Below are 60,948 nucleotides of genomic sequence, written 5' to 3' on the forward strand. Positions count from 1 at the left end.
AATAAAACATTCACAATAAAATTACCTCAAAGTCGGCGACAAAATGGTGTACTCATATGACATTGGTAAATTCCACATAATATTTGAGTTTTCATTGTGATTCTACCACCTTCGAATGATTACGCCTTGATCTGCTTGGAAATGTTTTAAAAGAGATGTTAAACCCCACTCACTCACTCAACCACTCACACAAACCCCACACACTCACTCACTCACACAACCACTCACTCACTCGCCCACTCGCTCACTTACTCAACCATTCACACAAACCCCACAAACTCCCACAACCATTCGCCCACTCACTCACTCACTCACTCACTCCCCTTCACTCACTCACTCCTGTATACCACATTGCGAATGTTTAGAAACAAATAAATCAACCCTCCTCTTTTTCTTTGAACTGTAAACTGGAGTTGACTTAAAGTTGGACCAGATGTGCTTCATAAACATTTCTTGTTTAGAAATATAAAGCAAAAATTCAAATTCAAGTTCTCCGTTGACAATGTACAGAAGACTACCTGAGAAAGATATTGCTGGATTGTCTGGTCTGTACTCGATTATTTACAAATCGTCGTCTTATATTCAGTGCGACGCTGACCACCAAACCAATGAACAAACAAAACGTTTTTCTGTGTATTGGCAGGTGTTTGTTGTAGGTACTCTATCATAAATATATATATATATATCAGTTATATAGTCACGCATTTTTTGTGTTGGGGTATTTTTTAAAAATATAGTTACAAAGTTATACCTACAGCTCACCCTTGCAGTTTGTTTACTGTTTGTTTTATCTTTATATGGGGGCGGTGGGGTAGTCTAGTGGTCAAAGTGTTCGATCGTCACGCCGAAGACCCGGGTTCAATTCCCCACATGGGTACAATGTGTGAAGCCCATTTCTGGTGTCCCCAAGAGCAATCAAGAGCATCTATAGCTACACTTGATGGTGGGGATTCGAGGTTCGAATGGTTCCCTAGCAATCTGTTTTTGTCGTGCGGGAATCGAGGTTCGACGACTGCCCAAAAACGTGTGAACGCCTTTATCTCAATTGTCTTCTATTTGCTCTGGGAGGTGTTAGGTAGCCTAGTGGTCAAAGCGTTCGCTCGTCATGCCGAAAATCCAGGTTCGATTGCCCATGTGGGTACAATGTATGAAGACCATTTCTGGTGTCCCCAGCCGTGATATTGCTGGAATATTGCTAAAGGCGGCGTAAAACTAAACTCACTATCTTTATGCATCCTAACCATACTAATCAATATCAAACCGATACTGTAAACACCATTACTACTGAGACATACAAAATAGATAACCAGAACAAACGATGTTTAGTGAACGTCGTCTGCTAATTAATGTATATGTATTCACTTTAGGAATATGCAGGAATACATAGTAACTTATTACAGATATAAAAATAATAATCAATTCATTATAATAAAACAATCACTTTATGAGACAAAACAATCGTGTCGCAGATGGTACTCTTTCGTTCTTAAGGCGAACTAGAAACCTGATTCGCCGAAGACCCGGGTTCGTTTCCCAACACGGGTACAATATGTGAAGCCCATTTCCGATGTTTCCACCGTCATTTTGCTGGAATATTGCTAAAATTAAACTCACTCACTCACTCACCTATTTTCTGCACTTACACCAGACAATATATCTACGCATGTTCCTAAACCAACAATAATCATCTAACTACTACTTGACGAGAGGGGCGGTGGGGGCGGTGGTAGCCTAGTGCTCATTACGCTGAAGACCAGGGTTCGATTCCCCACATAGGTACAATATACGATGCCCATTTCCGGTGTCCCCTCAGTGATTTTGCTGGAATATTACTAAAAGCGGCGTAAACCTAAACTCACTCGCTTGACGAAACGGTATTGCGTATGCTTGTTGATGCGTCCATCTTACTTGTTCCCTTGACGACCGTGAAATTAGCACTGTGCTGAATTACAACAAACATTGCTCAATATAATTTAACAAATCCTACCTATTCGTACCCACGGCTCTGAATCAACTATTATACACCAGTGTTTACCTGGACGTGATAATTTATACTTAAATGATCATGCGATGGATATATTTAGGTGAAAATTTTAATAGCCGCCCCTTGAAACTGACAGAGAGATCATAAATTATTCCGAAGCGGTCTTGATATCTTCGATGGGCAAATTTAATAACACTTCACTTATCGATAGAGTATGTCTCTTACAGCTGAGTATGATATATACACCAGGTCTGCCACTTAGGTAGGTCTTGATGCCCAGTCACTTGGTTTTCTCAGGGATTCCGATCCTTGGGATGGTGTTTTTGTTGCCTGTATTATGGCCGCTTGATTTCGTGAACACCTGGTATTATCACTGCAGTGTTTTTACCATTCTTCTACCAGTTGTGTCTTGAGTGAGTGAGTTCTATATCGGCAATATTGCAGCCATATCGCAATAGTGGTGTCTTTAAGTTAACGTTTTGATTTTTGATTATGTTTATTATATCTATCATTTGTATCATGGCGAATATAAGAAAATGAATGTACACAAGTGATCTTTGTTGATGTGTCGCTTGAATGCTATTTGCCGCGCTGTCAATATGATGCCAGTTCATAAACTATCATTTTGTTTTTTGTTTAACACCAATATTTCATCAGCATCATCAGCAGAAAACAAGAATAATATGGATTGGTTCAAGGGTACGAACAAAAATGAAACTACCACCCACCCCCACCCCAAACACACGCACACAAACAAAATTAAATTGGAGCCAGCAACCTTTTGACCTTCGGGAACATGAAGTTAGAAACGGATTCGGGATTGGGGATTCGCATCCCGGATCTGAATTTTTGTTTCGTATTTGAATCTCGAATCTGATTTTTTTTCATATTCGGCTTTTTTCCTTTTGCACATTCGGCATTCGTATTTGGTATTTGAACTCTTATTATGCATTTCATTAACACATTTGGTGAGCGAGTGAGTGAGTTTTGTTTTACGCCGCACTCAGCAATATGCCATCAGTATGGTGGCGGTCTGTAAATAATCGAATCTGGACCAGACAATCCAGTGATCAGCAGCATGAGCATCGATCCGCGCAATGGGGAACCGATAACATGTGTCAACCAAACCAGCGAGTCTGACCACCCAATCCCGTTAGTCGCCTCTCACAACAAGCATGGGTTACTGAAGGCCAATTCTAACCCGGGACCTTCACGGGTATTCAAACATTTGGAATTCGGAACTTCAGCGTCCTTGTAACTATACTCTTTGCACCTTCATCTGTCAAACCTATCTATTGTCGACGCTGCCGTGCAGATAGTCAACGGTCCAGAAGCTCTTCCCTGCTTGCAGGCGTCAACCCTCGATCACGACCGAGCAAAGACGAACAAGGTCAATATTCATTATTTCATCCCCCTTCTAATGTACTAGGTGTTCGTTGTATACGTGCGTAACTTAAAAACATAAACAACCAAACTACAGTTTTCGATATTTGAACCTCAAATCTCAGTTTTTTTAAGATTCGGGTTTCGGGATTTCTGCCTACAGTTCCAAAAAATATTCAGATTCGGGATTTGAATCCCGAATCTGAAAATTTCTTTCATATTCTGAATTGTTTTCATATTCGGGATTTTTCCTTAGCACATTCGATACTCGGCATTCGGCATTCAGTATTCAGTATAACTCTTATTATGCATTTCTTTTACACATTTGGAATTCGGAACTTCAGTGTCCTTGTAACTATGGGGCGGTGGGTAACCTAGTGGTTAAAGCGTTTGCTCGTCACGCTGAAGTCCCGGGTTCGATTCCCCACATGGGTAGAATGTGTGAAGCCCATTTCTCCCGCCGTGATATTGCTAGATTATTGCTACAAGCGGCGTAAAACCAAACTCACTCACTCCTTGTAACTATACTCTTTGCACCTTCATCTGTCATCGTATCTGTCCTCGACGTTGCCGTGCACCCTCGGAAATAGTGAACGGTTCTGAAGCTCAACCCCCGATGACGATCGAAGAAAGACGAACAATGTCAATATTCATTATTATCACTATTATCGGATTCGAATCCCGAATCCGATTTTTTTTTTCACATTCGGGATTCGAAAATAATGTAATTCCAAATGTAAACAAAATAAAACCTAAAAAAAACCTTCTTCATTCAGCTAAAACGTCCAACTAAGTCACCCATCCTATATTATAGAACCAGTGCCCTTGTAACTATGGGGCGGTGGCACAAAGTGAATCAGACATTATACGTAATGACTGAAATTATCAGGAATTATACATATTTACAGTTTATACATATTTCCTGTGACATATATATGTTACAGTGAATGTGTAATGCCAGGGATTATGTATAATACCTGAAATTTTCAGTGATTATGTATAATGTCTGACTCACTCAGTGAGTATATACTCAGCAGCAAAGAAAAGTCAGTACGAATTCAAAATTAGATAGGCACTGTAATCAGATCATTACAGAAATGGACATAATAAGCGGATCAAAAACATTTTTTTGTGTACAATATCTTGACACATCGATGAATAACTCAGCACAAAGCCAAGACATTACGTCAACGTTTGCAGTCCATTCAGACCCTTGACTTCAGTATCTAGTGTGACCACCGCGAGCGGCAATAACTGCAGCATGGAGTGCACCAATCGATTGATGAAGGCCATTGGCACCTGGAACCACACTCTGAGAAAGGCCTTTGTTCGGCTTTGGTATGACATAATTCAGTCTCCTCTGAATTCCATCCCAAAGATGTTCAGTTGGGTTTAAATCAGGACTAAGGGCTGGCCACTGTATAATGTTGACACCGTTCTGCTGTAGGAAGTCCCGTGTCGCTCTTGCAGTATGGGCCCGGGCGTTATCATGCTGGAAAACGTTGTTCCGGTGACGTGCGAAAAGTGGTATGAGGGGTCTGAGAGCTTGGTGGATGAAGCGCACCGCTGTGATGCCGCCTCCTCTCCCTGGACCAAGGTTCTGGAACACCACAAGACCCACTCTCTGGTTCAGGCCTATTCCACCCCATACCATGATGCTTGCACCTCCACATGAGCCTCTTTCCATAACTCATTGGTCTGAGCAACGCTAGCCACTTCGTCGCCATATTCCTGTTCTGCCATCTGCAGTTGATCCGCAGTACCGACTCTCATCTGTGAACAGAACAGTTCTCCATTGCCTGTACCGCCAGTTTTGGTGTTGTTGGGCAAACTGTTGACGTTCACGCTGATGACGAGGGGTGAGGGTAGGTCCACGGTAAGGTCTACGGCAATGGAGGTTCCCGCTGTTGAGACATCGGTGTACTGCATCAGTACTGATTGGTCTTCCGTGTGTTCCCACTGTCTGGCGTGCTGTTTCGGATGCCTGCATGAAGGGATTCTGTACATGCTGTCGCACAACATGGTGGTCTTGTCGTCTTGTGGTCACACTTGGTCTGCCAGTACGTGGGCGATCATTTGTGGTGTTGGTGGCCCGGAAACGTTGCTGCAACCGGTAGATGGTCCGAACGTTGACCTGGAAGTGATTGACAACGGCTTGTGCAGTTTGGCCAGCTTCAAGTCTTCCTAGCGCCTGGTTCCTCTGAGCTGTCGTGAGTCGCGGCATCCTGCTGACGTTGTAATGTGAATGTTTCAGTTGCAGTTGCATGAAACACATGGAGAACACCGTAGCATCTCCGAGATCAAGTTGCGTTTTTGAGACCATTTCCTGGGTTTCATTCTGAGAATTTGGAGATGGAGATGTTTTCAAAATATACAATCAAAACATGAAATGAGTTCACAGTTATCCGTTTTTGCGAAGGAAAATTCAAAACTAATGTTTCTTTTGCTGCTTAGTATACATAATCACTGAACTTTGCAGGGATTATACATTATCACTGAAAAGTATACTAGAATTTTAGACATATTCCCTGAAATCACTACTTGTGTAGTTTGAGGTATGTTTCTTCCAAAAAGATGTGAAATTGGACTTTTGTATATAGCAGGATAGAGACGTTTCTTTGCTACAATGATATCTTTATTCAACATAATAGATGTACACGATGTGCATAAGGAAAAGTATGATGAACATGTTTGGAGAACATCAATTCAGTTTTTATTTTGACAAGACAGTGATGAGTGGCACCTTGAATTACATTTTACACCAGCCTTGTAACATTTGCATCTATTTGTCTGGCACCTCTTGACTCCAGCACAATTGCACTTCACAAAGCCTTGTCCACCACAGGCTGACCCAAACCGGACTGCTAAGCCTAAGGAGACCAGTTTTTCAGTAGACGTATCCTCTAAGGTGTTCGGAGCTGTGGCGCACACATCAAATTGAAATTACGATAATGTTTTCCAGATAAAACACCAGCTTTGACAGCATTTGTGTATATGCCACTGTCATTAATGGGATCATCTCTAATAGTAATAGTAATAGTCCGCTTATATGGCGCTCATATCCAGGCACATTGTCTGCTCACCGCGCTACTTGCATTACTATCCCCGGTCATAGGACACTATCGTACTTTCCGATACTCTTTTTACTCCCTGGGGATCACACAGCCATGCTGCCTGTTAGGCGCAATGAACTAAACATTCAAATTGCCAGCACACCCTCACGGGTACCCATTTTACAGCTGGGTGAACTAAGACAATGTGGATCTAAGTATCTTGTCCGAGGATGCTACGCAAATGTGCCCACCTCGGGAATCGAACCCGGGCCTTCAGCGTGATAGGCTGACGCCTTACCACTGCACTATTGCACTCTACTTCTGTCCACGGATGGGATTGGAACTGTAACGTTGTCACCAACGTGAGCTTCTGACAGAACAACTTTACTTCTTTTCACTATTCCCTCGGCTTTTCGCAACTGAGAGTCTACTGCCCTCTTCCTCTGGATACTGATCTGCTGACGTCTCTTTGCAACAAGGAGTTCTGCTGATGATGGCGGATCTGGAACGGCGGCTACAGCTAGTGGATCTATAACGGATCTAGTACTGGAACATCTGCTACAACAGGTGGATCTGGATCTGACATGACCGCTTCTGCTGAGGGATCTGGAACAGCTACAGTAACTGGTGGCGCATCTGGTGCTTGCTGGTCTGAAGGAGGTGTCAGGGCGATGGTGGCATTGATGAGATCTTCTTCCGTCTTCAGTGTTGCAATTTCCTCATCTGGGAGCTTGGAGGAATTTATTCCAGTGGGTGCATCTGATCAAGTACAGGCAGCAAATCGTGTTTGCTTGATTCTGCTGTGGTAGCTGGAATTGAACAAAATTGAGTCCCATGGTCCAAGCAGTGGTATTGTTGTCAGACATCCAGGCTGTTAACATGTCCTTCACATCACAGCTGGCAGGTTCAAAGGAACCTTAGGATTGGGGGTGACGTGGTTTACCATGTATGATCTTGGTGCTAGGCCACATCTGTGACACCTCCTCAATGACAGCAGCAGTAAATTCTGAACCATTATCACTCTGCAAGATGTCAACCAACTGATACGCTACTTCTTGGAGGTCAACGGTCTCAACACACATAACTTAGTGTGATGGTCTTGATAATGCATAATCTATTTGAATTGACCTTGACACATGGATTGCATGTCAATCAAATCGACTTGTGCACGTTCTTGGTAACTTCTTTAAGCATATTGTCTCTACCACCAGCAATTCACTTATGGTCTTTTGATATTCATGTCTTGGAATCAATACTCGCTTGTTGGTGTTGTACAATTCATACAGGTGACGTCTGAAACGCTCTCTCAGACTCCATTTTGGATATGAACCTCTCTGAGGTGCGGGTGTTGTTATATACTGTTTCTAAATGAGCTCAGTTCTAAAATGAGTCAATCTCAAATTTTCTCATCAGCAAAGCCCATAGATGGCCTTGTAGAGTGGATAAACGTCTTACAATCACGCTCCATAATCAGTAAGGAGGAATGTTTAATACAATTACCAGAATTACAAAACAAACAAACCTTGCTCAATTGACCCTTTGACCTCAGCTAGTTATTGATGCATTATTGCCCTCAAATGTGTCAATCTCAAATTCTCTCATGAGCAGTAAGGAGGAATGTTTAATACAATTACCAGAATTACAAAACAAACAAACAGATTTCCTCCTTGCTTAATTCCCCTTTGATCTCAGAAAGCTATTCATGCATTATTGCCCTCAATAAAGGTGTGTTTCAAATTATTGACTTTGATGGTCTTTCTTCGGTCTTCAACGAGAGCTCCTGCATACACCGACAAAGCAGGGAAGAGCTTCGGAACCGTTCGACTATCTACGAGGGTGCACGGCAGCGTCGAGGATAGATAGGTTTGACAGATGAAGGTGCAAAGAGTATAGTTACAAGGACGCTGAAGTTCCGAATTCCAAATGTTTGAATACCCGTGAAGGTCCGGGTTAGAATTGGCCTTCAGTAACCCATGCTTGTCGTAAGAGGCGACTAAAGGGATTGGGTGGTCAGACTCGCTGGTTTGGTTGACACATGTTATCGGTTCCCCACTGCGAAGATCGATGCTCATGCTGTTAATCACTGGATTGTCTGGTCCAGATTCGATTATTTACAGACCGCCGCCATACAGCTTGCATATTGCTGAGTGCGGCGTAAAACTAAACTCACTCACTCGTTCACCAAATGTGTTAATGAAATGCATGAGTTCAAATACCAAAAACGAATGCCGAATGCCGAGTGTCGAATGTGCAAAAATACTGAATCTGAAAAAAATTCAAATTCGGCATTCAAGTCCCGAAACCCAAATGCTGAGAAAACTCTGATTTGAGGTTCAAATATCGGAAACTGCAGTTTGATTGTTTATGTTTTTAAGTTACCCAGGTATACAACGAGCACCTAGTACATTAGAAGGGGGGTGAAATATAAGAGTTCAAATACCGAATGCCGAGTGTCGAATGTGCAAAAATACCAATCCCCAATCCGTTTCTAACTTCATGTTGCTTTGACCTTCTAGGTATAACATTTGATACTGACCGAACCAAAATGATCCAATTGAATTTCAAAGATAAGTTAAGAACGTGTGAATCAATAATGTCTATATGGTCAGTAATAAACATGACACCTCACGGAAGAAATACCATGCTTAAATCCCTCATATTACCTAAGTTAAATCACCTGTTTTCAGCATTACCAGACCCTCCCGATTCGATATTAGAACCTATCCAAAAGAAAATATTCAAATTCTTATGTCGCAACAAGCCTAACAAAATCAAGGGGACACAAATTATTTGCAACACAGGAGGTGGTGGTATAAATTGCCCCAAAAGTAAAGTACTCATACAGGCTCAAAAGATATCCATGTTACGGAGACATTACTTAAACACTTCAAGCAAATCAAAATAGTTGTTTGAATTATACCTACCAAAAATATTCGAAAAAGTATCTTGACGACAAAAATTAACGACCCAGAAACGTGGATACAAAAAAATGTCGCTAGTTCTTACTATTCCGATTTGCTTTTTGCTTGGTTCCAATTTGTAAACAACTTTAGCCAAATAGATAACTCTGAAATTGATATATTATCCAAAAGCATTTGAACGACGACATTACAATTGGTAAAAGACCGGTCTCATTAAAGCTATGGCAGAGTAAAGGAATACATTTTATATGTGATCTTATTAATGAAAACGGTTATTTTCATGCCCTTTAAGAGTTCACAAAACGTTAGGACATTAATGTTAATTTTCTAGAGTTCAACAGCTTGTTAGCATCTGTCAAAGCATATTGTATTGGAAAGGGTTTTCCAAATTTTAAAACAAATCTTGAATGTACCTTTTGTGCCATTTAATATCATGTGTCTACTTTAAACAGTAAAAGGAAACCGATATCACGATGAAACTCTTATACAAAAATAATGTTTACAAAATCAACATTTTCCAAAATGGGAATTGACATTTGTAGAAACAGTAATGGAACCTGATAGACAAAAATATAACATGATTCCAACTAAATGCCTGCAAATTTCTAAACAGCAATGGTTTCAAAATCAAATTCTTCACCATATCTTACCAACAAATTCCTTACTTTTTAAAATCAGATACGCAGACAGCTATTAATGTGGTTATTGTAACAATCAACGCGAAACAGTTGATCATCTGTTTTAGTATTGCAACCACGTGAGCTCCATCTGGACACAATTTGGGTCAACCAGAAAGCCGATTTATCCATTAAACTTAACAAGAAAGATATACTTCTTGGCTCTCTGCTGCCAAACTTTTGGACCAATAAATCTCTTAATGTTTGTATGCAAACAATTTATTTTCAAAAATAGAACATATAAAAAAACAATAAATTTTGAAATGATTCAGGAAGAACTCACATGCTATATTACTTAACGAAATATATACCGCAAAAATGTAATGAGATCTTAACCAATTTACTAAATTCTGGTCATCTTGCCACATTTTATTTATATAGACAATTACATGCATATGCAACTATGCACAAATGCAATAAAAGTAAAGAAATCATAAAAATAGAGATTGACAACCGAAAAAATTACCACCTGAGCTGTCAAGTTGCGAACACTATGAATATCATTCACATTAGTCTAGGGCCATTTAAATGAAATTTATCTGAAACCAATATGCGCGACTCGTCGAACACCTGATTTAAGAAACAATATATGTCATCAAAGAAACAATATATGCCATCATTCTAAGTGATGAATTAGAATTAATGTGCAGACTGCCTTTGTGTCACTGGCTGAGTTGACTGAGTCGCTTTAAAACGTGATTATGACTAATCTGAATTTTAAATTTAAAACTCCGAGTTAAGTTTTTCTTGAAGGCACAAGGCTACTGAAACAGCACGGCCCGTATGCACATGGTGGTGTTATCGCTGAGACTAAATATAAAACGTCCCAACCAAGGAATATTCAGTTTTGATTACCTGCCCAGCCAGATTCCACAAAAAGACGAAATATACACTAACGTCCGAAAGAAACGATACAAAATTAAAAATATAAATATTCTGAATAAAAATGTATATTTTTGATTAGATATGACATGGAAGCAGTAGCCTCAATTCAACAGTCAAGAATCATGAAAATAGTTGTGTTTGGGCGCAACGTTTTCGTGCTAACTGTCTTAAAGCATGAAAATTGCTCCCGCGTGCAGCATGAATCACGTGCATGGTATTCATATAAAATGAGTGTTGAGCTGTTCACTGACATCATCCCATCCAAAATATATTAACGACCATGCCGTGATTAACACAGGAAGAAAGAGAGAGGGCCATTGGAATGATGCAAATGGGAGCCACCCACCAGCACGTTGCTACAACCTTGGGCTGCGCTCGTATTACTATCACGAAACTCCTACAACGTTACAGGCAGACAGGTGTGACATCAGACCGGCCCAGAAGTGGGAGACCTCCCGTTACCACGCCGAATGAGGACAGGTATTTACGGATGCTTCATCTCAGAAATCGTTTCCTGCCTGTGACGTCATCAGCAGCAACTGGTCTTGGACATCGTGTCAGCCGACAGACAGTTGCACGACGACTCCGACGGCATGGTATTCCTGCTCACAGACCCTTTCGAGGCGTAGTTAAACGCATCAAACATCGACGTCGACGTCTGCAGTGGGCACGCACCGTTCGACAATGGCAGAACAGGCATTGGCAAAGGGTCATGTTTTCTGACGAGAGCAAGTTCCCCATATTCCATAATGATGGCAGGGCTCGAGTCTATCGAAGACGAGGCGAACGTTACCAACGTAACTGCGTCAAGGAGGTGGTTCCATTTGGCGGAGGCGGTGTCATGGTTTGGGTCGGGATCTGTGGTGATGTGAAGACAGATCTCATTGTGGTGAATGGTAATTGAACGCTCCAGGGTACATCGACCAGATACTGCGCCCAGTTGTCCTGCCTTTCTTGCAACAACACCAAAACCGCATCATCTTTCAACAGGACAACGCCCCTCTACATACAGCTCGTGTTACCACAGATTTCCTCCAAAGAAATAACGTCAACGTGTTGCCTTGGCCTGCTCGATCACCTGACATGTCACCCATTGAGTATATCTGGGACCATTTGGGTCGACAAGTGCGTGCAAGACCTGTGCTTCCAGGAAACAGACAGCTGCTTGCTCAGGCTCTCCAAGAGGAGTGGAGGAGGATACCCGTGCATGTTATCCGGCGTTTGGTCTACTCAGTACGACGTCGAGTTGCCGCATGTATTGATGCACGAGGTGGACATACCAGATACTGATCGCTCTGATAAAATTCACAGTATCATGATGTGTATATACATTGTGACCTGATCGAATACTGGACAAATGACACTCTCTTGTTTCAAGACTTTTTCCAAGTTTGTTGTCATCGATAATTAGATTAATCTCTGACAATTATGGTGATTATTCATCTGTTTATCGCATACAAATGTCTTGTTTCATTATGTTATAGTCAAAATATTCTTTGTATCGTTTCTTTTGGACGTTAGTGTACACCTTGCTGAAAATTAGTGATTACACCAAGTGTTCACAAAAAGGCCCCACTTGTACATGTCCTGCACTACGGGTAGCACTCTCCAATCACTCAGATTTACTAACAAGAAAAGTTTTTATCCGTACGACATACGGGTTCCAGAAGTGGCACAACTCTTTGATTTGGTTGAAACTAAAAACGATATGGTATATTTTAATTAAGTCTGCTGTACCGTTGTTGAAAAACCGGTAGTAAGTCTTTATTAAAGTATGGGCGTTCGTCGTAGTGCCACTATCGATTTGGCAACGTCAACACAAGGTTATTTGGCAAAGAAGTTTAACTTAAGCTACAGGCATTTCGAACTCATGATGTGGTAGAAATCTTACTATTGACTCTGCTTCCAGCAAATATTTCTTATGGATGTGGAAATGATTTTGTCCTTTTCATTTGCGTGAGCCCTGGTAAGACCCCAGAGGCAGATAACATGAAAGTTCATTCATTCATTCATTCATTCATTCATTCATTCATTCTGGTTTCGGTAATTCCTTAAAATAGTTTGTGAGTTGGGCTTTACGCCGCTTACAGCAATATAAGGGCGAGTTTTGTACATGATACAACGAATACGGGTCTTCAGTGTGGCGAGCGAACGCTTTATCCACTTGACTAGCCCACCGCCTCTCCTTAAAATACAATTTGGCTAAACTCTTTCCAAAACGAAAGATATTACTGCAAGCACCATAGAGGTTCGCAAAAAGTTGATTGTTTTGTGCCTCACCGCCACAAATGTTAACGGGGTGTTGGGGTAGCCTAGTCACGCTGAAGACCCGGGTTCGATTCCCCACATGGGTACGATGTGTGAAGCCCATTTCTGGTGTTCCCCGCCGTGTTTTTGCTGGAATATTGGTACAAAGCAGCGTGAAAACCCAGCTGACTCACTCACTCACAAATGTTAGCACGTACAGAGGAAGGAAAACTGACGAAAGAACAACTCCACAGTACATTGGTTAAGACATAAAATATGTCCGTTTTACACCTCCGATGAATTTATTTTAAATTTCGTTTGTTGTCTTCTCTTCAGAAATGCCGTAGTTTCAGGTCCTAGACATACTGTTTCATCATATTAATCTGAATCATTTCATAGTAATAAGCAAAACCACAGACAAGCGTTTGCTACATCGACAGAAACTAATCCCATATTACATTTTAACCCTTAAGGGTATAGATACAACATATTAATCAAGGTAAAGACGATTAAAAAAAATAAGTTCTCAGATTTTTGTCTCCTCTAATTCAATTAGGTATGAAGGAGAGCTACCTGGTTTTAGTTTTAGTTGATTTTTTAATTGCGAAATAAAACGACAAATGTGACATTTATAACCTGCTCTTTGCGATTATACCAACGAAAAAAGACTAGACGCCTACAAAATTTGAAGTTTTAACTTTGATCGATGTGAATAAACGAGAACAGCAATCCGTCTTGCACATTAGAAAGGCGCCGAGAACGAAACAGCTAAGGGAAAAGTATACCGGTCGTCTTGAAGAGCTGACCTCAACAATATTCTGTCTCAAAATTAACAATGTAACGTCTATAAGGATATACTGATATATCTGATAAGCATTGTAACGCTTGGAATGTATAACATTTCTGACAATATAAAATTAGCATCAAGTTGTTGTTGGTGTCTTGAACACCTGTTATCGTCGCTGATTTTCCGTGAGCTTGAATATGTTGTTTAACATTTGGCTGCATAAAAAGAGCGCTTAGTGAATACAAGGCTGTATTTGAAAGCTTCATTTTGTTAACAGATTTATTTCTATACACATTTTATACCCCAATCCCCGATGCACAAAACATTACTGGTTCAAACAGGTTTTCTTGTTTTTGTTCTGCATTAAATTTGTAATTAAAGATAATATCGCTTATATAATGTCCACAGTCTTAACCAACGAAAACAGTGTATCTTGAATTACTCTAGCTAACTACTGACCCGTGCCAAATAATATTTTAACATATTCCGCGGGCGAGGCATAGATTTGTAAATTTTACAGAGTAGATAATCTGTTTCTGTCAGAAACGTAGGGCTATTTAGAGAATATGATTCTGACACTGCACTTCAGACACTTTAATTGATCGTCTTGATTAAAAATGAAAATGTTTCCTCTATGAAACGCAGCATTGTATTTTATGACGCAGGGGTGAGGGTATGACATATATGTAAATCAAGGGATTCATTGATATGCATGATAAAAAAAGGAGCAATGTTTGTGCGGATTACCGCCAGTTCAAAACCAGGGCGCATGAATAACACTTAGAAAACGTTTTGTTGATGACAGAAAAAAATATCGCTGAAAAAGAATATAACACATTTTGTGCCACCATGCAACTGAACTCATTCAATAAAAAATTAGTGTACTGAATTTTATTATGCACTTATTTCCATTAATTATTATGTAACCGTTTTTAATGAACATTTCAGATTTCAGAGGAACTATGAATTTCCAAGTAATCAGTTCACAGTTCTCAATATTTCAGCCTTCTAACCATGTGATCCGTTTGTTGGTTTAACGCCGCACACATTACTCCAGCTACATTGTATGTGACGATAATCAAGTAATTGGTGAATGAATTTAGTTTTACGCCGCTTTTAGCAATGTTCCAGCAATATCACGACAGGGGACACTAGAAATGGGCTTCATACATTGTACCCATAAGGGGGATCGAACCCGGGTCTTCAGTGTGACGAGTGAACGCTTCAACCATTAGGCTACCCCACCGCCCCCATCAAGTAATTAGGTCTGATAAAAAAATTGTACAAAGAAGTGATCAACGGAATAAGTAACGTGTTTCGAAGGCACCCATCCATCAAAGGCACCGAACCCGACCACCCAATAGACTTAGTCGCTTCTAACGACCAGCATACAACTTGTTGATATGTTTCGTCAAAATGGATGAATACCAATGTTTAAGTTCCAGAGTTGATTTATACAGACCGTTTAAATCAATTATAGAGCCTGAGAGATATTGAGCAAGTAGTAAAAGCAAGAAACTTGTACAATGATAGACATGGTTTGACAGAATGATTTATACGGGTTGTATACAATCATTGGCTAAACATTTTGTTCTATTTGTATGCCGATATGGAAGACAACATCATCTATTTTGATGCACAATACGAATGAGGGAAATACTATATTCCACAGAATTAGAGGTGACAACATTTTATGGATGAACAACTTCTTCATTTTCAAAATAGCGAAGTTTCGGTATAGATTCTTATACCGTTTTCAAGCATAAGCATTACCGTTTTATCCTCATATGCTTGAAAACGGTATCAGAATCTATACCGAAACGTGGCTATTGCGACAATAAAGAAGTTGATCATCCATAAAGTTTTGCCATCTCTATTCCACCAACTTCTAGAATGCCACTCAAACAAATTCCACAGAAATGTTTGTCAAGCCAACATGAAAACACCTGTCAAAGTTTTATCGTCAGAAGATGAATCTGTCCATAGTAAACAAACTTCGCTTCCAACACATTCTTGACATTAAGAAATTGATTAGATTTCTTCTGGTAATTGATTACACAATGTTATGACATTTGTCACTATTTGCATTGTCCATTCTTCGCTGTCGTTGTAATACTAACACTTGTTATACGGACCATAGACCTTAGATAAAGAAAAACTCTCTCGATCTTGACAAGCATACATTTCTCGGGACTAACCCGGAACTCCCTAGGGCTCAAATAATGAGACTTTGAGTATTTCCCGTCAATGTCCTTTCTACATTTAACGTCAAACTGTTAAAAAATGAGGCTTATACAATTGCTCTGGTAACAGAAAAATGCCTGTCATTCATCCGGTTATCTGGGCGGAACAGCTGACGTCAACAGTTACAGGACATATTTTCACAACGTCATCTTAGTAATGCCTTTGAGGAAGCAATGTTTCTGCATGTAGATAACTTTTGACAGGCATTCCTTCGTCAATATAACTTCATAGCATAGGAGTGTATGTGGTCAGGTGAGACATATTTCACCTGTCATTTTTGTATCGTAAAGAAGATTAAGTTTGCATTATGTTCACAGGTATATCAATCATATATTTGACACCTGAAACAGAAGGAGTGACGAAAGGGTTGGACTATTCACCTGAAGACAAAGCGCATTTAATTTTCAAATATAACTAAATATAATTCTGGGGTTACGTATTTCACAATCTTCTTGTCCTAATGGAGAATGTTTTCCGCATCTCAACGCATCACTCATATGAATGGTTAAACAATGCTAGCAATATTTGCACTCAAAAGTGTATACGACGTTGCTCTGTTCAGCAAAACAGTCAATACAACGTGGGAATATGCTTTACTTTATTAAAGTTCGAGTTATCCGTGGTTTGAGACAACCAAACATGACCATTAATTAAGATTTTTAGATGAAATACCTGGTCACCCTTTGTTCCCTACTACATTTCAACATCGGTAATCATACTGTAACAAATAATAGAATAATTATATAATTTTAGATAATCTATTCATCCATTTGTGTCATTCAATATACGTAAAATTAATTTGGTACAGTTCAGTAAATACAACTACAGACATCCCTTGAAAAAAAGGTTTAAAGACGTAGTGCTTATATAAATGTCGCAACATTAGGGTAGTCTTGTGTTTAGAGCATTCTAAAATTTAATGCTCCAGTTAGAGTTCAAATCCCCAAATGGTTACAATGCGTTAAGCCCATTACAGGTTGCCCCCGCCCTGATATTGCTGGAATATTGCTAAAAGCGGCGTAAAACCATACTTATTCCCTCACTCACTCACTACATGAGTGATTATGGTCTTACCTCGCTTTTAGAAATATTCCAGCAATATCACGGCGGGGGACACTAGAAATTGGCTTCACACAGTGTACCCATGTGGGTAATCGAACCCGGGTCTTCGGTGTGATGATGGAACGCTTTAACCACCCCACAACTCCTCTCGCTCATACAGTGGTGAGTGAGTGAGTGAGTTCAGTTTTACGCCGTACTCAGCAATATTCCAGCTATATAGCGGCGGTATGTAAATAATCGAGTCTGGGCCAGACAATCCAGTGATCAACAGCAAGAGCATCGATCTGCGCAATTGTGAACAGATGACATGTGTCAACCAAGCCAGCGAGCCTGACCACCCGATCCCGTTTGTCGCCTCTTACGACAAGCATGGGTTACTGAAGGTGCATTCTAACCCGGACCTGCACTGGACTCACTCATATAGACGTGAACTACGATTATGAAGTCCTGAATAGTATACACCACCTACGCCAGACAATTACCAGTCACGATTATCCACAAAAACAGATTCCTATAATCCGAGTGAGTGAGTGAGTTCAGTTTTACGCCGCACTCAGCAATCTTCCAGCTAAAGGCGGCGATCTGCAAATAACCGAGACTGGACTAGACAATCCAGTGATCAACAGCATGACCATCGATCTGCGCAATTAGGATACGATGACATGTATCAACCCAGTCAGCGAGCCTGACCACCCGATCCCGTTAGTCGCCTCTATCGACAAACATGGGCTACTGAAGACCAATTCTAACACGGGTTCCTATAATCCGAAAATACAAAATACTTCAATATCGATGGGCAATAACAAAGCGGTGGAAATACTATACACTAATGAACTGACCTACTCTGCCAAAGTTGTCATCCGCCGTGATATTGCTGGACTATTGCTAAAAGCGGCGTGAAACTAAACTCACTCACGCACTCTGCCATAGTGGCATGGACACATGGTTACGTAAATTCTTCACATTGTGCATTTTAATGTCAATACTTTATCTCATCTAAACATATTTCATGCCAACAAGAATCCTTTCAATAAATCCTCCCAGACACAAATTACCTGCTGGTCCCCGTTTCACAAAGTTATCTCAGCGTTAAGACAATATTATGTGAGCTAAGACAAATACTGGTGTATGTCTCTTACATCTTGACTCGTAACCCAAAAAGGACATTTAGCCTGAAATAAACTTTCTACGACAAGGTCATACATCCAGAAGTTCACTGTGGCATGTTATGTAATGTGGCAGTTCTGCATGTTCAAATGTGTCATTAATTATTTATCGCTGGGCATTTATCAGAGGAGCTAGGAGTATGTAATCATGACGTCACTTTATAACTCTTGGATTAGCAATTGATATGTGGATGGTTTACAACGTTGAGTGTCGTACCTTTTACCAGTGCCGTTATGTAGCCAAGAAAAAATAATTGTATTTTATTTTATTAATCTAATTTAAGAAATCCCAGTGTCATTGTTTAGTCAAATACACATTGTCCCTATTAGGAACGAAATGTGTGTAAATCTGCGTCTTTAGTACATTAAAATCAGGGCCCACTCGCACAGAACGATTGTTGCATAAGGAAACTCTCACTGAGACTTCTATATTTTAACATTGACCTGTGTAGAGCTTAAACTGCTGTACGTTGTAACTCTTTGTAACTATTTGCAGAATAGGACAGGATCTTGTGGTAAAGCAAGCATATTACAGGTTATGCGCTATATTATGTCTCCCCAAATTTATAGCAGATGGCTGCGCATACATGGGTAGTGTTTTGCGTTATGTCTGATTTCAGACAAGAGACAAACAGCAACAGATTTCTTTTGTCTTCAGATAATCGGCAGATGTATGTGGCTTCATATCCCACCCAGTCTGTTCATCAACTGATTTTACACTACTCACTCTCAATCAACGGATGTACTTTTATAGTCAGAATGGTCGCAAAAACAATTTCTTGTGCTAAAGACTAATTATCACCACAAATGTCAGGAAACATGAAAGAGACTCTAAATAAAATTCAGGCCCCGGCCAAGTTGAAGTTTTAATTGAGAAAATGTTGAAAAAGACTCACATGGAATTAGAATCTTCCACTTCAATATTTCACGTGATTTTTCACGACAGTTAATCGTTTTTGGTTCTTTTTCAAGCATGTAAGGATTTGTTTACAAGTTATCTATGAAGCATTAGATTAATGGAGCACTACTGAAAGCTTTGATACAAATACACAATTAGACGTCGTTAAACGGTCCCTGCTCCTTGACCCGACGAGCTCCTCGAAGAGGTCAAACGGAGAGTCAAGTTGTTAGTGTCGGCTTTCAATCTGTTTACGCCGCTGATATGCATTTGGCTGACACTTTTGGACTGATGAGCACTTTTGGAGCCTCCCTCGTTACAAGCACAACCAGTGTGTCCATTGCCGTGACCGCTGGCTACCTCACCATCAAGGTGACAGATAACTACCTATGTTGGATCCCCATTTCTTGACGTCTTTTCACTCAACGCCAGCGCTACTTGACCACATATTTGGGAGGCTGCAAGGAGACGTTTTAGCCTCCACTCCTTTTCCATGACTGACTGATGTTATTTATTTTTTGACAAAAGCGAATGTTTAAGGGGAAAAATAGTAAAATGGTAAATCTAATCTCGTAAATATACCCGTAACAGAAACGAACGCAATCATATGTGATAGCATAATCAATAATGAATATCCTAGTACGCTATAGTTTTCAATGAAACAGATCAAAGCATATAGCTGGAATATTGCTGAAGGCGGCGTAAAACTAAACTCGCTCACTCACTTACTCACTAGTCGTCCCTTACGACACCACGGGTTGGTGGGGACATATTCTTACACGGTGTCCCCATGAGCACAATGGCGCTGCTGTCCCGCTGAGCAATTCATTCCACACATGGACGTGTCCTACGCGGGCTGTGATAAAGTGACATTCGAAATGACGTAATGCTTGTACGTAACATTGAAGAAGAACCCAATAAATGTCACAGCAATTGATAAGTTCATTGATTGCTGCAATGTATTAACTGGAAATGTAATCTATAGCGTCGTACCACCAGAACAAGTGTGCATTACCTATCCCGAAACATATGATCTATTTTAGCACCATGTAGAAGACGTCACAACAATCAGACTAAGGAAAACAAACATTCATTGCACGCATGCCTTTGCTTACTAGCTCAGTTTAAATGAGAGATATTCGTCTTGAAAGGAAAATGATAACACGCTTTCCATAATCACAAGAAATTTTCCAAAAGGCACAAATTGTTAATCAATTGCACTATATCATAAGCATGTGTTTATGAATCGCTATCAAATTGCTAGTTGTGATACTAAGATTTCACTTGATGGTGAACGCATCCTGTCCACCGGTGTCCAGCGTCACAAACACTTGCAAAGATACGCCAAGTGCCCATCTACACAAACAAGGGTCCACACGTACAAGTTAAAATAGTGAATTACACACGAACCTCAGTTTGATCACTTATGCGTTACATTTTAAAATGACCCACATAAATCGACTATTTGAAAGCTTCAGTAAAATCTTTTGAGTCTTTGGACTTTCTTTGTAGTCACTTTGTAGCCTTTGTAGTCATTTGTATTGAGTGAGTGAATTTAGTTTCACGCCGCTTTAAGCAATATTCCAGTTATATCACGGCGGGGGGACACCAGAAATGGGCTTCATGCATTGTACACATGAAGGGAATCGAATCCGGATCTTCAGCGTGATGAGTGAACGCTTTAACCACTGGGCTACCCCGCCGCCCCTCACACCAGTAGTACCATGTCCCAAGTCTCAGTATCATGAACTAACTCAAATGGATACTTTAGTTCGTTATAACCGTAGTTAATTAGATACATTTCGACTAAAATACACAAGTCGCCGGGACAAAAAACAAACGAGTTCGATACATCCATCAGTTTGTTATAAGCGTATTGGTTATAAACGTTGTTTACTGTATGGAGAGGGTAACGTGGCGACAGAATCTGTAACAAACAAAACAAAAGGGGGAGTGGGTAAGACAGTGTAGATACCGAGATGCTGTTAGAGTATATTTTCTGTTCACCTTCAATACCACTGAACCTTTTCCTAATCACCTAAACCTAAACGTCACTGGGTCAGCGTGTAACGGGTGCGTGTGTCAAGAGAGCATGCTGATGTAGTTTAAGGTCACTACTACACTCTTTCTCGTCAACGTCACCTCTCTGTGTCAGTCTCATCAGAAATGGTTGTTCATACACTTGATGACTTCATCTAAATATGTTTGGTACGTACTCAATTCGTGTTTCCTAATGTTACCTTTGATCTTCGACACGTTTATTAGCATTGTTTATGGGAACTACTAAAGAAACCTATGATGAGCCGAACCTACCCCCGGGCTAAATAAACACCGCACTGAACACTCCGCGGACAATAAGGTAATACCTGCACTAAGTTATGCTAAGTAAAAGGTGGTTTAAGTCAAGTGATTTGATATTTGTTCAAGTTTGAAACTTAACATGTTCAAATATATCTCCACCATAAGTAGATTTCGTTCGCATGGGAGCACGAACCACAAGTGAAAGTGTAAGAGTAACAGTTCTATTCGTTAGAGATAAGCAATAAAATTAATCATGATTTTGAAATTACGAAAATTCTCAAAATGAAAGGTACAACATGACTATGTCACACATTAAGAAATAAAATATGAAGAAACCTTCGATTACCGTGTGTATCCCATCATAAGGCCATATGGTTGAAAAAATCATTCTCTAGGTTACAGATTATTACTTGTGATAAATATATTTACCAGTGATCGATATATTGTTGATGATTTTTGGGTAAGCGCAAGCCAGTGGGGAAATAGACGAAGGTCAGAAACCACCTTCCATTTGTCCCCAGTAACTAAAGCCAGTCAGGTGAGATGACCAACTGGATTGAGTGGTAATTTTGACTTGTTTGATCCGAATTGATTGATTATCGGATCCAGACTGCAGCGAGGCATGCACGTTACAATATTTTAAATCATATAAACACAAAACAATTTAACACACAAAAAATATTTGATAAACATAGCTCAAAGATATGATTTTCTATCATGTTTCAACGCTGCAGTGACCAGTGATAACTAGGCTTAAATAATCCGGATCAGGCTAACCAGTGATATGAGCAACAAGATGAGAATATGTTGCTGACTTACCCAGTAGTCAACATGGGTGTCAAATATCTAATTAAGCGCGCAAGAATGTTACCTTATGTTTATTAAATAAATCAAGATACGCACAAATTTCTGAAAAAATGTTTGACAGTTGAAAACATACACAATGATTAAACGAACCGCGGGATGTGATTCTTTATGTTTAAAACGTCACAGATAAACGAAAATGAAGTAACTTTACACTAAAAAGGAAAACAATACGGATGCTGTTTAAACAATTTGTCGCGGTAATGATTGATTATGTAAAGGTTACTTAAGGGCTGCTAAAATATTGTTAGTACAAGTTAATGAAAGGTCGACCTCAAGGGATTCGGGGCCATTATTGATTTCTAGCACCTATACAGGAGTCGACTTCAAATAAGAATACACTTAACTGAACGAGAACTAATCCAGCATGAATTCCGGTCTATTGGGTCCACTGTAAGTTAAGCCTGTCGGAAGAGGCCAGATCACTGAACACCTGGAACCATCACTGTTTCATGCAAAGCGTGAAATGAACAAATGGAATCGTCACTGTTTGATGGTGAAATAAACACCTGGAACCATCACTGTTTGATGGTGAAATAAACACCTGGAACCATCACTGTTTCATGCATATCGTGAAATGAACAAATGGAATCATCACTGTTTGATGGTGAAATAAACGCCTGGAACCATCACTGTTTGATGGTGAAATAAACACCTGGAACCATCACTGTTTCATGGTGAAATAAACACCTGGAACCATCACTGTTTCACGGTGAAATAAACACCTGGAACCATCACTGTTTCATGGTGAAATAAACACCTGGAACCATCACTGTTTCATGGGGGAAAAAAAAACCTGGAATCATCACTGTTTGATGGTGAAATAAACACCTGGAACCATCACTGTTTGATGGTGAAATAAACACCTGGAACCATCACTGTTTCATGATGAAATGAACACCTGGAACCATCACTGTTTGATGATGAAATGAACACCTGGAACCATCACCGTTTCATGGTGAAATAAACACCTGGAACATCACTGTTTCATTGTGATTCTGTTCATGATAGAGTCGGAAACGTACAACGATTTCTTATGAATATGGTAATATTTCTGTTGCTTACATTTAAGTGGAATCTATGGTGCATGGTCTATAGAGACAGTTGCATTCATCGGACGTGGAAATGTTTATTGTTTTAGTTACGAAAGGCTTTTAAATATTTGTATGGAAGTTACTGAGAATATTATGTTTTCAAGAGAAACTCCAACTGAACAAGTCAGGGTGGCTTTTCACCATATGCCTGTGATGAGTTTATTTACGTCACTTATCTATATTAGTTAAAAACACTTGCTATACATTTCAATCTTACCTAAACAATAAAAATTGTTTAAAGTTATAACATGAGTAGAAATGTGTATCCTAATGTATATTTCTGATAACTACCAAAACGATTTCTTAACGACTGACACTAAATTGATTTTGATTGTAGGGACTTGTAGGGATTGTTTCTTAAGTCATTCCTAGGAAACGCGAGTATTTCCTTAAACACTGTAATAAAGAGTACCAGGCGTGTTGCGGTTTTGATAGGCCAGAGACCAGACAAAAAGCAGCCACTGGTAGGCCCTCCCTATATATATACAGAGAAGCGACTAGGCACAATAGGATGTATCAAACAAATTGTCGTATTTCCAATCCCTGAAAGACTATTGGCTAGAGTCAACGAATACATTACTCATGAGCTTTTGACAGATGCTATATAATATGATGGGCCTATGAGACAACCTTGTTTTACACCACAACACGACGGTGAACCGGTTGTGCGATAGTAAAGAAGAGGCAGAGCATCTAGCTGGACAGAAGCAACTGGCCTTTGTCGGAATACAATTAAGGATATTACACAGATCAGAGTTTTCATCTTGTGTCTGTAAGTATGCTACACATACTGTACTATATAGTCTTTCATATTAGTCTAAGGTTACCTTTTCTTCTTGCATACAATCTATTTTAAAGTAAAAAAAATGTCTTTATGATATCTTTTTCAAATACATCAAATGAGATAAAAAGCATTTTTACTCCGAAATACAAAGTATGCGTCTACGTAAGTGAACGTTGTGTAGATAGGTTTGAAATGTATCAGTTGTTTTGGCAGTAGGTAATTCATGGATGTCAACATGTCAGTGAAGTAATAAATAAATAAAACCGTACTACAGTGTAAGTCCCAGTGGGTCAAGTCTTGCTCAACCAGTGTCTTGAAATTGAGAAATGACACCACACATATACTCCATGTGTGCTGACATCACTTCCTTTAATTTATGGCCTCGGCAGTACCTGAGCGAGGGATTCAAAACAGGTTTTGACAGTGGCTACCTGCAGTAGCTTGGGACAACACGATGGACAGCGGTCAACAGTCGACTGGAACATGCTCGATCTTCGGCAGCATGGGATCACTGGGAAGTTTGGGATCGCTTCCTGCTGTGAAGACAAAGTCGAAATTTAAAAGGTAAGACCACAGTATTTATTGCGGTAATAATTACGCATATGCTTAAAACAGATAAAATATTTTACAAAAGCACTTTAGTAAGGTTTTCAGGTTTCTTTTCAGGATACATATAGTTAGACTATTGGTGAAGATTTTCATTATAAAACTGCCTGAGCTGCATATCATTAATATTTCACTGTAATGTCTATGGGGCATGTACTCTATGGACGTGAATGTTGTGACAATGATCGCAAGGTTAGAGATGATAGCAAGGTGCTTTCTTTGTAATTTGACAATTTTTCACCTTCACGGCTGATACTTTCATAACATTGAATTCAGACACTCTGTGGAAATATATAGTGTCCAAATATATTTCCTCTATTATTGATATTATTCCCCATTGTTTTTACATTTGTGAAATAGTATATTTAAATAATTTTATCGGTCTAAATGTTGACTTTATTAATTTAGGATAATAATTCATGGAATGTCAGGTTTTCTTTCGCGAATACATAGTAGCCTCACTATATCATTCACTATTGATTCATGAACACATGCTCATGATACAGTGGGAATCGTACAATCGACGCCACTTTAACAGAACTTCTTATGAATATGGATAGGGTTTTGTCGTCTTTTCTTATATTTTCATAAACTCTTCAATCAATTATATGTAGATTTGGTTATCAGTTTAAATGTTGATTTGATCAGTTTAGGATAATTATTCACGAAATGTAAGGTTTTCTTTTATTAATCTATGAATCAGTCTTATTTGCATTGTAAAAAAATATTTCAGATTAAATGTGAAATTGATAATGTTAGAGACAATGTTAAACAGTACGTAAACCTTCCTATATCAATCATTGGACCAAACGTGTCACATAAAGCGACGTAAGATATTTTGCAGTGTTGTTACGATATTTGTAACACAGTTGCATATTTTGCATTTTTTGTCGTTGCTGAGCACATGTTAATTCACACACACCTTGGTAATACAGTTTCAAGCCATTACAAACAACAACAACAATTTAACAACCACTAGATATGTTTTGAGATATTAACGTCTTGGTCTAAGCGGGCATAAGACAGAGGATATGGGGGATTTCGTAAACCATAAAGAGGTATATGTCGTGAATACCACAGTGACACGTTTGCTGTGTTGTTTTTGCATAAGAACGTCCTATAAAACACAGTAGATACTCATGTATCACACCGCCTCCGACGTTCGCGTATTAACGTCAGCACACGTCACTCAAGGACACTGTAAGCAGCGCTCGGCCTCGCTGGGGAAAGGAAATGTGCTATTAAAGAACACTGTCTGCCCAATATATACATTAAAGAATTTGTCAACAGTTTCCGGGATATTTTCTATATGAGTAGAAGGACGTGGGGCATAGGTCGTAAGAATGTTGTTTATGGGGAGCTCGGGGATGTTTGTAATCGCAATGTTTCATAATCTCATGAATATATTATTTTGGTTCATAAATGTTGGTATTCATAAATTGTAGGCTATAGGAACGTTATTTGTGGTGAATACTGTTTGGTGTTATTTATTGAGTTTTTGAGAAATATTTTGTAATGTTAAAAATATATGATTTGGATTCTTCAAACACTTGACTTGCCGTTGCATGTGTTTTGATGGGTGCCACAGATGCAGTCTTAAAGTGTCTCATAAACACATAGTCATGATATATAGTCGGAATTGCATATTAAATTTCACATCATTGTGGAAACGTTTTGGTGGCTTTTATGTTCTTTCATGATATTATCGATTATTTGAGGTCGACCAAATGCTTAAATCAAAGTTATTCTCTGCTGTAGATGCATGAAAGACATTTTAAAAAATGGAATATAATTCACTTAAATGAAGCACGTTGTTGGTGCAGTTAGCAACGCGATGACGCTTATCAATACGAAATGAAGACAGCCATTACGGGTTTAAAAAGTGTAAAAGTGCATCCTTTGTAGAAACACTTAAAAATCAATAGTTCCATCACACAAAAACACAGAATGCGTGTCTCCATTTGACATGCAGATGCTTCATTCGTGCAAAATGGAGAGCATTCCGCCATAACAAAAGTGACGTTGTAGCGTCCAGACACGTGGCTGTGGTCGTGTTTCCTTAGGTTGGCTAAGAATAGGTAACACCACAGCTATTAATAACGAACGCGTAAAGGGTGAATGCGAGGAAGGGACAGACTGTACACTGTGATATACTCCTTCTACAGTCCTAGCGTTCTTCTTTTAACAGAAGTAATCACGAACCCCTTGTCTGACGTGACGTTGATTAAATCGTTGCCTCTTTGCAACATATGAACATTACTAAAATACTTGTCTGCTTGTGCGGTGTAGGTTTGAAACCTTTGCATTCACAATGTTTCGCTGTTGAAAAGTGTTTGGTCCCGGCTAGATGAGACATAAGAATGAATGGATTTAACGCCAAATTCAAGTGAGTGCATTTTCACAGTGTTAATGTAGGTGGACACTGCATATGTTCGATGAGTTTAATTACTGGGTAGTGCTAATTTAGACCAAATGTTTTGAGTTTTTTAAAATATATATACATTTGGACTGCGGAATGAATCAAATGTACTTACAGTTTATGCAGTACAGAAATGGTACTGTATCTTGGCAAATGGCCTTAGTTAATAGTTCCGGATTAGTATCTTGCCAAATCGAATTCAGTGTCTGTATTCAGGTTGTGAGGCAGCAAACACTTACATTTTAAGTCTGTTCTCGCAGACACCTGGTGTTGTCAGTAAATTACAGTGACTATAAAAGTTTCAGCAGTATTTGTCCCCTTACACCTAGTTTAATCTCTTTCGGCAGAAAAAAGAGACTGTTTACTGCCGTCTATGTTGTATGTGTGAATGCATATGGAACGGACACGTGGACAGAAAGATTGTCCGAAACGCAGGATGTCCTGAGTAACGAGGTTTCACTCTGCACGTGTTGAGCATTTTTACCAAACGAAGTAGTCAATGTGATACATGTTTAAATGACACGTGTTTATGGATAACAACTTCTTTTTTATTCTTTATACGACGTTTCAGAGCTAATTCTTACTCCTTCATCAAAAAAAACGTTATGTATGTTATGAAACACGTTTGTACCATATTGTGCATTGAAAATATTGCAACTTCACCAACACCATAAAACAGAGCACCAAAGGCTCACTTAAGAACTACCGCTGTAGTAAGTCTATATCAAAGCTGTCTCTTACGTCATTCACGCGTACAATGATGTAAGGTGTATGTGTCGCCCACTGGATCGGGACGTCGTGAATAATTATAAAACTAGACCTGAATCCCCTTGAGGAATCTAACGTGACTTGTTTGGAACGAACGCAGTAAGTTGTTGTCCGGGTTTTCGCGGACACTCTCCACATGCCGATACCTTTAACATGATAAATACTTTCTGATTCTTAAGGTAGACAATAAACAACGTCAACGCTTTTGAATAACTATCTTCGAATATCTGCCGAAACAGATCGGACAGAAGGTGATATAGCGTTGAAATGCACATTGAAATCATTGGTATCGCCAAGTGTTCACGGAGATAATAATATAGAATTATACCATGTAGTTCCCACCGAAGCAAAGTGCAATGTCGCGCAAGACTATTAAGGTAAATCTGATTTGATATTGGCGTTTTGCCAGATAGCAATTAAGCAAGTATATCGTACACTTGTCTTGTGCAAACTTGAAATAATAATACCATGGCAACAATTATTTCAAACATTTATATACCTTATGACGTGTTATAGTATGTCCCACCATGGTATGACAAAATTACGTGTGTCGACGTCAGGAAACATGTAAGTAGTGGGTGCTACCAGTTGGAACACGCTTACCTTATTCGTGAACACGTGGTGTCACGTAATCCATTCCTGTGATTTTCATCACTATTTTGTATTTAACCCATTGGCATCTATTTGGGCAAACGGAGCTTTAAGACGATACATTGTTTATGAATCTAAACACTGAATTAATTATCCTTTTTTCCTTCAAATTAGAATTAGGAATACAATAAACTTTTAAAATCAATGCCGGTATAATATAGATGCAGGGATACCGAATAGGATTCTCTTCAGATCTCGGTTGGTTGGGTAGCCTGGTGGTTAAAAACATTATCCTATTAATGCCACCCGATATGAATATAGTAATCGCCTTAATCATTTGGCTATCTGAACTCGTTACCACTGAACATATCAAGATTTATCGAGTAAAATTAATGCAGTGCATATCTGAATAATTAGAAAAGACAGAAAAGCATACATTTCTATCAAATGTATTATTACAAACTAAGGAATGACTGGCATGTAAAAGTGGAAAAGAAACATTATATCGTGATAGCAGTGCCCCAACACAATCATTAAAGTCAGTGCTCATTGTTCCCTATCACTTCCTATCCGTTAAAAAAGTCCCATTTTAACATGCATTTCATGTGCGATTTGTTAAAGCTATTTTAATGTATGCGGCGCGCCAAGTGAACTTCCTGCTACCAGCTACTGTGTCTCACTTATACAACACATCTTGTATTACTCAGTAGAGGGCAGCCAGCGAGGCGCTACTTGATATCCTGCCCTATGATGTATATGAAAATTAACCTGGTCTATGTTGAGGACAATATTAAGCGATGGGATTAAGGAGTAAGAGTCAAATCTTTCTGTCCAAACATAAACAGGAGACGTTGACAGATTGCACTCTGGTCATCAGTGTTTCTGAAGTTTTTGCATGCGGAAATGTCAAAGCATTTGTCTCTTTGACAAAACGTAGTTTCTGAAAAAAACAGTTAACCTTTAACATCGATGACCCTTGTTCTGTCCTTGTGGCATTGAGTACATGCTTTACTATGCTGAGAAATTAAACCATGTGTTTGATTGAAAGACGATTGCTCTTCCTCCATTGGTTGAAGTGTAAATTCTTCATTGATAGTGAGTGAGTTGGGCTTTTCACCGCTTTTAGCAATATTCCAGCAATATCACGGCGGTCTTTATCCTTAGAGAATTGATATGTTTCAATGCTTAAAGTTGTTTCGTTAAAGATTTGATTGATTGTCTGATTTAATCTGAGAGTCACATATTTATAGATTAATGATTTTACCTTCACTGAATAAAAATTTAATGTGGTTAAAAAGGATTAAAGAAGTGAAGTGTTTGATTGATTAAAGATATTTTCTTTTTTGCGTGAATGATTTTCTGCTCTACATTGGCCAAAGATCGCGTTTTGATTGATTATTGACTGCATGCCTTTTATTGATTAACGACTACATTTGCTTCTGTGATCAAACAGTTGGAATGTTGGACGGATTAAAGATTCATTGATCAAACATCGAATGGTTTTCATAGAATAAGGATTTGATACTGTGTTACTGGAATATTGCTAAAAGTGGAGTGAAATCAAACGCAGTGACAAAACGTTTGCTCCATCCACGTATATTTTAAATTAATTTCGACAAAATAATTTTGAGTTAAACAATGATTTATGGAAACAAACAAAATCATGCACGTAGTTCCCTCGTTAATATTGTAACTATTACGTCTCTGGAAATGGACCGTCCACAAGGAATCACCAAAATGCTGTAAATGACTAAATGTATGCCGTCTACTTAAGCAACGATATAGAGTAAATATACTCATGGAAACAAATAAGGGATCACATGAAAGCAAAGTGTTCCTATATTATTTTCCAGGTTTCTTCGCATGCTTTGTTTTGCACTGTGGGTGAAAAGCCGGAAAAGCATAAAGGAACACATGTCCTTTCATGTGTTCCTTTATTTGTTTCCATGAGTATATGTTTGTCTTCAGTGAAAACGTTTACTGTAGCGTCAACATTACCAAATAATGATGCCATTTGCTATGTCCCATATTGTTGTTTTCTTTCCACGCCCTACTTTTACTAATGTGTTTTCATGCGTCTCAAGGTTACTATTTTGGCTATTTCGTTATGTTTTATGAAATTCTGACAGCACTCAATCAAACGTCAAAACTGTCCTCAGCTTGTTAGAATGATTCATGGCTACAAGGGCTATGCATCGCCACACTGACTTTATTCTCTTTGTTGCGGTTGGCTTCCAGAACCTGTGTCAGTTTCATTAGGAATTCATTGCTGAAACATTAATCTTATAAAAGTAGGTATCAGCGGCACATCAACATTTGTGAATTCAATGTTAAGTTAAAAACGGTTGAGATATTACATTGTAATGTATGGTGTGAACGCCTTGCATAAAAGTGTCAAATGATTCAAATGTTTACCATATTAATAATGCATGTTTCCACGTTGAAGAGAGGTGTCGTGCATTGATGGCATGTTCATGCAAATGAGAAAGCGTTCAGATATACAATGCATTGTGTACACAAGGTATACACATTTAGAGGACATGTGTAGACTTGTCTGCGTTTGCCTTGCAGAGTTACTTTCTTTTCGTTTGTTTTATCAGCGACATACTCGTGGATGCACCAAAGTGGTAAATGATACTTGCAGCAGTTCGGGCTTACCTACCACATTAGTGAGTGAGTATAGTTTTACGCTGCTGTTAGTAATATTCCAGCAATAGCACGGCGGGTGACACCAAAAATGAGCTTCACACATTGCACCCATGTGGGGAATCGAACCGGGTCTTCGGCATGACGAGCGAACGCTTTAACCACTAGGCTACCCCACCGCCCCCCTGCCACATTAAGCTTATATGCCGTGATATAACTGGAACAGTGGCCAGGTGGCGTAAAACCCTACCCACTCACTCAAAATTTCAAATATATAATTGTTTAATACAAGTTACATCTGCTTAAAACTTTGTGATGGAGATCTTGCAATAGACGTTTTGTAACAGCAGACAGGCGCCACTAAGGGGCGCCACTAATTGCCACTTGTCAACTGATTACCATCCATCGGCCGTACTGGGGTACGCTGTTCGTGGGATCAAATCCTATATTCGTCTAGATTATGAGCTTTCGTTTGTCAGAAGTATTCATGCCTTTGGTCCAGAGGCCAGAGCGTGTGCCCGGAGATCGGGAGCCATTGGTTCAATCGACTGTCCTACTTTAAAGACGTCAAAGGCCAACCAAACCTCTTGTGAGCGGTTCTTGCGCAATACTCACGCTCTCTTATCTACGGTCAGACATCAAACAATTGACGGGTCACATAAGTGTTTCCAAGGATGGTTTTGTGATCTGATAGAAGGTTCGAATCCTACATTCGCCTTGATTATGACGTTTGGTTTGTGAGAACTATTCATATCCACGGTTTCACATATAACTGGTAAGGCTAGCGGCTAAAGCGTCTGCCCGGGAAGAGGACGGCCAGTGGTTCAATCCAAGGACGTTAAAAGAGTATGCTTGATATTACCCTGCATACCCATGGCATTTAAACCGTCTGGTCAGCCAGTTCAACTGCTTGTGGTATGGTCTCTCAGTGGTTTAGTACTTTCTAACAAGCATAGGTCCGCACTATCTCCGAGACGGACACGCACACGCACACACCTCGCGGCTATGAACTTACAATACACCAACAAGTGTATTACTGTTTCATTCGCCTGAGGGTAACAATGCTGTATGTGTATTTACACTGGCGCGATGACATTAGTTTTGATCGGTGAACAAAGGCTCTCCATCATGTGACAGACACCCACCGCTTGTAAAGCGGTTCTTGCGCAATCTTCACGCTCCCTGATCTACGGTCAGACATGCAGCAACTGACGGGTCACGCAATGTTACCGAAGACGGCTTTGTGACCTGGTGGAAGGTTGTCAGTGGTTTCCGTGCTGCTGTGGTTTTAAAGCGCCTCTGGGTGTTTAAACTCTAATCTCATAAGATATAGATAGGTACCAGTAGAAAATGATTCGTATATATATTGTTGTATGAGTGCTCGAGTTTGCCTCACCTTATACCGAATAGCGGCTGCGATGTAGCGATGGGGTTATTACTTAATGGGAGGTAACTCTTGGTTGTATATCGACCAGATTTGGCGCCCTTAGGCAAATAATAACACGATTCAGATCACCTTTGCCACGTTTAATGACATTGGTTGATTGACCCTAATCACGTTGATGTGTTCAGGTACAGATTATCGACTCACGTTATAACGGCACAACACCTGGCAGAGTAAACTGATCATGATAATGAGCAACCACAAATGCGATGACAGTGGAATGTCAGCAGATTTGAAAGGTGATATAAGCAGGTGCCCGTGACGTCTCCATGTCGCGCCTGTCACTTTGTCCGGAAACATCTGAATATCTCCATCCTCAGTTGACAATATTTTAACAGACACTTGAAGTACACGGATTGCGGGGCTTCCCGGGGCGACTGTGTGGAGTTGTTGTCTGGACACCTTGTCAGGAGCCGTTGATGTGGGTCACAATCTTTTGGCAGGGTTTCAGAGGACGAACATGGGGCGAGACACGTTTGAGTTTAATTAACAGGTTGGGTCCAGCTACCTGTATGATAGATCGACTCAGCATGTTCTAGAGTCTGTGCCATGTTTACACCCAGATGTTGTGTTACCTTCGGACAGAACTTGTTGTTCACAGCGACGTTGAATGGGTTTTCATAGCATATAGGGCATTTCAATCATGGTCGCAAAATATTACTCTCCACGGGTTATACACAACCAATTGTTTTCCATGGACTTCTATAGTAACAATATATGTAATTTATTTTTTTTAAATAGTCAGACACTCTTCAGACAACAAATGTACAAGCCTTTTCGGGATTGCCCTAACGCAGCAACTTATCTACAAAATTTCACTACATTTGCTAGCTCCCTTTCCGAGTAGAGAAAGCTGGACATACCAACCCCAGTTCTGCACATATGTCACCTGCTGGAAAGATATCTGTTGTCACAAGTTATCATGTTGAAGAAGAGAGCACTAAATATTGAAAACAAATTGTCAGTTTTTAATTGTTTTCAATTAATGATAAGATCGGTTTAAATTAATTTTGAATGAAAGTATATATAGATACGAGCACAAATAATTGTTAGAGTATATAACCGTAAAATATGTGGTTGTTCTTTCTGCTTTTAGTTAATGTTACAATGTTGTTTTATGTGTGTTAAATCTTCTTGACTGGCTCGAACGGTGAAGCCTGCGGCACAGATCTGTCACAGTGCAAATTAATATACATAAAACGGACGTTCAAAGCTTTGTTGTCTCTGAAACCACAATGCAAAGTTAATATATCTGATTATTATGGCATTAGCTGTATTTATATATTTTTTCTATGTATTTGCACTGAAGCTTTGTGTGTAAGGAAAGGACAAATCGTGATGAATTAGCACACGCTGCTCAGCGAGTTTCGATAACGACATGTCGTATCATCAATGAATATTTTATCGACGCTTCTTCAAATTGTCAGCTCCCCTTGATTGTTCAACTCGGCCGATATTGGGGGCATCCATATTAGACTTCGACTTACTACTTAGGCCTGTTCACGAGACCATCTCGTGATAACACTAGAGCAGGCATGATCATCATATCAATTGTGTTCGCTATCAAATTGTATGCCTAACTCTATTCACCTCGAAAACATCTCATCTCAAACGTGTCTGCCAGTACGAACTATATGCGGAGGGATTGTTCGGTGTGCGGTGTATAGTATATGCTATATCGCTACGCGACTTCTCACGGAGATGAACGGGGTACCCTTGTACGAAGCAACCTCAGCCCTGAGATGATAATTCCTTAACATTGTTTCAACGGCATCCTGAAGGGAACGAAATAATGGACTCGAATATCATCAGATTTGTGATCTTTTGCATTTGAATGGAACTTTAAAGGAGCAAGATCCGATTATCTTTTTTTTTCTACGGCATATGTTTTTTTAACTCTCTGACTGAGAAAAACATTTCCTTTTGCATTTTCGCGTGTCTAATTATACAACCGATTTGCCTGAATTACCATTTCAAAGTGAGGGTCCGAGTGTTCTAACCTATTGAAAACATGAAACAAATGTGTACTATTTTTCTCCCATTGTTTTATAATTTTAAATATGTCTCTGGAAAAGAATGTATTTCTAAATATTAATTGATAATGATGATTAGCATAACATTTTCGTTGATGTACTTAGAAGATATTATTTAACACTAAGTGTGTAGACACATTTAAAAACATACTAAATAAAGCACACATATCCCCATTCATTAGCTGTTGTAAGACAGTAACATGTAAATGTTAACTAAACAAATCACGGTAGAAAGATACATCGTTGGTATTCTCACGTCTTCACTCTCTCACTGGTTTAACGGTGCATGTATGCATTAAGACGAATGAAGTACAACGAACCCGGCGTTGAAAAACAAACAAAGCTCTTATCATTAAAAAACATATGCATGTTACTGAAAACACTACAAGGTTGCAAGGCTTTCACACTCATTTAGTTTAGGACACGTTGTTCCACAACCATGTTGCTTACTTCTCCCACTCAAAGCATTGGCGACAAACAATTCAAGAGTGCAATTTATCAAAGGCAACATTTTCCCTCAGCACCGTTTACACGTTACACTTGAGATAAGGACTGGACATACAGTAGCCTCTCCAGATGGACATCCAGGAAATATTGTGACTTGAACAGCGTGGAACGGCAAACACCAGAGAAGGAGCTATGCTCCTGTGATTTATGCCACTATCCAAGTTGTCCTAGCCCTAATAGTACTGTACCAAGAATCACGATTCTAATGTAAACTTCTCTTTTAAAATTCATCACGGGTACGAGAGGAAAGTATGTGTTCTGTTTTTTTTAATATTTATGCTTCCCATGAAAGCAATTTGTCACCTTAACTGTGAAATGTATTTTCGTGTTACATTTTTCTAGGCGAGACACTGACACGTGTCTCTATATATCAACGCTGCATATATTTTAACATGCTAAATGTTCAGACATAGCGTATACATATTCCTGAGGCCAGGGGCAATTAAGTAAGTGGTATTTTATCGTGTTTCTTTTAGGTATGGTTAGTCCTTTAGTATATTATACTAAACATTAATTCATGGTTTCTTGAATAAGAACATGCATTTTTATACCAGGAGGATTTAGTGCTTACAGGTTACACACCACCAAATGTTTTCCCATAGACTTCTATAGTAACCTTATAATTTTTTTAAAAATAGACATGCTATCAACAGCCATTCCATGTACACATGGGTACACTCTGGCCTTTAAACTACCATAAAACAGAATATCAGGCCAACTTGTCCGGCTCGTTTTGCAAGCACAGGAAGCACACATCAACCCCAGTTCCGCACCAGATGTCACCTACTGGAAAATATCTGTACACACAATAAGCATAAGTGATGGTGATAAAAATGACAGCACTAAATACTTAAAATTGTGGTCAGTTTTAATTACTGGTTGGATGTGCTTTTAAAAACAAATATCTTACACTATTTCATCCAATCACAGCTGTCACATGTCTCTGTCTCTCTTTACTTGTTTACATACGGACCAGCTCAGCGAGCAAGCGATACTGATTTAGTGTAGTGGAACCTATAGGGCCTGTAAGTCTCGCGAGGCGCTACTTCCGGTACTAGCTGGTTCCCGGCTCCCTTTGAGCGCGCCAACTTGCCATATGCGAGACTGGGTCCAGCTTACTTCCGGTACCAGATTTCCGCTTACAAGCGTATATTCAAGAGCCAGTTCTGGTTCCAAATTGCGCGACCGCCATATATGACTTTACTGCACCAAGTGTACAAACATGGTTGGCTGTCACAGCTGTTGACAGTCGTAATATACTCATGCCAATAATGGTTGTCACCCACTTCAATTTGTTTTATTGGAGAGGGTGTGGGTGGGTGGGTGTGGGGTTGGGGTGGGGAGGGGGTGACAACCATTATTGGCATGAGTATAGTTGTCTAATTTGGGAATAGTTAGATTCTTCCTACGAGGATTGTCCGTTCCTTACTGTTAACTGACAACCATGAGACCATTCGAATAGGTATGAAACGCTGTATGCCACCGGAAGTACTAAGATCTCGCGAGGTGACGTGACTTACTTTTGGTGTCAGCGACAACCACCACCACCGTGCCGTAATTGCGGTCACAAATAATATTTTCGAGTAATTCTAAAGATCAATTGTTTTTAGTGAATTCATCGTAAATTTCACTTTTCCTATTGCACTGCACATGATTGAATGTGTACGTCCATATTGCTTTGCCAATGATTTAATTCAAACAGACCATATTGCTCTTCCAATCATTTGATGTGTACAGTCCATATTGTTGTGCCTATCATTTAATGCATTAAGCCTATATTGCTCTGCCAATCATCTTATATATTATACACGGTCATGTTGCCACGCCAGTTGTTTAACGGAAACCGCCATGTTTCTGTATTTGATGTATACAGTCCAAATTGCCTGCTAATCATTTACAGCCGGTTGAATGTACACAGTCCATGTTTCCCTGTTGATCATCAACAACTTATACAACATGTATACTCTCCCAAAAAGAAACGCATATAGGAATTTCAACTGTATTTTTATGTTTATTTTGAAACATCTTGTAGGCTATGAAATATAGCGAAATTGCACACTGGGAATGCAGACTTATCCGTCTTTGGCACCAACTCGAGGAAAGTCAGTTTGAGTGTCACATGGAGACGTGTGGTGGCGTTGAAGTCAATACCTCGTGTGACCACCGTGGGCATCGAGAACTGCACGGCATCGCCCACTCTGCCTGTAGTGCCTGTGCGAGTTGCTGAAGTGTCTGGGGTTGAGGGTTACGGCGTCGGACCCGTCTGTCCAGGGCATCCCACAGATGTTCGATCGGGTTTAAGTCCGGTGATCTTGAGCGCCAGGGAGCACATTGATGTTGTGGTTCTGGAGGAAGTCTCTACTGTGACGTGCTGTGTGGGGCCTGGCATTGTCCTGTTGAAACAACTCCCTCTGGTGATCAATGATTGGAAGGAGGTGTGGGCGTAGGATTTCGTCACAGTACCGTTGAGCTGTCAGGTTGCCCTGGATCATCACCAAATCATTTCTCCTACGGCAGGTGATAACCCCCCACATTATAACACTGCCCCGGCCTGGGGAACGCAAGCGTCGGCGAAACGTTCACGTCGACGTCTGTACACCCGCATTCTTCCATCGCGTTGTTCCAATAGAAATCGTGATTCATCACTGAACCAGATTCTACGCCAATTCGGTAGGTTCCAGGCCTGAACGTTGGTGCACCATTGAACTCGATGTCGACGATGTTTTTGTCGAAGCACAGGGCCAAAATAAGGTCTTCTGGCACGTAACCCAGCCTCTCTCAACCTGTTCCTGACGGTCTGTGCAGAAAGCCTCCTCAATCCGGTAATTTGTCGAGCGGTACTGGTCGCCGTAGCTGTTCGATGACGCAGGTGATGTACCCGGATGTAGCAATCCTGCGCCGCAGTGGTCGCTCGAGGTCATCCACTACGAGGGGCATCTGCTACCGTATTCTGCCGGCGATATCTCTCCCAGAGCGGTGAAATGGTGCTTTGGTGAACATTCATGCGTCGGGCAACTGCACGTTGAGACTGGCCAGCTTCAAGCAAACCAATGGCGATATGTCGGTTGGCTTCACTTAGACGTGGCATTTTGCGTTCGTCAACAATATTCCAAATACAGTGAATAATCGACAGACAGCGATCAACCTTTTATACCCATCATTGAGACTATCTGCTCCCCAACTTTCACGTGCATTGCATGTGAATTGTGTATTCTGTGACACTACACGCCGAAATTGAAAGTCATGCTGTTAAATACGGGTATTTTACGGATGGTGCGTTTTGTTGTGATGTTTCAAAACATAAACACCATAGGACTCATAAACAGAGCAAAACCTTTTGTAAAATGAATCACGTTTTAATTCATTGCTACATGAAATTGCTATTTTCATGATGCGTTTCTTTCTTGGGAGAGTATATTTCCCCCAGCAACCATCCCCCGACAACAGTCATTTAGCCAGCTTACTGATGTATATGCCCAAATCAGTAGCGGTTAGTCGTACATGTGACAACCAGCTGAGCTCAGCGCCACATGTATGCAAACTAGTAAGTTTATAATCAAACTAGCTAATGTTCCGCCCTGCGGGATAATATCTCACTGTCTGAAGTAGAAGCACAATACATATATATCAACACGTTTTTCTAATCACTGTAAGAACTGTACCTGATATTTGTTGGGTTTTTTATTCATCTTTGAAAATGATATTGTGGACTCAGCGCTCATCAATTGTCTCATACATGAATTATGACTCGAGAATTCTACTTCAAATCAGTTAGTATCAGAACTGGCGAGGGTTTTACTGACTTCGAGTCGATCAATCTTTGTTTTACGCCCTTAATGTTAATTGTCAGGTACGGTGAGAGCGAATACCACCTTTTCACTTCTGTTGAAATGACCCGACCGGTCATCAAGACAACGACCTTTTCCTCCCCGGTCAAGACCCTCTGACCACTACAGCAGGGGGCGGTACAGTATCAGAACAAAGAAAGGAAACAATTATGATAGCCAGCCACTGATAGATATGCTATTGTTCCTTGAAATATCTGTGGGTCAAAATATCACATGCAACGGGCCACATGCATGAGTTTTTCCATTTCATTCTAATATCTGTATATAGATAAAAGGGACAAAGCCCTTTCCACATCCATAACAGTTTTCTGCTAAAAGAGCACACTTATAGGTGTAATCTCTTTAAACCATTGATATGCATACTAATTTGCTGAAAGGATTGGTATTTCGTATTTATTACTACTTATGCTACTGATAAAGAGTTCATTATTTTTATACCATGACCTTTGTCGATGTCCAAGAAACCTGTTTCATTGATTATCCAGCGTTACTCATTTAATAAGGCTTGGAAAACTGGGACCCCACAAGTCCAAAACCATAACGATGTTCTATGAACTGTTTCTCAAGGTTGAAGGAGTACATGCGCTTTATTATTTGTCCTTAGACGTGTTTAGACCAACACATGAAACAATACAGAAGCGCCTGACTAAAATCAAACTCCCAATAATCTAAACATGTTTAAATGCCAAATGTTTTGAGAACAAATTAATTCGGTATAAAGTTTCTTTAATCGAATATTAATGTTATATCCTAATATGTTCAACGATGATCGTTTTTATGATCAACAAGATGTGTTAGTTAATGCGTAATCTTTGTAATGCCCGCGTCATTTGAAATTTGTTCTATCCAGGTTACGACAATACGGTGTTTATGTAAGCTGTAGTGAGTGAGTATGGTTTTACACCGCTTTTAGCATTTATCAATATTCCAGCAATAGCACGGCGGGGGACACCAGAAATGGGCTTCACACATTGTACCCATGTGGGGAATCGAACCCGGGTCTCCAGCATGATGAGCGGACGCTTTAACCACTAGGCTACCCCACCGCCCTTATGTAAGCTGTAAACTGGGCATAGGTTTGGTTCGCAGTAATATAAAGTGCTATTTGCAAGGTTAGAATCGGGCGCGGACTGATCACTGACCTGAGCGTAGTGACCCTTATAAGACTACCAACCTGCTGACCAGATACTCTGAATGACATATTTAATAAATGACCAGCCCACCTTCCCCGAAATACCAACCACAGGAGTTGGTCCTTACCTGTTGTTTTGTCACCGAGTGGTCAGTGTCTGGACAATGGGCAACGCTGCTACTGCATAGAAAACACAGCATGGGGTATACGTTGACAGCCGACGAAGTATGATCTCATACAAATGACCAGATAAGTGTTTAAAATAACACAAGAGAAAAACAAATATTTTAACAGTCAAAAAGAGATTTACAATACATTATTAGGTCTCGTCTCTCTTGAATTGATATATACAGTATAGTAAGAACTTACTTTCGAGATTTTGCATCATGCATTTGCCACGAGTGAAAAGAAAACACATATACGTTGTTGTGAACATAGGAAGGACATTTGTGCTAAAATCGCGACAGCAATCGAAATGAAAACGTCAGCCGTTTAAGATATATTGCATGAAATCAAACACTAGACTATGTTCCGTGAGACTGTTATACAATCCAGTGAACTCAAATCACAACAAAACATAGATTAAATGGATACAAACATATCTACATAATAAGTCAATAAATCTTCACATGTGTTTTGACAAATGCATGAGTGTATATAATTTCTCACACTTCAAAAAGTCATGCGTCGGCCTATTGAATTATAATCCCCATCATGGCGGTCCAAGAAGAGAACGTGCAACTGAATTATATGGTGCTTACACGAGGATTATAAAACTGATACAAGGCACTAAAATTCTGAAATAGTATATCATCTGAACTCCTTTTTGCCCGAAAAGCAAGTGCGAGGTTTGGAGCAATGTGATTTATCAGTTACAAAGTTCGCATGACCGCAATAAGCAAGGAATTGTGTCGGTATAGACTGTTCCATAAACGTCCATAAGATGTACAGGGTCACTTGTACACAATATTGCAAAAACACCACATGACAATATAATCAATTCGTCTTTTAATTGTTACATATTTCTTCCAATATTTTGACAAATAGTACATGTACATGTATTGAACTGAAGAAGTTGCTTCAATATGACGTCAGTGTAATCACTATTACATAATTACACATGACGTCAGGTATCTCGTTTCTGTGTAACAACGTGATGATTCATGTGAAAACTGTGCATCGCATGAATTGTATTGATACCAATGCTATGATATCGTAAACAGCATATGTAATGACGTTTTGAATTTGCTCCCTTCTTTTATTATTCAGCTGCAATATGATTTCTCGCATGGATTCAAATTGGTTCAATGAGATGAATATTTAACAATCTGATCTTCTTTAGTTATTGGATTACTCAAATGTTTGCGCATTGCTGTCCGTGTAGTAATGCAGTTATCAACCAGGATATCTGCAGTATTACTGTAAAGAATCTTCCTATCAAAGAAATAGTTATCATTGATAATCCAGATTACAGTTCATATCATATCTCCCCGGTGTGTCTGTATGACACATAGTTCATTCTTCATATTTGGAGGATGTTTAAACAACAAAATACCAGAATCAAACAAATATTCAACATAGTTCAATATGTTTTTTTGTTTTACAAGAGTTCATTTCCTTTAAAAAACCACTTGAGGAAGACGTTGTTCAGAAATGAACTTTCGTACATCTGTGATTGATAAATCTTCAAAGATGTCATGCAGATAGTGTCATGTAGATATCATAGCCCACCGATGGCCTGCCGATTCACAAATATGAATATGATTTGCACTGTTTCGCACCTGAATAAGAAGCTTAACACACGGGATGTATACGTTTATTTTGTTAGCGTAGAGTATGTGTCATCAACGCTTTCGTTTGTTTGTTTACTTGTTTGTTAGTTTATTCAACACTGCACTCAGTACCATGCCAGTTGTATGTTGGAAACATGTACAAATCGAGTCTGGATAATGTAACATATGTTATAATTGGGATTACTTTCTTAGTAAAGTACAGATTCTAGCACTTTTGTTGGGTTGAGTCCCATCCGGGATTCGAACTGTAAGGGTGTGGGTTCGAATCCCGGTTGGGACTCAGCCCAACAAAAGTACTAAACTCTGTACTTTACTAAGAAAGTGTAATCCTATATATAATATATGTTACATTGATCCACTTTCTAAATGGCATTGTGTATTCATAGAGTCTGGACTAGGCAATGCAGTGATTGATATTGAGAACAACCATCTGCGCCTTCGGGGTACGATGACATGCTAACAACAATGAACCCTAACCCCCTTGTTTATATACTCGATGTACCTGTACCTATGAGCGAGTTGTGCATAGGCTATTTTACTTACATATGAATTAGCAGTTTATACGCACGTGATTTACATATGAACGTGCGCACATTGCATTTGGACACTGATGTAAAGAATGGGCTTATTGTAGAAACGCAACACATTCAAGTTATGCCAAACTTTAAAAACCATTATTGTCGTTTTGAAACTAACGTACATGGGCGGGTTGTGGTTGCGATTTAACAATAGTTTAAAATACATGTACTCAACTTCCTAAAGTTTATATGATGCATACACAACGTACGTACGGGATACCAGATTAAGGACATATACTGAAGTTACGTATAGGGTGTCACTTTATATGATATATACTCAAGTTACGTATGGGGTATCAGTTTATATGATGTATACGAAAGGTACGTACGGGATACCAGATTAAGGATATGTACTCAAATTACGTATAGGGTGTCACTTTATATGATATATACTCAAGTTACGTATGGGGTATCAGTTTATATGATGTATACTCAAGTTAGATATGGTATAACGTTTCATATTATATACACACAAGGTACGTAAGGGTGTCATTTATATGATGTATACTCAGTTTACGTATGGGACAAAGTATTATGTTATAATATAACGAGGTATTTCAAGTCATAACATTTTTTGTATTTTTCCTACTCTCATTCAGTGCAATCTGTTTGAAAGTTCTACAGAAGGCCTTTATATTTGACCGCAAGTTCATCGTAAGGTAAAACATTTTTCGATGTGACCCCTTAACCAAAGATGTCACTATGGTCTGTCAGATATAGTCAGGACAAAAAACAAGGTTGTTCGGTCAACATCGACTGTCCTTGAATATCTAAGAACGCTTGTCCTCAAACATGAGTTCACAATGCCAAAGTACGTTGTACTTGAATGTGTCAAGAGGAGGACGTACACGTATACACCTGTCGGTCAGATGGCACACAACGCGAGAGTAAAATGTTTGGAGGTAAATGCAGAATGATAAAGTCGCAAACCTCTCGGATGTCCTGGGTTAGAATTCAAAGTTTAATCTGTGTTGTTATCGCGTTCAGTAAGTATTACTGAAGGGTATCTGAGCATGAAACATATGCCCCTACATTCGAATTTAAGAAGTACAAGATGATTCTTGTTCATTGAATTATGTCCCACCATCCGGTTACCATTTTAACACGACATCTTTCAAAATGAACTCTTGTTAATTAAACTGCAGTAGACTACGGTTATAACGAACCCAAAGGGACCACTGACTTTAATTCGTTATAACCGCAGTTCGTTAAATTTCGGGTAAAATATACATCATGTGGTCGGGGAGAGTTCTTTAGATCCGTCACTTCATTATATGTGTGTTCGTTAATAACGAACAATTTAACACGATGACTTATAAGATTAACCTTTTTGTATCAAGACATGCGTATTTAAGCTAAACAAACTAAAAAGACCAATGAGTTATCAATAAGTGTTTTGTTAACAGCCGGAAAACAAGGCAGGTATTGACAACGTAGCGAGTGGGGCTCTGGCCCGCCGCTTCCCGCATTAGAGATGCTCTCAAACAGCTTTTGCCGGCGAAAAAAATATGCCTCAGTCAAACAGGTTACTGCCTGCACAGTGGTGGCCCATGTCCAACAGGGACCTGCTTCTTGCTTTAATCGGATTTTTAGAAATTCTCCTTCGTGGGGTCATGTTCAGGACTTGGATTAAGTGAAATGGTTAGGTAAAGGTTTGTTTTGGTTGCACGTATACATCAAAGTTAAACAACACGAAGTGAGGCGGTTTTTTACAACTGTCAAGTGGCCGAGTGTTTTTTCACAAGAAGGAGTTGGTCTTGCTTTAATCTGATGAATATGGATTTATATGACTGGTGAATTTATATGTTTTGGTGTGGCTGGATTTTGTGGCTTGTGCTCCTCACAGATTCTTCAGCTGTCACTACGGGACAGAACCTGTTGGATACTGACTGAAGAAACTTGCTTTTCTAAGCGACACCCATTGTAGTAGTGATTGGTTGCTGGGCGTTTTGAACCAGTTTTAGTTGTGGTGTGTTATTTTTAAACATCGGTGCCTCCTAAAATGCAGGCATGGTGCCTGTGATTTTTCCGAAAATAGGACACATCGTGCTGAGAACCTTTTTAAAGAAACAACATGGATCAAATTCAAGAGCGAGTGTCAATCGTGTTCCTTAACCTCGTTGGATGCAAACTTGCTGTTGGTCGTGTGTTGGGTAACGTTAAGGCCAGTTATCATATGTACGTTTTCAACTACCAGGAGCGGTTATAGGTCATTGCAAAAACTCGACACATCCAAGTGTTTAAGCAAATAGATGGATTAATGGCGATATGGCTGATTTATTGTCATCTTGATAGTATCTTGACAACGTGATTGTGCCATTTGCGAGTAGACAGTGACTAAAGATGGGACGATACTCCAAAACCGGTGAAGTCAGAATAAGTGATCAAAAATCCAGGGATCCTTCCAAAGTTCAAGACTTCTTCGACCCTCAACCAAAGCCGCTAATCAGAAGGTACTGTAAACAGGGCGTCATGGGACGAAACTGTTATTAATGTTGTTTCATTTTTATTATCATATTTAAATCAGGAACGTCATGCTTAACGAATTTGTGAGTGTTGTAATACATCATTATACAGTTTTAATTTCAGTGAACTGTACGACATGTGACGAAAGTATCAATATTGCTGTTATAAAATTATATTAACATTTATAAAACACGAAACCTGCCTTTCAGGAAATTTGTCAGAATGTTTATACATACTACTAATTCGGAAAGTGTTGCGTAATAAATAATGATTTGTTTATGTGTGCACTGTGATACGCAATCAATGCGTGTGTATGCATGCGTGCGTGTATGTATGTTTATGGATAGATAGAGAGAGAGATAGATGTAGATATATAGAGAGATATATTTAAAGATCTATTTCGGTGATATATTGAACGTGTGCAGGTGTCAATTCTGATTAAAAGAAAAAAATGAGAATTGATGTTCAACAATGTCAACAATGACAGCAACGCTGAATGGATACTAAGAAGAGATATATCCTATAACCGGATGTCCCAACTTGCAGACTTAAGTACGGAGCGATTTAGTGACCTATGACATGAATGCATACAATCATTAATGAATAACGTAAAAAAGCATCAGGTTTAGTATGAATAGAACATGATACATCATGTAGCCTGTTAAAGAAGGAGATTGTCGCAAGGTTGGCTGGATTCCTGAGAAGGAAACAGTCCTAGAAAATGAACCTTTCTCATAAAGTTAAGTTACGACAATATACTCTGGAGATTAACTTTGGGATCCCTTGTGACATTTTAACTAACGATTCTCTTTTAACGTCATTCTGTATCCATGACCATTGTTCTATCACCTTTCTGTACATGTTGTTTTACGCTGGTTTACTGTTTCCTACCCACCATACATAAACTCAAGGAAAAGGATATGAGTTCTTTTGCACATTTTCTCCATATGTAAAGTATAAATTGGACATAAATAATGCTTCTTGAGATGGTGGAACAGTGGATTTGCGATTCTGGTGTCTGTTTATTTTTGTAGTTTTTATACCAACGTCTTACTTCATCCTATTAGTGAGTATATCAATTGTTTTGGTGTGACGTTTTACTTAATGGTCTCCATTTGAATGTCGAGTTTTATTATGTTAGTAACACATTTCGTAAAGAACCATGATCTACATTGTTTTGTTACCCGTTTCGCTAACACCTGGTGTCATCAATGATTTGTATTAATCCATTCACATAACTGCTATCGCTAGTTTCGTCTTTATGTCAGGTGGAACTATTTCGGCAGATAATCGTGACTTTAGTCTTTCATTTTAACACTTGCACGAACTTGCATACATACATACATACATACATACATACATACATACATACATACATACATACATACATACATACATACATACATACATACATACATACATACATACATACATACATACATACATACATACATACATACATACATACACCTGTTTGACCTATGGATATTTCCCATACATACCTCACATTCCTTGATGTATAGTTGTAGAGTATGATAACAGTTTATTGGAACGTAGCATGTCAGGTTTCCTTATGAATAAAATCAAAATCTTGTCGTAATTGAAATGTTTCCATAACGAAAAGAACTTAGACTGTGACGTGCATATTAGCTTTAAGCGCGCAAAAACATAGACTTTAGTATTACATTCATATTTCCCCTAAAGAAAGCGTGGATTTAATCCATGAATTAGTTACATTCATCCCGTAATCACCTTCTGTTAACTGACAAGTACATGTGTATCCTTCAATGGTGAACCTGCGAAGAAAACAACATGCAATCAGGATACATCCTCAAACACAACAATGTTCAGTCAAAAAAGAAAACATGAAACATCAACATGTCACTGGAGACCTTGAAAAACAACAAACCACACTTGGTGACTTAGGTCAGATGTCACAGGAAACAGTACTGACGTGTGAAGCTTGATTATCTGGCTGGACGTTGACCAAAGTTCATGTCGTAAGACACAGACTATGTTTATGAAAAATGTTCAGATGACGACACATGAACGTGTTGACAGCTCAGTACAGCTACATCATACAATCATATGAAAAATATCACTTATCAGATGTTTATGTAATAATTTCAACAATACAAACACGTGTGTGTCCTTCGTGTTGTGATTGCATCAGTCATCACTTTCATTTCATATCCGCATGTCCATCTAACGTACATTTGCATCAGCAGATGCTCGAATCATGCATCAAGTTATCGAGGCTAGCTTCTACACAAAGCTAGTGTGCAGATGTTTTCTTTGATGAGCTAAATATATTCAGTTTGCCTATCCTTGCTGTGAAAAGGATGAATGTGTTTCATCAGCCGTATCGTTTTTTATTTAATTTGGGATATAAATGTAAACTGACAGTGACAGTGGACAATGTTCAGTGGTCAGTGTCCATGGCACTCTATGTAAAGAATAAGGCTAAAGGAAAAAGGCAGCTTCGGAGTCGTCCTCAAAATGGGAGCCAACAGCCAGTAGCGGTGCCTCAAAAGGTTCCATTGGTGAAAAGGTAACAAACGAGTGTTACGTTATTGTATCCATTTGAACAATTATGAACTATGTCTGTGCCGATTTAAAACTGCTTCTTTTAATCTTTGTATGCTACTCGTTTGATTCAAAAGCTATGCTGAACTGAACTTTGTTACACCCTGGCCACGTTCTGCGGCATTAGAGGTACAAGTTACATCATTAGGTGCAGATCACTGGTGCAGACTGTATGATCTACAGGCCTATGCCATACATTTGGGATATTCAGTCGTGGCGTTAAACAACAAGCAATGATTAAAAACTATTGCAAAACTATTGAGTTTTAAATTCGACCAAGGTGAAGCGGCACATTCAGGTAAATGGGTTCAACGATAAAAAGTAATAAAAAGAAATTAAATCTTCATCTGATGCCGTGGAAAAATCGCCAACCTATTCCTCAAGATCCTCTTATGTGTTTCTCGAGTGTGTTGAAAGTATAACATGTTGCAGATATAATTTAGTTAATGCAACTTACTCAACAAACACACATGACAGGCCTTAGAACTGCTTAGGCTTCCAAAGCCTGTTCCTATTCATACTAGTCGTCCCAAAGCTTCTGGAACAACATTGCAAAGCGTTTTGCAAGTATCTAAATAATAAAACGGAATTATAATGCCGTTTTAATTCTTCCAAGGTCATATGGTTTCATTTTGATAAAATAATACAGCGTGTTCTATTTTTGTCACAATCCGTTTGCCACACCCACATGTAAGCTAATATAAGCACATTGTTACTTATGTGTTTACTCCGTAAGCTTAAGTCGTTTGAAACGTATTTTTTGTGTTAGAATTCAAAATAAAGCTGTTGAGTGCATGCTTCATCTACATCAATGAAGTAAATTAAGATAGTCCTCCGGAAGTTAAACATGAATGCTATGCGAGTTGGTAAGTATATATCCGTGACCTTCTAGGTCGTCTTGGGCTTAACTAAACCACTGATTAACAGTCTCTGTCGGCATTGTATGGAAGAGTGTTTATGGTTTCGTTGTATACATCTTGGGATTAAGGTGCGTGTTTAATTTAGATGTGTGTGTTTTTGTTTGATGGCACGTTTTGGTAGTTAAGGATGCTGCTATATTCGTTGCGGTCAACTGTTTGTTGGGCAGCTAACATTAGGAAGGGTTACTCTCTTATATAATCAGTGAACAGAACTGTTGTTGTCTCATAGTTGGAACAAGGTTTTATCGACCTATCGTTAACTCTGAGTTTTGTTTAGAATGATCAATCAAGAATATAGTAAAAAAGTATAGTATAAAAGATCTTTATGACTAATCCATTTTACACAAAATATATTTAGGCAACATTTAGAGCCATTCATAAGTACTTATCACTGCGCCTTTAGGTTCCAATTCGTTTTAAAACTCAAAGGAGGTAAACACAAAGAAAAATAAATTGCTTTTTTTTAATTATAAATATATTTCGCCACATTTTGATACCAGTGTTTAGACCAGAAGGCAGCATTACTGTGAGATATACTACCCATCAAAAGTTTAGACTCACTTAAAGTACTCACTATATGTTATGCATATATGTATGGTTACATCGAAGATGAATTTCTCCACTAACTTTTGGGAACCAACTGCAAACTTTATGCAGATGAATTGCACGAGGATCATGCATTTAATTGCTAAAAAGCATGTGCAATTTTCGTGCACGTGAACAGCTGTGTTGTGTAAAAAATTGTTAAAAATTCACCAATTTCACTCAGTTCATCATTTCTTTAACCCATGACAATAATCTTTTCAACGTTACGAATTTGTTTTACAATACATCAGTTCATGTGTAAACAGTACCTTTAAACAGTATGGAAAATTTTGCAAAATCTAGTTAAGAAAGGTTGACTTAAGTAAGTGGCTACATTTACACTAGTGAGTCTAAACGTTTGATGGGGAGTATATTTAACTGTCTGTGTAAATCAAACAGTGATTCCAGTAATGAATTGTAAACTGGAGTGCATACTAGAGTGCAGTGAAGTCACCATTTATGTTTTAAAAACAATGCAATTATGAAGGGAGCAATTTTCTTCATCAGGCACATCAGACGAACGAAAATATGGTTCAGAAAACTAGGTGTAAGGAGTTGGTTGTTTCTTGGGACCTCTGGTCAATATGTCAACATGTTAATGTTGTGTGTCAGCCACATGTCACTCACCCGGATCGAATTTCAGAAAAAATAACACGTTTAGCTGAATGCTAACATGGCTGATACGGACGCAAGGTCACGAGACACCCATACTATCGACGTCATTCTCTGTAGGTCAGAGGGCACTGCGCCCTGTGACAAGGCAAGGTGAAGGTCGAATCTCACGTGGATTTAGGGATGTGATGAACGGCCTTGTGGCATACCATAGATATCGTTGAATGCAACAGTCACATTCACAGCATAGTCTGAACACTATTATTCATTAATAACTGTTATGAAAAGTACCGTACACACGGCTCTCCTCTTGACTGGGATATTTATGTTTATACATTACGTATTCTTATAATGATATTACTGATTCTCATAGAAAGTCAAGTGCATATTTTTTTAAAAATTGGCATAAACACTTTCCCTGTCAACACTTGAATAGTAGACTGACATCGAATGAATGTTACAAATATTAAAGAGAAATTATATATATATCATAAAGTCCAAAGGTTAGGGGAAATGTTCCTCAGAGAAAAAATTGTCGGGAGGGGTGAGGGGGTGCGCATCCCCACTCACAGCATTCTTTCAGATACAGATGAAACACATTTCAACTGGTATCAATAACTTATGATACAGTCGGTGTCTTACGGTCTAGGTTTATTATGATTAGGGAAAGGTTTTTGTTGCTTTGACTTATGTCTTACAATCAATGTCAAGAAATGAATAAAATAATGTTAAAAGAGACGTTAAAGTCAGTCATTCATTCGTTAAGCATCACATATGGCAACGCATAACATCTACTTGTCACAAACACTTAACGATTTCACCTTGCAAATGTAAACCTATAGTCATATAACATGTCCCTAGCAGATCAGCGCCATTGATTTATAATACTAGGAACGTTGTAAAGTCGAATACAACCTACAAGTGGTCAGTATATCATTATAGTTGCCGTCATCGTCTATACGTTTAGTAAACACCAATACCCTCGGGCTGTATTGATAGTGATGACTTCTCTACTAAATTTGTCACTTAACTGTTGTATATAAGCTTAAGCTCTTGGCTCTTGTTACATTTAAGAAACAACTTTTTCACTGCAATTTCAGTTGAAAAATATTATCAGGAGCATTTATAGGATCCAAATGTATTATCCTTACGAACTTTACGACGTCAGTTAATGTTTTCTGCAATTATCTTCGAAGTGACAGTGTTAAAAATTAATATTATACAAAAGAAACGCATTTAACATGTTTGTGATCACTCAATAAACATTTATGCATATTTGTCACAAGTGCATTGCCCAAGTCATGCCTTCACAGTGAACCATGTGTTTGTCCAGATTTGTTTGTCAACACGTTTCATTTGCGGTGTGTGTTCGGCAAACAGCTGCTGATGCTCATCGCCACTAAAACACATCACACTTAACTTGTTTGCATAAGATGTTCCCGACCTCTTGTGTTGAAATAAACACAGCTCTTGTTAAATCATATATGTGACTCTCTCGGCAAACATCGACAAATACGTTTTTCTTGACATGGAAAAAATAGTGTTCTGTGAAAGGGATTTGAAATCTTTGTATTTGTTCAGATCAGACACGATGCGTCTCTTAAGCTTAGAGCGTGACCGCATTGTGTGACATTGTCTCGCTTTCTAATAACGAAAACTGGACCCCTGCTTGTTTCTCCCTATTCATGTTTTGTCGGTGTGTTTCAGCCTCAGTTAAAACATAAATTGACCGCTTTTTCAAAGGTGTGTTTCCGAGCAGTTCAAACGATAATATTTTTCTTTTAGAAATATCATATTAAAATTGGGATGTACAATCAGTGTGTCCTCAGATGACGAGATGAAGTGCTCGATAACACTTAATGAGCGTCCTCCTTCAAGGTCTGGTAAACGCAGTCATCGCAGGTTTCCAAGATATGAACCTGTTTCATCTAAACCCTCTCTTGTTTTCAGGGCAAGGAAAAGGCTCTCCACCTACCTCCACACTCATGTGTGTTTGATACTGGTGTGCTCCCTGGCTGCCCTCGATGCAGCATGTGTCATTGGCCAAATCATCTGTGATATTCTAATTATGAAAGGTAAATTTAGTTTATGCGCCTCAATTCGCTGTTTTCTACCTTGTACGTATGACCGTAGGTCCCAGATGAGTCCCAGATCCGCCGTGATTATGATCAGGCTCGGTGACTCGGTTGACTTGGTCATCGTGTCCCAGTTGCAAATGCTCATGATGTCAGTCACTGGATGGTCCCGTCCATACTCGATTTTTTTACAGACCATTGTCATATGGCTGGAATATTGCTAAGTGCGGCGTTAAACAACAAACCTATCATTGTCAAAGCGTGGTCCTCCCAGAACTGTGCTCGTAGCTTGCTCCGGAGTTGTGAACATCTACCACCATTTGACACCCTTGTACAAATGCGACACCGTTCAAAGCGGCGTCGACCCTAGCTCGCCCATGCTTCATACCCTTTGATATAGCTCATAAGAAAGGCTGAAATAGTCGAACAATTTAACAGAAAGTAGCCCAGAGAATGCCAACATTTTAAGGAATTGACGAAACCCAAATCATCACAGACTTGGTTTTATCCCTGTATGTGTTTTTATTTCTATTTTGTACATTATATTTTATCCTATTTCCCCTTGTCTGTTTTCCATCTTTTTAATTTTCTTTTTTTTTTTTTTGTGTGTTAAGTGTTTGTGACAAGTAGATGTTATGCGTTGCCATATGTTTCTAGTGTGTTTGTTATCAAATTATTTATCAACTGGCGGGGCATTAGATTAGACAACACGTGGCCCATTACAATTGTGACAAGCCCGTCCATCACACACATTCTAGTGTTGAGAAACACTCGAATGTACAGTGTGTTAACAGTCTATAAAATGTGACTGTGACAACCGCATGTGACCACTACCCCCTTGCATGTCAGTGAGAAAATAAGTAATACTTAATGCTGTGGTCAGCAAAATGACAGCTTTTATGTCAAGTCGCGTGTGTGTTCATGACAGGACATGACACATGATGAAGCAATGCTACGGAGCTTTTACGGTCACAGGCGAACCTCTGTCCACATTGCCCACACCTATCGGAATGAGTGAGTTTGTTAAGGTAGCAATAAAGCACTCATTCAAAGCGGCGATTAACAGCTAAGTTCGTTGTGTTGAAGTGGAATTAGTGGGTTTTTAATACCTACGAGTCATATCTTATAGCTATTACCACTGCGTCATGCGCAGATCAACAATATAGCAATACTACGTGTGATGGCACTAGAAAGATGCTAAGATGTTAAGATATGGTCACTAACATCATACATTGTTATTTCAGAGGACTTGCATCACTGGCACGTTCTGGACGAGGATCTCACAGTTGTGTTAGTGAAACATGTTCCCCTCTTAAACGGAACTAATCCCGAAGATATAGATTTGGAAAAGATTTATGAAAAACTCAGTAACTATGGTAACGAGGATGGACATGGTGTCCATACTGCTCCATTCACGCATTTCACGGACACTTCGGCCCCAAGCCTTCCTGTGACCAATTTAGAGAGTGGACTACCTATTGTCTCAACAACCACAGTACCAGGACATACGACCACTTCCGCTTCCGGTACAGTACCGCAGCAAAATTCTTCCGGTGAGCCGCTGAAGGTGAACCTAGCTAATCCGTTTATGAAGTCGGGAATAATACACAGAAGGGCTAAAAGAGCCGCGGGAGGATCTGAGGGAGACGACGGACACGGCCATACGCTGCTGCATGAACTCACGCACGCCTTTCATCTGGGGAGTATGGCCATTCTCTCTATGTTGCTGTTGGAGGTATGTCATTATAAATCTTTTCATATTTATTTTATATAGCCGTCAAGACCCGGGTTCGAGTCCTCACGTGGGCACAATATGTGAAGCCCATTACTTGTGTCCCCCGCCGTGATGTTGCTGAAATATTGCTAAAAGCGGCGTAAACCTAAACTCACTGACTCAATTATATGGCTGCCCCTACGGTCTAATGGTTAGATCGTTTGTCCGGAGAGTAGTTCTTGTCTTACCCCCTTAGCGCCAGGCATGGTAACAATAAGTACCATCCTTTAACGCGGATCGGTATGACACTGACAAGGGATGGAACCTACGACTTCCGTTCTCTGGCCAACGTTCTATTTAGTACACCACTAGTTGGTTCCACGGGCAAAACAACATCTCTACATTAAGGTTAGGCGAGGACATACAGTGATACCGGACAATACCGTTCCCAGTGATATTGTCCGGATTATCGAATTTCTGTATACTGTAACAGTGGGCTTTCCTTTGTTCCGAACCCCCTAAGGTGTTTGGACTTCTCAGGTTTCAATGTATATTATACAATGTGTATTCGACATAATTTGCATCGTTCCTTCTCAAGTCCATGTCTGTTTTCATCGCTATTTCCCCTTGGTGCTGGCAGATAACCGAGATTCTCTGGCGATGACGTAATATATTTACAATGTTGGCATGTTTTCATTGCAGACTTTACTGAAGTCCTTTGCCATGGGCAGGAAACTATTGCATCACAAACTAGAGGTAAGTGCTCAAGGCCAATGTTGACTGAATTGGCAAATTGGCAGTCAAAGTAACGGTGATTATGAAAATTCAAGGACCATCTGATCTATCTCTTTATTGATGTGGGGCGGTTGGATAGCATAGTGGTTAAAGCGTTTGCTCTCCACGCCGTCGATTCCCCACATTGGTACAATGTGTGAAGCCCATTTCTGGTGTCGTCCGACGTGATATTGCTGGAACATTGCTAAAGGCGGCGTAAAACCATACTCACTCACTCTTATCTGATGTTGTCTGGTGTATATCAAGTATGACAATGTTTACGGTGAGTGAGTGAATTGAAGAACGAGTGGCTTGGTTGGATCAGTGAATGGATGAGAGCGTTATTCCAGTTAAGTCAACATCACACATTGTTATACAGGTCAAAGGAAGTATATGAATAGAAAACATAACACGATATGGCGAGCTTATTGTTTTCGGGTCTTTTTCATGACAGTGTTTCGACGTGTTTGTGGTCACGGTGTCCTGGTGTCTTGACGTCGCTTTTTACGAGGGTATCTGGGCACATCCGGGTACTGAAGCTGCTACAATCCTCATCTTCATCCTCCCCTGGAGAGTTGTCAGGATAGTAAACAGTAAGACTCTTTAGAATGATTGATGGATTTGATCAAGTTTAGTCTTAATTACTGTTTAATGATTGCTGTTTTGAACAATATTTCGGTTTCTGTCAGTTAAATGTATACGGAAGGCCAAAAACTATGCCTTTTGTGGAATCCACGAGCGCGTGTATGCTGCTTGAAAATTTATGGAGAATATTTAGGGAGAATACATGATTTTCAACATTGGATCTCAGAAAACTAAGGGAGGCTATTCTGTGTAATACCAATTCTACCGACCACCAAAAAGAAATCACATTGAAGCTTAATTATCAACCTGTTTTCACCGCCCACTTTTAAGATTTAAAGCCAAGTAATATTGCTTAAAGACTAATCCCATGAGCGTGTGTGTTCGCAGGCTTTGTTTTGGTGATCCAAGAGAAGGACCACGTGCAGCTCAAGATCGTCAAACAGAGGCTGAGGCTGTCCGTCAAGAAATCCAAAGATCTTAACGACAAGTCTTCATCATACAAGGTAAACAAGGATGAATCAGTACTACAATAGATCACAAAATCTGAGAAGGTTGGTTTAACGTCTCTTTAACAAGAAACACACGATCACGGGAAAAACATAACCATGCGTATTTGGGATTCGAAGCTACGATCCTAAGTTTCTGGCACCTGTAAGGGAAGCAACTCTGTTTATCAAATTGTGGTTCCTTAGACGACTGAACCAACAAAATTTTAACGAGAGAGAAATGATTATTTTTTAATAAGATAAAATGTTAATCTTCACTTGGGGAAAGAAATGATTGTGATGCTTTCAATTTTTGTGATGAAACCGATCAGACAATCGTATGTTTATTATTGTTTCTTCATTAAGAATCCGAACAATATATGTTTCATTTATACATGTATATATCGACTAGACAAGATTGTATTTGCTAAAGGATATACAGTTTCATGATAATTACTTCGGGTTGTCATATCCCCTGTCGAACTTGGCATCTGATGTCATTGTTTTGCCGATAAAGCTGAGAATCGCTCTTCATTGACAATGATTGTTTCCTACAGATGGAACTGAAACAGCTACAAGGTCTCTGTCGGAAGCATGGTGCTACAGAGAGCGAAATCAATCTGTGTGGACCAGGAGGTATGTACATTGCAGTAACACTAACGTAATGTTTAGTTCAACGTCGAAACTGATAGTGTCGGAATATACTGTACTGGTTTGCCGTGTTGTTACTTATAGCCAAAGGTATTCGTGACCAGGTGGTCATTCGGGAAAGGCCTTCTTGGGTTAAGGAAAGTCTAATACATGTATAGTACATCTGTGTCACAATTGTGGATACATATGTGGGTACAAAACAACCCACAGGGTGGTGTTCTGTCTATTCAGTACACTAATTACAAGACTGTATCTGAGTCATTTTGGTATAACCAAAATTAGGACACACCCTTCCTTTCTAAACACTTTATCGGGCGATGAGGTAGCCCAGTAGTTAAAGCGTTCGCTCGTCACGCCGAAGGCCCGGGTTCGATTCCACACATGGTTACAATTGAAAAACACTTTAGCCGCCATGCATGGATGCTGTGGTGGATGCGAACATCCAATGAATATTGGATATTATGTAAATTAAGGCAACAATATATTTGCTGTGACATACTGTGAAACAACTAAATATAAATGTGAGTTTTATGTCCATTTCTTTTTGTAGGCAAACGCAGAAGAAGCAGTTTATATCCGGGTCTTGAGAGCTTCGCTGCAATCGCCCTCTCCAGCGCGCTTGGAAGCCATCCTAGCCTCGCTCTGGAGGACTCAGATGACGACAACTCACTTGACAGTTCCCGGCAGAATGGCCGTACGCCTGTCATTCATACAGTCTCTAATGGCAGTATTGGCAGCATAGGAAGTGACCTTTCTTTTAATATGAATCCTAGCGCCGGAACTGAACCCTGCGGCCTTGACAACCCCGTGTTTGACAACGATGACCCCATGCCGCCGACTTACGATGAAGTCGCTCTCAACACCAAGTTGTGAGGAAACTATTATCCCAGGTGACACTTTCACCGCTTACACTGACTCTGAATCCAGATGTTCTTTTTCTCATACTGCTTCAGGTTCAGTGATAGAGTACTTGCAACAGAACGTCGCATTGTGATAGCCTGACGTTTTGAGCAAGGGCAAGGTCAACGTGTACAGGCTAAATAATGCACATAATGGGAGCCAGTACACCGTGAACCCTTGCAATACACTCTACTTTCTTGGCTGGCTACTGTTAACTGGCTAAACAAATGCATTAATTTTTATCAATGAGATAGGGACAATCGTGAGATTATCTCCACGAGTTTCCACAATAGTGTTTTCCCCACTTACCTGTTGTTCCGATGATGAAAGCTTCTACATTACTATTTTAGTTTATTATTTGTAAATACAATGGATATGTTTAAATGGACAGAGGAACGAAGTAATCCCTGCCTCTATGAGAAAATGTTGTAACGATATAAACATAACTTGAATATGAATTAAGACAACAGAACATAACTGAATATACCCTAAAGTGACATTAAATGTCAAGTAAGTAATCGGAACAGTAAAAGAAATGTATTTCCCATAGTTGTGATGTGATCTAATTACCGTTACCTGAATGTAAAAGAAGATATGGCAAGCAGGCTTGATTACACATTTGACTGAGGCCCATAATGGCTTCTCCCTTCAAAGGATGTCCCCTTCAGTCATTTACAATGTCTAAACGTCAATACCAGCCCCGATAATTGCCACACAACAGATGTGTCAGTCAAGGGAAATGGATCAGTGTCTTAAGACATCAATCTACTTTAGAGTCCCTGGCGGAGAGACAAAAGATGACATGGAAATTCCCCCAGGGGCAAGGTTTGTCACAGGATACATTCATCATCTGAAGACTTTCCAGCAGTTAACAGTTCACGTGGAATAGGCTCACTCAGGACTCAATGTACTGCGCTAGATTTCACAGGGTTTTTTTTTTTTGTATTCTTTAGGGGCACGATGTCATTATTTAGTAGATAATGGCTTTGACTAAAAACGTCAAGCGGAATTTATGTGGATAGACAGATACATAGCTGAATTATGCTTATTATTAAAAGCAATTTCAAAAATACCTTTTGTAAATGTGAAAAAAGTTTATTGTGGGATTTTTCTTTCTTGAAAGATGTTAATATTTGTTTGGGCGGTAAATGGTCTTTAAAATTCAGTGGTTGCATAACCAGTGTCCTAATTGAAGAAAGGAGATAGGTTGCATCTTACATCCTTGCTGTGAACCATGTATAACCCTAAAGTATTTCAACCCTCAGAGAATGTCACACTTAGGGTGTAGCTAAAATCCATCATTGTCGTTCCATATAAGAAACGTCGAGTTTCTCTCGGTGTACTTTTACCAGTGCTGACAAAAATAAGGTTAATTCATTTTCAACACCCTCATTAAATTTATTTTGACGTGTTTAAGTATTTATCACAGAAACCATTGGCATTTTTCTTTCTAAATGTTATACACGTGATCGTTTGACTGTATTTTTGTCGTTTTTAAAGTGTGAGTATTAAAAATCAAGATGTGAGCAATTAATTTATGTGTGTACCTTGAAATCCGTGAGCGTGTAGGTTCCAGGTTGACACGAAACACAGTGTTTAAAGTAAATGAAACTATCGCTATAATAATAATCCGAGTTCAGCATAATGAGACGATGGCAGTGATAACAAACACTGTCATTTTCAACATGGTTGCATTCCTATGATTTCTGTTCAGAAATATGCCAAAATAAAATGTTTATTTTGTGATGAAAAAGGGATGTTTTTGTGGAAATGCCTAAAGGTAATGTTTTTGTATTAACAGTGAAAATGAAAGAATTTGTTTGATGGCGCTCAGTGAAAAAAAAATAGTTTGGTGGTTACAATTTGGCATAAAAATATATTGTTCTATACAAAAATTACCCCCATCCCCTATTCAAATTTCCCAGTCAAATGAATGCTTCCTTAACTATACTGATAATTACAATAAACTACTTCCTTTCTAACTTAGCATGACAATTGTCATTCCAAGTTTTCGTCATACAGCTATTACTTTGCAACAGCATTTTTTTTCAACCTAACACGGAAAATAGGATAAAATCTTAAGTCAAATCCTAGCACAGTAATAAATTTCAGTAAAACACAGCATGAATATTTGTACTTCATTGTCGGAAATGCTAAGATGCCCCGCCTGTGACTGTTACACTTAACACTAGTTATTAGGAGTTTACTTCTAAATAACGGGTCATTGTTATTCATTTTGTCCTAAGTTTTCCTATGCTTCCATGTGCCCATCTCTGTAGACAATAATACTATGCTTTAAGTGATGCCTATACGTGATATCAGTATTAATACTATGTGTTGTCAAATTCATCAGTACTTAACAGTATGATGTGTAGTATGCGTGAATGTGTATTTGTGTGGCAACTATGTGTAGGCATATACATTACTGTCTGTGGTGAATGTATCCATAATCTTTGTGTCTGAATATGGCTTAACAAAAAGGTTCAACAAAAACCGTTTTAAATGAGCCTTTTAAGGAAAGATTATTCTTCTGGAATTCAAGCATCTACATGGAATAGTTGTACTATATGAACAAGTTCAAGTCAATAAGTTCTTGTGAAATAGCAAAAATGTTTCCACGATTGTTTAGAATATCCTGATTAAGTCGAATTCCATTTGATATTTATCACATCATATTGTTTCTAAAACAAGCATTAAAAGGAACATTAAAAGAGAAAATATATACAGCTAAACTTTAGTTGACCTAATCATCTAAAACGTTGGAATTCGCTGTGCAGGATCAGGTCCCGAGGGTCACACTCCTGGGATTGGGGTTTCTAATAAGAGGTTCACCCTAATAACGTTTCATGATTTTTCTGCTCTATACAGTTCTCGTAGATTTCCCCAAAATAATATACCTCGAAGGCCGGTATCATTTTCTTCCCACGTTAAACTGACACTCCGTGACAGAAATTAAATAATGTTCAAAGTGACCTTAATCCCAACTCACTCTGTTAAGATTTTTACGACCAATTCTTTCACAAAAAATATTTTTGGATAGGTTTTAATATTCTTATCACTTTAAGTACCCAGATATGTCAGGATGTGTCATACCTAGTCACAGCACCTTGATTCGGCATGACTCATCTATCATAGCCCTCGTCCGACACAGGCATAGCGATTACAATACTTAAGAACCGAGCTTTTCAGTTTCCGGGAAGGGGATGTGGAGGGTTGGGAGTGTAGAAAAAACGCAGCACAAGAATCATACTTCTCTGGTGGAAGTAAAAATTACTCATAAATTAATGGTTTTGGAGAAGGAGAGGGAGGGGATTTTCTTTAGTTTTTTATTTTATTTTAGAAAGGCGGTGGGTTTTCTTTGTAGTAGGATACTCGTCCGGCCTGTCAAGTGGATATTTTTTTAGTGTGCGGAAATGCATTGAGTAATTTTGTCCAGCATTCAAGGGTACAGATTATTCTATTAAATACAATACCGGTTTCCCCCATTCTTTATTCCCATTCCCCACCACAAATGGATAAATAATATCCCCCTCACATAGAAAAGAACGTGAGTTGAGTGCAGGGTTAAACAACAAACAAACAAAAAGGTTCAAGTCAAGGTGTAATAAAAATGATGTCATTCAGTGATCTGACAATCAAAAGTATTCTCTAGTTATTAATTTATCACACGTCCACACAATTTAACATATTGATCTGACAATCCAACATTAGCTGTGTACTGATGTAATATATATATATATATATATTGTGAATTCGCATATTTACATTTAAAGCTATCGTTTCCATGACGTCAGGGCATTTCTCCAGTGCCTTAATGGATTCTGTTGACTTGACGAGAGAATGCCTGCCTGTAATGTGCCAGGCTCTTCATTGATAATTA

At 39.2% G+C, this 60,948-nt stretch overlaps 1 protein-coding gene across 1 annotated transcript; it reads left to right on the forward strand.

Moving 5' to 3' along the window:
- The first annotated feature begins 45,058 nt into the window (after nucleotides 1–45,058).
- LOC124281879 lies at nucleotides 45,059–57,041 on the forward strand. The gene is made up of 8 exons (XM_046717895.1): nucleotides 45,059–45,168; nucleotides 51,835–51,959; nucleotides 53,204–53,694; nucleotides 54,376–54,429; nucleotides 54,902–55,040; nucleotides 55,420–55,535; nucleotides 56,075–56,153; nucleotides 56,719–57,041. The coding sequence occupies exons 1-8, from the start codon at nucleotides 45,059–45,061 to the stop codon at nucleotides 57,039–57,041; spliced, it is 1,437 nt and encodes a 478-aa protein (XP_046573851.1).
- The last annotated feature ends 3,907 nt before the right edge of the window (nucleotides 57,042–60,948 follow it).

This window comes from Haliotis rubra, unplaced genomic scaffold (genome assembly GCF_003918875.1).
Source record: "Haliotis rubra isolate DU_JTF1 unplaced genomic scaffold, ASM391887v1 Scf29, whole genome shotgun sequence".
NCBI lineage: Eukaryota > Metazoa > Mollusca > Gastropoda > Lepetellida > Haliotidae > Haliotis > Haliotis rubra.

Excerpts from the sequence above, each read along its gene's own strand:
- LOC124281879 (XM_046717895.1), top strand. The coding sequence starts at position 45,059 with ATGGGACGATACTCCAAAACCGGTGAAGTCAGAATAAGTGATCAAAAA. Across the intron at positions 55,536-56,074 it reads ACAAGTCTTCATCATACAAG|ATGGAACTGAAACAGCTACA; the intron begins GTAAACAAGGAT and ends TGTTTCCTACAG. Across the intron at positions 56,154-56,718 it reads CAATCTGTGTGGACCAGGAG|GCAAACGCAGAAGAAGCAGT; the intron begins GTATGTACATTG and ends TTCTTTTTGTAG.